Source organism: Chanos chanos, chromosome 16 (genome assembly GCF_902362185.1).
Source record: "Chanos chanos chromosome 16, fChaCha1.1, whole genome shotgun sequence".
Lineage (NCBI taxonomy): Eukaryota > Metazoa > Chordata > Actinopteri > Gonorynchiformes > Chanidae > Chanos > Chanos chanos.
Genome location: NC_044510.1, coordinates 6,456,273 through 6,528,361, shown reverse-complemented (window position 1 = coordinate 6,528,361; position 72,089 = coordinate 6,456,273). Strand labels below are relative to the sequence as shown.

General features: G+C 40.7%; 3 protein-coding genes across 3 annotated transcripts; 2 read left to right on the top strand and 1 right to left on the bottom strand.

Annotated features, from left to right (window-relative positions):
* The first annotated feature begins 24,009 nt into the window (after positions 1–24,009).
* Positions 24,010–25,116, top strand: LOC115829114 (DELTA-sagatoxin-Srs1a). Its single transcript, XM_030793155.1, has 2 exons — positions 24,010–24,113; positions 24,687–25,116. Exons 1-2 carry the CDS (start codon positions 24,010–24,012, stop codon positions 25,114–25,116), a joined length of 534 nt encoding a protein of 177 aa, XP_030649015.1.
* A 2,491-nt stretch (positions 25,117–27,607) lies between these two features.
* Positions 27,608–28,481, top strand: apnl (actinoporin-like protein). The gene is made up of 2 exons (XM_030794100.1): positions 27,608–27,711; positions 28,031–28,481. Exons 1-2 carry the CDS (start codon positions 27,608–27,610, stop codon positions 28,479–28,481), a joined length of 555 nt encoding a protein of 184 aa, XP_030649960.1.
* Positions 28,482–31,707: 3,226 nt separating this feature from the next.
* LOC115829757 (keratin, type I cytoskeletal 13-like) lies at positions 31,708–45,766 on the bottom strand. Its single transcript, XM_030793924.1, has 8 exons — positions 45,444–45,766; positions 44,634–44,763; positions 43,963–44,045; positions 42,639–42,795; positions 41,863–42,024; positions 41,540–41,665; positions 40,905–41,118; positions 31,708–31,829 (listed from the first exon to the last, which is right to left on the bottom strand). Exons 1-8 carry the CDS (start codon positions 45,764–45,766, stop codon positions 31,708–31,710), a joined length of 1,317 nt encoding a protein of 438 aa, XP_030649784.1.
* Positions 45,767–72,089: the final 26,323 nt, after the last annotated feature.

Here is a 72,089-nt window from a genome sequence, read left to right as displayed (position 1 = left end):
TTTATGGAGGGTACAGAGGAGACTCCGATGTTTTATTGGATGTAACTTCAAATGTATTTACTGACCATTCATCTTTCCGCTTAGAGACTCCAAAAGGTTTTAACCCTCAGAAGGGCTTTTGCCATTTTAACATCACTCATTGATATCCCACTTTTATACTTGTACTTCAATTCATATTTCCCAGAAGGTCCATCTATCAAACCTGCAAACCTACAGTCTGTAGTTTATAAAAGGGTTTTTTTTTTTCTGCAGATAGACTAAGTTCTGCCCGGCCTTGAAGTTCTCCATATGCTCCGTGTGATGTTCTGGTGACCCATTGCGTAGGATCGTGTGATATGATATCACCAATCTTACGTGTAGTTTGGGGTTATCCGTCTCCATGCCGACGGAGCCTCGTGAGAATGTATGGTCTGAAAATTCACCTCGGGAACACCGACCATCTTGGAGCGTTCGAAGCCAGCGGTAAGAACGACTCCATGGTCATTTATTTATTTATTTATTTTCATTGTTTGGCGGTTGACAGAATTCCCTAAGCCTCGATTCATTTCCTGTCTCAGAGTTCCGGCACAAAGGAAATGAATCACGTTGGCCCGCCGGGGAGCAGCGGAAGACTTCCTGCAATAAGTATGAGCTTAAAAAGTGATGAATGCATCGGCGCACGCTACTTTCAAAATGTATTCACTGTCCTTATGTCAGTGCCCGACACCCTAAGCATGATAAAAAAATAAACGAATAAAAAACAAACAAAAAAAAACCAACAACAAGAAAAACAGATCGGACAGCTTAGCGAGACGGAAAGGAGTTGATATCACTCAAATTTCTTTCTCTTCGCTATAGCTGATTTTTCTTTTCAAAACAACAATAGTAAACATGTGTTATGCTTCAGTTAAAGTTAGTATACCTGTAACTCATAAACATTCGATGAATTTCTTAACAGGTGAGCATACTATGCCGGTTTTAAGGTCCCCACGGCTTAGTTTGGTGTCAGAAAGAATTGCAGAAGGTACTAATGATGATTAACGACTGTTTTTAGTAAACAATTAGTTAGTTAACTGGTCATTAAAGATCGATTAATCACGTCTAAGTGGGCCTTCAGGTTTACTGTTTCGATTTGAAGTTTCAAGATGAAGACTTGACTGAAAGCAACAGCAAATGTCTAAAAAACGTTCGTGGCAAATGTATCAGCGTTGCTTTTGTGGATCTTCAAAATAACTCACAGAAAGTCAACAAGTGGAACGCTTTCACATGGCTGGAAAGACTTACTGCTTTCACTTACTACTCTGCCTTTCTTTTTCAGTCTATACTTATTTCTTCATTTTCTTGGTGTTTTTCTATATACGATCTCACATTTTTTTCTAACTCCTAACTCCCTCACTTTTTTTCTTCTCTCTCTCTCTCTCTCTCTCTCTCTCTCTCTCCTGTCTCCTGTCTCCTGTCATTTCCTCTTAATCACAAACATCAGGTTATTGATTTTTTTTTTCTTTCTGGTTCAGACATTTCTCAGAGAATAACTCTTGACTGGCACTGCACCCATGAGCAAAAACATATCTTTCTTACTTTTACCTTTTCCGTGTGTGTTTGTGTGAGGGTGTGTGTGTGCATGTGTGTGCATGTGTGTGTGCACATGCGTACATAAGAATGTGTGTGTGCATACGTGCTTACATATGCAGTTAGATGTCAGCAGAGACAAGGAGGCATTTGTGGATTTTGAGTGTGTGTGTGTGTGTGTGTGTGTGTTATCATCTGAAGCTCTTAGTATGTGACTCACATTTTCTAAGTTTTTTTAGCAAGTTAAAAAAAAGTGTAAAAAAGACATTTCTCAGAGAATAACTCTTGACTGGCACTGCACCTATGAGCCAAAACATATCTTTCATACTTTTATCTTTTCTCTGTGTGTGTGTGTGCATGTGCATACGTGTGCGTGTGTGTGCATGCGTGTGCATACATGTGCATGTGTGTGTGTGCGCGCGCATGCGTACATAAGAATGTGTGTGTGCATACGTGCTTACACATGCAGTTAGATGTCAGTAGAGACAAGGGGGCATTTGTGGATTTTGAGTGTGTGTGTGTGTGTATGTGTGTGTGATCATCTGAAGCTCTTAGTATGTGACTCACATTTTCTAATTTTTTTTAGCAAGTAAAAAAGAAGCGTACAAAAATCAGAGAAGGTGAGAGAGAAAAGGAGCCGGCACAATTGTGATTAATTAGCTGCCTATCAGGTTGGCGACAGATGCTCTGGGTGGATGGATTGCCTATTAGGGCTGAATGGAGAGAGAGGAGAAGCAGGAAGGTACGCTGTCTAAAGGGGCTGACGGATTCAGACAGGCCAGGGAGAAAGCAACCGCTCCCACAGTGTGTCAGTGCCGCACAGGTCCTTACGTTCACACAGACACACACACATTCACAACCATCCGTGTGTGTGTGTTTGTGTGTGCGTGTGTGTGCGCGCGCGTGTGTGTGTGTGCACCAACACAGGTGCATGCACACTCAAAACCCAAAGAGAGCACACATACACTCTTGGGCAGGCGTAGAAATGTGTAGGCACATCTCAGATAACCACCTATAGCTTGCTGACTGAAATGGAGAGGATGTACACACACACACACACACACACACTGTCCTCACTCAGGTACTGAGTAATGGCATCAGACACACAAGTGTTCTCATAGACGTCACATGATCACATGCCCTGTTGACTTGAATTTCCATAAACATTTCTCCTTTTCATGGTTATATTATTTATTAAGAAGGCTTCTAGCATGTTTTCATACGCTCTCACAATAAGTTCAAAAATAATGTAAAATAAGTTCATAGTAACATGGCAATGGAATAACTGTTATGGTAAAATATTTTTACAGTAAGACGGTGACGTTATAACAGTTAGAGTAACACTCAGTTCCCACATCACTATTTTCATCACAGAAAACAGACGCACCATGTCAAAACAAATCATATGATGGATATCTCTCCTTCTCCTTACTTTTTCCATGTTTCAGCAAATCTAAAAAATAAAACTGGCTTATTTATAAAATACCTTACAAGCTTTCATTTTTATTTCACTTTTACCTCCGGAAAATAAACAGATGATGATGATGATGAGAAGAAGAGGAAGAGGAGGAAGAAACTGAAGAAGAAGAAAAATCAGTTTTCCTCTGGAAACGCAAAGGCAGGGAAGATACGCATACGTTAGGGATACTAAAGAAACAAAATCGAAAGTAAAAGAAGAAAATTGAAGAATACAAAGATTTTTGATGGAAAAGAACACAGAGGGCAATATTGCGACATAAAAACTAAACTGACGGCAGGATTATGAAAGTCTATTTATAAAAGATGTTGGAGAGCCTAAACAGCAAGTTTCAGAGCAAATTCATATCGCTAAAGGTATGCATACTAAAAAAAAAAAAAAAAAACTGTAACCGCAAAAGTGCTTCCCACCTCATGATGACCGTAGGCTTGACCATGGAATAGATAAATGAGCTTATTGTCCAGTCTGGGGTTCATATTTCCTTTGTAACAAAGGCAAATATGATTGACTGCGAACAGGATATGATGTGTCTGTGCATCACTGACATGACCAATCCACTCTGACTCATTCACAGGCTTGACATATCCATCACTACACGTACAAAGGCTTTGTCCCTCAATAAACGGCCTCCTTTCAGTCACCACGCCACGGCAGTGGACCGACCTTGACGTCAAAGCGAAAAAGCGTTCGAGCCTTCGCGTCGCGGGTCGAAGACGCGTCTTTTCAGAACGCACGTCTTTCACTCTGCACGTGAATAAACTGCTATTAGGTGGCAACGGAACAGTGGTGGAAGGATTGGCTTAAGGGCCCAAAGGGTTATAGGTTCAAGCCCCAAACGGGACCCTGCGTTCCTGATGAGACGCTGACTAGGAGGCCTGAACGTTGAAAGATGTGTGGAGCGTTATAATTTGAGGTCGCTCTGGTTGAAATGATACCTTAGAATAAACTAAAGCATAATTTCTTTTTAGCGTTCCTTTGCGGGGAGGTCCTGTACTATAAAGGGGGACGCACTGTTGTTTTCACCGTTCTATCTCAATGCGCTCATCCAAACTGCGCCGGATACGAGCGTCTGTCGGAGAAAAGAGATTGAAACTGTAAATGTAATATTATGTTGATGCTCTTTGGAGCTCCACCAATCACGTCAAGCCTCCTAGCCACGTCTAGCGTCAAGCCTCCTGGCCATGTCTAGGATTTAAAAGATGTTTGAGTTCGGTCCCGGAAACTGACATGAAGCCAGTGAAGGCAGGCAATGACGGGGGACATGTGACTACTCATATCTGCCGTCGTTGGGGAATCCGCAGCACGTTTTTTTTTTTTTTAAATTTATTATTTCATTTCATCTAAGAGATAAAAGCTGTTTCATCCTCAGTCTGATTCATGATGTTCTCTGTGTAGCAACAACAGAGAAACATGCTGAGTTTTGACATCATTTCCAGACCAGACTATGACCTCTGAGATGAACCCCCCCGGTGTAGCTCTGTGCAATAAGACTCAAATGGCACCAAAACTATGAAGACTGCTGATATTTCTTTTTCACTCGGTCTCTCTCTGTTATCTGGTACACAGAGAATTGCAGCGTGTGTTTCAGACGCTGAAAACTGCTAATTATTCAGTGTTGCGCAAGACAACAGTTCCCCCCTCTCTCTGTTTTCCTTCTCTCTCTCTCTCTCTCTCTCTCTCTCTCACTTCTCCCACACTGAACCACATAACTGGTTTTTAGTGAAAAACTGCCTCTTTACATCATGTTATGGTTGCACCCAAGCAAGGACAGACAAAACGCAGGCTAACTAGCTATTTGGCTAAAAGTCGGAATAGACACACTGGTTTGACAGAATTCTCCGGAATGTGCTTTTTGATATTCCCGAAAGCAGCCTGTGCCTCGTCGTCGCTTTCTCGGTTCTTCCAAACGCAGAGCCATGCAGAATCTTTACCAATTTACCAATGCATCTGAAGCATGTCACAATTATTAGCACACTGTTAGATACTGTTGCATGACAGTTACACACAAAAGCCTTAAAGTAAAACAGTCCAGCCTGTCTGACAGTCTGTGAGACATACAGAGATGGTGATATGCGTGTCCGTTGAGACGTTTTATTCTCTTTTTTTTTTCATAGCATTGCTTTAATCTAACCCTGATCCCTTTCATTTCACTCAGGATGTGGCGCACGAGGGGGCATTGTTTTGGACGGGGTACATTTTTTTGTTGTGTCACCCGTGATGCGTCTCCACTGCAGTGCTGTGTCATGCCTAGCCTCTACCCAACCCCCCACCCCCCCCCTCCCCCCTCCCCAGCCATATTCTCCCTACCTCGCTGTTGTCAGCAGCATCCACCCAGGCGACAGCTGTATAAGCGGGACTGCTGTAATTACAGAATGTTTTCACACTCTCGCCAGCATGTGGTTATTTGACAACCTGTCAGAAATCTCTCGAAGCTAAAAAAAAAAAATCTTTCTCTCTCTTTCTCTCTCTCTCTCTCTCTTTCTTTTCATCTCTTTGTAGCTTGAGTGCATGGCCTGGTTCGTCTGATATGGTAAGGTCCAGCTTTCAATAAGTAAGTAAATAAAGGTGAGACGTGGAAAAAAAAAAAAAACCTGCCATTTTTCTGCTAAGTCCCATTTGCAGGCATGCCAAGTCAGACAGGAGGTTCCTCCTGAATCCCCTCCTCTCCTCCCACTAATCAATCCCTAATTACTCCCCTGGTTCACCTCCTGGCAAGTCTCACTCCAGCTCAACTCACTTCATTACTTCTGAAAAAGTGAAAGAAACAATTATGTAAAGATCTCTCTCTCTCTCTCTCTCTCTCTCTCTTTGTTGCTCATCCTTTGTTTATGGAGAGATGCCACAGGGACAAGGAGTGGAAAGAGGGAACTACATCAGTCGTTTGTGGTGTGTGTGTGTGTGTGTGTCTGTACTCTGGATAAATTAATAGATAAATGAAGCACTCTCTCACAACCCTTGTTCATTGACAGCAGGCAAAATCCCATAAGGCATTGCAGCACCCCGCTTATGTTGATTGGCTGGAATCTTGGCTCGGAGAGACCAGAGGGACCAATCAGAGTCTCCAGCAGAGCTGCATTATTTCTGTGGGGTCGATTACCCCGTAGAGTTAATCACCGGCCTTGTTCCCAGCTTGTACATCGTTCTGTTTTAACGAATTAGATTTGCGTCCTCTGCGGATAGCGCTCAACCAGGAATATACTTTACACCATATGTTTATGATGTATTGATTTCCTTTCTTTTTTTATATGCCAAAGGCTAGATTGTACAACTACAACTTGGGGACTTTTTTTTCCCCATGAAGCGGAGACGTTATGGTCAATGGAGGAAAAAAAAACAAAAAAAAAAAAAACGTGTTTTTTTTACTTCGGGGAGGAAACTCCGGCGAATGAGTGGGCAGAGTCTCTGACTTTGAGGAGGTCGTTCTTCCTTTTGTTCGAGAGAAGAGTTTTAGAACAGCCGTCACTATCCCAATGACCCAACACTAACAACGCTGACTTTTTTGGCACCCATCCATCTCTCTCTCTCTCTCTCTCTCTCTCTCTCTCTCTCATGCTGTCGCTCTCTTTCTCTCTCAATCTGTCTCTTTCTCTCTGTGTCTCTCTCTCTCTCTCTCTCTCCTGCTCCCTCTTTGTGTCTCTTGAGCCTGAGAAATTGGACATGATAAAAGACTGATTAAAAAAAAAAAAGGAAACACAATTAGCTCAACGTTGGCTGTCATTCACATATATGGCACGATACAACAGAACACTCTGAAATCTTTCACGTTGTCTTTCCTCTTTAATGAAGCTTTGTTACCAGAAAACACACACACATACACACACACACACTGCAAAGCTGTTGACTTCTCTTTGGACATACACTGCTGCTCATTGCCATTCCCCCTGGTGATTGCTGGTTGACGTGAGGCGGTGATGGGTTGGGGGGGGGGGGGGGGGGGGGGGGTTGGCCCTTGATATACCTGAAATGTGTGTTTGTGATGGCGTGTTAATGTTAATGAAAATGAATATGTGTAGAGAGAGGCGGTCTTCACCCCCCCCCCTCCTCAGTCCACCGCTCAATAAGTTAGCGATGCCGCGAGCTAAAGAATAGGGCTGATTATTCCTGATTGGATCTCATAGGAGATCAATGATTCTGAGTGGAGGTCTTATTCTCTGATAGATGCTCTTTTCCCATGTAATCAGTCTCAACAGGCCAGTATGTATGATGAAGGGAGGGAGGGAGAGAGAGAGAGAGAGAGAGAGAGAGAAAGAAAACACCTTGGAACTCAGGTGCTTGATTGATTTCATTCAGACAAAATTCTTATGGAGTAATGTTTCCTGTTTTTTTTGTTTTGTTTTGTTTTTTTCTCTCTGTGCAACCAGCACACAGTATCTCACTCTCATAGCCTTAATCGTGATGTGTGTGTGTGCGTGTGAGTCTGTAAGTGTGTGTGTGTGTGTGTGTGTGTGTGTGTGTGATCTATGTTTGTGTACTCATATATGCTTGTGGGTAAACACGTGATTGTAATATGTGGCTGTATAAAGTGAGCCATGCCTTAATGAACCTGAGGGCCCACTGCAGCAGGGTCCTCAGACCTGCCCTGACTCCTCTCTGTAGTCGTAATGAGAAGTGAATTAAACTGAACTGTCTGAGTGAGAGACAACGAGCAGTGTCTGGATTCATCCCATCATATCCAGTCCCTTAAAACATCAAATGTAAATGACACAACCAATTATTACACAGGCCCAGTCCAGAACTTTGTTCAAGAGCTTCACTTGATTCAATTGTCTCGCTCTCTCTCTGTCTCTCTGTCTGTGTGTGTGTGTGTGTGTGTGTGTGTGTGTGTGTTATGACGTATGCACCATTGGTCTTTGAGCATACTTGACATTTTGTGTGTTGCCAGCCATTGAGAGCCACATCTGTCCTCTTTATGTCATCGTCTTGCTGGCGCAAACTATACCCCCCCCCCCCTCTCTCTCCCTTTCTCTCTCTCTCTCTCTCTCTCTCTCTCTCTATCTCAAAAACAGAAATATACAAGTTTATTTGACCACCCCAACTTCTCATCTTTGGGATCATTGCTACAGTCTTCAAGTCTCAAACCCCATCTGCCGACCATTTTAGAGTCCAGGACAGATGGAGGTGCAAAGGGTTTAGGGAAGGGGAAAAAAAAAACCTTGACCTCCTCATCTCCAACTCAAAGCTCTATCACAGAGACAAGTGGATGCACCACATCCCAGGGACTAACCTTTATCTAATTCTTTCTGGGAAAAATGGCCAAGGCTCGCATTCAGGAACATAATTTCTGAATGTTAACATTAATTTTGTGTTGAAAGCCAGTAACACAATCAATGACTGGGTTACACTGGGAAACGAAACACATTTCCCAGTTGTCAGCGACGATACTTGTTATATATCGTTGCTGTTCAGATCACCGCGTAAGTAGTTACATGGGCTCAATACACCGTGAAGTTCCATATAAAAAACATCATTATTTAGACACATGGTTAACTGAAATATTCCGAAAGTAGTACTTTTTTTGCCAATGTTGAAGTGAAAACCTTAATATGTCATATCAAACCAGCTTCTGACCGTATGTTACCGATGTGTGATTAGACTGCGTTACTGAACACATATCCATAACCGAACGAGGTGGCAAAAATCTTCACCTCATAATCGTTTTAATTCGAGACTTCTACGACAGGCCACAGAGTCTTGGACGCACGGGGCACATCTCAACCGCTAAACCCGTCGCTTGCGCTCATCCTGGAGCCGAGAGGGTCCGTCACGCGGCTAAACTACCGTTCCGTTTGACGTGAAAACCCAATTCTCATTTGCTCTCGAAACAGGCTTAATTAGATTCCACAGTCAGCGTAATAGGATAACAGAATGCGCGAAAGAGACGGGTTTTTTTTTTTTCTTCTCTTTTCGCCCCCGTTCCGTCTTTTACCGCTAATGTGCGGTCGAGGGGAAAAACAAGACGAGGGTGATTTGATATGAGCAAGTGCCAGTCACAATTAGACCGCACCGCGTGAGGAGGATAAAGTGTGAGACGGAGATTTTGTAAATGAAAACTCATTTTGGTGTGATGACTGTATTGATAAGACGGTAGAGAGAGAGAGAAAGAGAAAGGGAGAGAGGAGGGTTGTGGCCGCGCCAGCTAAATGAAAGTATGATTGATTTATTTACTGATTGGCTGTGGGATTTCATTTTCCTGCTCTGGGAGGTCGATGGAGATGAACGCGATTGTCTCTGTGTGTATCTGACAATATCCCGTGAGCTCTGTGTGTGTCCATATATCACACAACTGATATAAGTATTTTTCTCTCAGAATGTTGATCTGTGTCAAATAGTTATTGCTCGCGCTCTCTCTCTCTCTCTCTCTCTCTCTCTCTCTCTCTCTCTCTGTGTGTGTGTGTGTGAGAGAGTGCATGTAGACAGTTTTTATCTTTACATAAGGGTATTTTGAGTTTTAATATTTAATCATACACCCATTAATCTAAACTATGTTGTAAAATTAGCCTTTTTGCTGACGCTGAGATCCTCTCTTTAATTACCCCAGACCTCAGACAAGTGTTTCCCCAAATCTACTTCAGTAACTCAGAGTTTCTCAGAAACACCTGTTCTGTAAAATCTGATTCTATTGTGTTCTGATCCAAACTGCCTTACAGTAATCCCTGGGTCTATTACCCAAGTCAGTGATTTAGTTTCAAAGATAGAACAAATACAATAAACATCTGGATTGTTCATGACAAGAAGTTTAGGAAACTTTCTACACACACACTCACACACACACACACACACACACACACGCACACACACACAGAAACACAAAACAAAAGCCACAACAACAAAAACGAGACCTCCAAGGTCTGTATGATTTGAAAGATTATACATGTGTTTCCTGTTAACTTACACATTAAACAGTGGAACAGGATAACCCTAATCTCACATGCATGTCGTGTATAGTATTCTTTAACTGACAGGAAACTTTAATTCATTAATTTGTGAAAATATCTTTATGTGCTTTTATCCTTTTTGATAAATGCTGCGACAGAGGTGAAGATTTGAATTTTCCTTTTTAAGGATCGATAAAGTCCAACCAAACCGAACAAAACTCCTCCTAAGAGTCAGGAAGACTTTTCTAGAAGTGCATCCCATAGATGGTTCTTTGATCAATACTATGATCACAAATAGCCATTAGACAAATTTTACATCTCTTGTTTACGCTCTCTCTCTCTCTCTCTCTCTCTCTCTCTGTCTCTCTCTCTCTCTCTGTCTGTCTTTTTAACCTTTTATGCTAGACTGCCTTCGGTGCTGGAAGGGATGGGTTTGTGTTCTGAGTACACAGCAGAAGTGCTGTGCTGTAAAACAGCCTTGTCTGGGTGTCGTTCAGCGTTCAGGGAGAGTTCAGGCGGTCTGTTATGAACCGTGGAGATTATGGTGAGATTGTACAGATCATTGGTGCACCGAGAAATGTACTTGTTTGAAGTGAAATATGATGAAAACCTTTAAAAAAAAAATCTTTGTTGTTGTTTAAAGCGGTAGTTCAGCTAAATTTGGGACTAGTTTCCAGTTAGTTCATTAATTAGTACTGGACTAAGTCCATTTTTTAATGGAAAATCATGTCTCAGAATAGTGTTTAGATTGCAAAATCATACTTTATAATTCTTCAAAAACATCTCTAGTTTTTCTTTTTAGTCTCAGTCAATCTCTTTCTTTCTTCGCGTACACATATGCGCGCGCACACACACACACACACACACACACAAACACAAATGCACATCAGCAGACACACATCCACATTTCTCACAAATATTCAATCATGCTCTCAAACACTTAGCGTGCTCACACACACACACACAGTGACAGAGATGGAGTAAAGAACCATGGGCTGCATGGTGCCCTTTTAAACTGTCACTGTGTGATTTAGAATCAGTCTGAAGGTTCAGCTCTCCTCTCTCCCTCAGACCCTAGACCATCACTACCCACTCTCCACAGAACAGAGACAGAGAGAGAAAGAGAGAGACCGAGAAAGAGAGAGAGAGAAAGAGAGAGACAAAGAGAAAGAGAGAGAGAATGAGGCAACAGCAGCTCATCACTCCATACTCTTCGACTCTGGGAGAGTCCATAGAACAAAAAAAAGGAGAGAGAGAGAAGAAAGAATGAGCAGTGGAGGGAGAGACAGGAAATGAGTGAAGAGGCGGTGTGGGAACGAGAGTTAGAAATCCATAACCGAAGTCTCACTCCTCCGTCCGTGCCGTCGCTCCGAATTGGTCCACGCTCAAAAGAGAAATGTCACACCTTTGATCTCCTTGGCTTTTGGACTCTGAAGCTTAATTGCACAGGAGGGACCAGGTTTGGATCGAAGTGGAGAGGGGTGTGTGTCTGTGTGTGTGTGTGTGTGTGTGTGTGGAGAGGGAGAGAGAGGGGGGGGGTCCTGAGGCAACACTAGTGACCAACAAGACATGGGGGGAAAAAAAAATCAAACTCATAAATAATTTTAAGCCACTCAGGTGCTGAGAAGTCACATACAGTTCTCACTATCTCTCTCTCCCATTCACACAGCCACACACACACACACACACACACATCCTTTGACCCTGAATTCCTCTGAGAGTCGCTAGCTCGGTATTGAACGCCTATATGTTTACAGAAGTTGTGCTTCCCATTGAACTCCTGATCAATGGGATTATATTCTTATAAGAATGGATGAGAAGATGAATGTGAGGGGGAGAGAAAGACTGCAGACAACCTGAATAAGCTTCGGCAAGTAAAGGAATGAAAGGTGGGGGGTGGGGGGTGGGGTGCGGGGGGGGGGGGTGAAAGAAGGGAAGGGGAGACTGAGTGAGAGAGGACTGATGCAGGCAGTTTAAACAGGGGAAACATCCCATGCAGAGTGACAAGACAGCAGGAAGAGAAAGCATATCGATCCACCCTGCTCTCTGCTTAGTGTGTGTGTGTGTGTGTGTGAGAGAGAGAGAGAGAGAGAGAGAGAGAGACGGGGGAGGCTTCCAAACTACTTCCAAAATACGAATCCATACCTTGTGTCCTTTGTTGGAGTTTGTGTGTGTGTGTATGTGTGTTTGTGTGTGTTTGCATGTTCCAGTCTTTGCACCAAGTTGGACCCAAACAATGGCCAACTTTGTGCAGTGAATCTCAACAAATTTGTACAAATCAGAAGAGAGGGATAAAAGCAGCAGAAAAGGAAAAGATTATTGTGAAGAAAGGAGAGCGAGAGAGGGAGAGAGAGATAGAGAGAGAGAGAGCAAGAAAAGAGAGAACAAGAGGAGAAACAGACAGTTTGTCCTCAATCTGACAACTAAACTGCAAAGGCAATCAAACAGACAAAACAGAGGCGGGCAGTTTTGTGCCTTTTTCTTATGGAGTAACACACACACACACACACACACACACACAAACAAACAACATAAATGGGGGGGGGGGGGGGGGGGGGGGGGGGGGGGGGGGGGGATAGTGAAAAACAATATTCTGTTCCCCGTGGACAATGTTTGATTATTTACTCTCTCTCTCTCTCTGTGTTCTCTTTTTAAGTTCTTATTAATGACATCCAGCTCATACTGATTTTTCCCAGTCGTCCAGGATCAGTGCGTTTTGGGAAAGACTTTGAGGGATCATAAAAACATAGGAGAGCATTTTTTGGGGGACCCTCAACAAATGAGCAAACAAAATGGTACACACCACAGCACACACACGATGATGAATCTCAACACTATACATGCCCTAAATGAAGAACAATAGACGTTCATAAAGGTATATCCTACGTGTATTAAATTTATACTTTTGATCGTGTTAGGCTAGGTTCACAGTCAGTCCAAATCCGATTTTTTTTTTCTTTTGCATATCTGATCAGAATCCGATCTTCCTGATTGACTGTCCGCATTATATATTACAAGGGATCAGATCCGATCTGTCTCCGGATGGCAATCCTCATTTTTGGTCTTAATCAGACTGGTTGCTATAGTTATGACATTGCGTCGAGAAGTAGTGGAGGTAGTAGTGACACTATGTCGGTAAGTAGAAGTAGTTGACATAAACCAAGCAAAATGGAGGGTAATGAAATGGGCTTGCTTATTTTCAATATGGCAATGAGGACCTCAAGTTTTATAAAAGTAATGCGACAGCGTCAGAAACGGAGGAGGCTTGCCTGCTCCGCTTAAATGAAATGTTAGCTTGCCCTGTGATGGACTGGAGAGCAGTCCAGGGTGTTTACCCGCCTTTTGCCCAATGAGAGCTGGGGTCAAGAATGAATGAATGAATGAATGAATGAATGAATAAACATTAGTTTACAGTAGGTATACACTAGGAGTGGCTCGATACCACTTTTTCATGTCCGATACCTTGAGTACCTGCCGATACCGATACCAATCCAATACCATCTTTTTCCCTCTCTTAAACAACTAAGCTGTTAATAATATGTCTCTCATTTGTCTGGATGCACTTTGCTTAACCCAGCCATCTAAAGAGTATTATGGTCAAAGTGGGAAACAAATATTCTACTCCCCTAAAAGAAGAAATACATACTGTAAATTTTCAAATAGTGCCCAGGGCCTTTATTTATCTCAGCTGAAGTAAGAACCAGGCCTTTATATGAGAAAGGCTATTATTAGAGACAGGCCATTATTTATGATTTGTCCTTTTGTAGTAGTGTATTTTGTGATATTGTAGTAATGGTGATTTTCTAATTCATCCTGTGAGGATTTATGGGTATACCTACTACTCGAATATAGCCTATACTGTACTGTATTTAAAGAATAAAAATATTAAGTCTACTACAGGCAGTTTGTGTCAGATTATAATGGCATGGTGCTGATGATAACAGCAGGCAAACAAAAAACAACATATGGTAATATATATGAGATATCCGTTGGATAAAAGTCACTCAACACAACCAAGCTTCGATAACATCATTTTTCCCTTCTGAGCCTTTCTGTAAATTTATTATCTGTATTATTTGTTTGTTTTGTTTTTTTCCAGCCTGTATTTGGAACCAGCCTCTATTTGCCCAAACAGGCGGCACCCCCAGCTATAATTTTATTGCCATTATTTGAGACCCAGTTTTTATTTGAGAATCTACGTTAGCCCACAACACGGTTTGGAGATGTAATACTGCTGCTTCTTTTTATTTAAACCTTTTCACGCACGATGAATTCAGCGACTTTCTCCGCTATCAGCTTTGCTTTGTTGCTGTCTGGAAGGAGTTTCTCGCGCTTCTGAACTGTTTCCAGCGATGTTTGTTGTTGTTGCTGTGGCGCACTTTTCGTCTTGGCACCCGTTGCCTGTATCAGTTCGGCAATACTCGCTTTCCCTGATGCTTCTGCAAGCGTTTAATCAAAGTTTGTGGTGTTGAAGTTTCCAACGCTGTTGCCACCCCTCGAAGCACTCGCACTGCACAGATTGCAGTTGGCTGTTTTGCTTTTTTCTTTCTTGAGCTTAAAAGAACTCTACACGGGGTGGCTGATAGGTCTCACTCAGGTTCTAACTACTGTTCACGTGACTCTCAAAGTTTAGTTAAGTGGTTACGTGATCGTTTAGGCTAATGGATCGTATCGGATTATACTTCTTTTTTTTTTTTTTCGACATCCAATCCAGTGATTTTTCGCCAGTATCGGACCAATACCGATACTGAGTTTCGGATCGGCGCGTCCCCTATTATACACAGACACATAGGTCCAGTGTACATCGGTCCATGAAGTTAGCTAGGTAGTATAGGGATTTAAGCCAAAATACAAGTGATGAAATAGCGATGATGCCCTAACATCAGAGGCTGTATTTGCCTATTGTGCAGTAATGACTTTTGGTGTAGTGTTTCAACCCCATTTTAACAACTATGAAATTTGTCGCGCATGTATGTAGTTATAGTTCGCACAAGTACTTCTCTTACCTGTGTACACTGCATTGGCGTTGGTGGAAGTATTGCTAGCAACGCTAACATGATCCTCAGCCAGCGGTGTTTCCTCTTCAGCCACCAAGCTGTCCATCAACACCAAAGGATGAACGCTTGGGTCATCACTGAGAATGTTGTTAAGATGACCATGAAAGGGGCACATAGCTCTACCGGCCCCGCTTCTGTTGTTCCCATCTGTCTTTACATTTTGTTTTTGAGGTTTTTTATTTTTCTCTGGCGCTGTAGCCACGACTTGTCGAAGCCTTTCTCTCTCATTTGTCATGCAATATCTTCTTAAATATTTTTATTCCTGTAGGTGCCTTCCAGGTTAGCTTGCACTGATGCACTCCTGGCAGTGCCAGTAGGCAGGCCACCTCGTCACTGGCCCATGGGGAAGACGACAATTCTCTTGAACACATACTTCAGTTCTGACTAGGGACCTACTACCGCTCATCAATCCAAACTAGCATCCTTCCTGTACGTGTGATGTGCACATGAACTTTACGTGGCGTCAAAAGTCGCAGACATAAAAAAGAGAAAGAAAAAAAACCCACCTAAAATCCAATCAGTGCAATCAGACCTAAATGGATTTGCAAAAATGTGATTTGAATCGGATTTCAAACCACATACAAATATGGTTTGCAACAGATTTGTAAAAACTGGATCTCATGTGGCTGTTCAGACTTGCTACATATGATGAGATTCCAATCAGATATGCACATAAATCGGATTTGGATTGACAGTGTGAACATTACATAGCCTTATTTGCTAAAATGACAAAGGGTTAATATGGAAGAAAAAGAAACAATTGCTAATTGCACTGTTGTTTTGTATCTAGCGGAGGGATAACGTTATCAACAAGGGATAATGCTATCAACATTTGTCAGTAGTTTGTCAGAGGAAAAGAGCCCTCTTTGTTGTTCTCGTCTTTATGGTTTCATCTCGTCTTTCATTAGAGCTCACACAGCCGGGACATTTGGATGTTTTTTTCAGATATGCAACGCAGCTGTCACAAGAGACAACCTGAATCCCACCCATACTTCCTTGTTTGAGCTGCTAGTTGAGCATCAAATGGCGCTAACATTATTCTAACATTACACGTCAATCTAACGCTAAAGGTCAGTTACAACAAATTTCAACCATTGGATCTTTGTGAGATCATCTCATGCTGAGGCTTGTTTAGTGGTTTAATCTAATCTCAGAAGCTTTAAATTGCTTCAGGTTCCTAATCTGGGATTCTCTCAATTGGCTAAACTGACACCACGTAGCATGTATTCTAAATTAGCATGTCTATTATTTAAACAGCTCCCAAAAAGAAGTATTTATACGGTGGATTTATACATGAAATTTTGACGTCCATTGAATAGCGTGCGGCTTTGACAAGGAGAACCAAGTGGCAGGTGTGCACCTCTGAGACATGAGTGCAAGAGATCATCTCCTCTTAGCATCACACACTCACAGTGCCGTGTTGACCATAAGTGATTCATGTGGATTCCCTAGTTTGAATATGAAAGCTGAATCATTCTCCAGACAGTTTCTAGAACACTGAAGTAAGAGTTAAAGGTCCAGGTTTAACAAGTTTTCTTTATTAGTTTAATGTAAACCATTGTCAAAAAAATCAAAACATGTTTTCCAAATTGCATGAATTTAGTGTCAGGTGAACTTGCTGAGGGGGTTTTGCGGTCACAAAATACAATTCTGTGGGTTTTGGTGTCAACAGTTTGGAAATATTGGTAATTAAATTGTCAGAGAAATACAGAAACAACAAAAATAATAATCATTATCTTGTCTAGGATGTTTAAAACAACATTAACGTATAATTAAAACCTACAGCAGGTCTTGGGTGTGCAAATTTGAATTGTTGTCGCCTGATATTCTGTTAAAAATCCTTGTGACAATTTAATTTCATGGACTTTTAATTTCACTTGTCCTCTGGCAGGATATTCAGCATGGTCAAACCCCTACAATATCTGAATATGATAGTATATTGTGCTTCATCAAAAAGGAAAAAAGAAAAGTATTTTTTAAAACAAAAGACAGGGAACGTATAGTAAGAGGCCGAAAATGGATCTTGTAGTGTTTCATCCAAGAAAACAAAATAAATATATAAATAAATAAAAAGGATCATCTAACTGTGTACGCCATCACCTCCCATTTAATTGCGTGTCACTCGACTGAAGCAAATTAAATGTTGCAAAACTGTGGCCTTATCATTAAAGATAAAACCTAAAATGCTTAAAACGAAACTAGCTGACATTTAAAACAATCTCTAAGAATCATTTAACGTCTTTAGCGACGTTAAATACGTGACCTCACACTTAATGACACGCTGTGCGTTCTCCAAAACCGCACTGCAGTAGTATCAACCTGACATTTAAACACATTTTGGGGCGCTGCACAACGTCTCAACAATGTTAAGGTTTCGTTTCTGTTAACCCAAGACGAAAGATATAGCATTAAACACTGGCGATTTCTACTCTTTTCCTTTTGAGCGGACGCGATATCCGCTGATACGCGGGGCTTTGACTAGCTTCGGTGTCATTTTTGATAAGTGAGTTTAAATCGTTTCGGTGTCGTCTTCATCCGCTTGCTCTCTCTTTTGACACTGAAGCAAATGTATTCATATCGCACGCCAAGATATCGATTACTACACAGAAGGACAGGGGAATTAAACTACATAGATCACAAATCATATATATATATATATATATATATAAATCCCTGCTTGCCCATTCTTTTGCTCTTCAGACCCCACACACACTTCTGAGAACCCCTCTTATCAGATGTTAATTTGAGAGGCGGGATGCGGCCGCACGGACTGTCAAACTTAAAGCATCCGTGTCCCCCCCCCCCACCCACTCACCTGACATTCAGAGATTGCTAGAAAAGACACAGCAGAAGGCTATATCGCACCACCTCCTTACACAAACGCACACACACGCGTGCGCGCACGCACGCACGCACACGGCACGTACATGCCTGCACACCTGGAGAGCGCTCGAGATGTGATTAGCGTCAAGGAGTCGCGGCATGCCGAGAATAAACGGGGGAGCATTAGCTGCCGATTCGCAAAATTGCAAAAAAAAAAAAAAAAAAAAGGAAAAAAAAGAAAAACAAAATTAAAAAGTGGTATCACCTGCCCTTTTTTCAGTTTACATGTTATCCCCCCCCCCCTCTCCTCTACTTATCCCCTATCATCCCTTTTCCCCCATGTGTTCTCATACCTTTCATTTCCAGAATGACACCGCGTATAATCCCTCTGCCCCCCCCCCCCCCCCCCCCCCCCGCACCGCGCCTTAATAACCGTTTAATATTTACACTTAAATGGCGTTGGTTGTTCCAGCTTGTCTAGGGGCCTTGTTTGGGTAGCTGGAAAGCGGGCTGACAGCCTATTCATCACCGGACGAGTGTGTGGAACCTCCGTGTCCCTCTCGGCAATCAATCAACGAACCCCCCCCCAATCCTCCCTCCCTAACCCAATCCCACCCCGCCCTTCCTCCCAACAACGCGACCCTCCCAATGAGGCACACCAGTCACCGTGGATACTGAGCCGACCCTCCGCGTTCTCCGTTAATCGCAAATCCCGAAGTTTGCATACGCTACCCCCACCCCCCCCCCTTCCAATTTCACTCCAGCCCAAACCCACAACCCCCCCCCGTCCCCGTCCCCATCCCCATCCCCATCCATCCCACCCCGCAGAGTCGTACCTAATAGCCCGTCATCTAAAAAAAAAAAATACCTTTTAGCGGTGAGTAGCGGGCCCATGGTCTCCAGGGGATTAATCTTAGCCATTCAAACACAACGCAGGCAGTCTTATGAATTTAGAGAGCTTCCAGTCGCCGTGGTAATAGGATAGAAAGTTAAGAGGAAATTTATCTAATCTTAAGGGACGTTACTTTTTTCTTTTCTTTTTTTTTTTTTTTTTTTAAGGGTCATGACGTGTTTTTTTTTTTTTTTTTCTCCCCCTCTCTTTGTTAACTGGAGATAATGGCAGTCATGGATTCTGAAGAAAAAGTTACAGCAGGCCAGTGCTTATTATCATGAAAATGGAATATTTAGGTAAAACAGGGGCATCATAGAAGTTTAACACGAAAAGTGACTGAATGCTTTTGTGATGTTCAGTTTTCTGTACCAATAACACCAGCCATCCATTTTCAATCTGTATCAGATCCTGTGGAAAATATTGCACATTTACATATAGCTAACATACATTCCCTCAAACCATATTCATAAACTTTTTTGTTTTTTGTTTGCTTGTTTAAATTGAACCCTACATTACCGGTCAGACTTTGGAAATAAAAAAGGAATGGAATTGAACAGGAATCTTTTCAATATCGCATAACAAATTTGACAGATATCATTTCTTACACAAACCGCAGTAACAAGCTTAGTGCACACATTGGTCTATCTGAACAACGATCCAACTGCAAAGCTGGGGGAATTAGAGGCATATATGTCAGCGAAGAACAAACGCGTTTTTGTCCATTGGTTTATACTTGTGTGTGGAGAAGAAGTGTTGAGAAAAGAAAAGATGTAATTAACACAGACAATAAGTGTGAAGGAGAGGAATTAGAGAAAAGGTGTGGAGGAGGACAGAAAAAAAAAAGAAAGAGAGTGAAAGAGGGAGAGGTCACCGTGAGCATTACTGATGGAAGGATGAGTCAGAGCTGCTTTCACTGCTGTGACTCTCTCTCTTTCTCTCTCTCTTTCTCTCTCTCTGTCCCATTCTTTCTCACAATTTTTTTTTCTTTCAGCTTCTGCTCTCTCTGTCTCTCTACTTTTATAAATGATCACAGAATCCATCAAAGCGCAGTTTGGACGAACGGAGACACTTTTTTATTTCATCCAGAACACCCTTTAATGGCTAAATCAGTTTGGCTGCCTCATTGGTCGCTCTCAAACCTCAAAAAAAAATTACCTTATTGTGATCGCACAGGTTTTTTCGTTCTCTCAATCAAACAGCAAACTACTTTTATTTGTGTGTTATAACAGTTGGATAACATAAAGAAATGTGCATCTTGTGTGTAGACTTTTCCTGTATGAGTGGCTTACATCTCTTTAATTCTGACTTTATTATAATAGATTATTAGATATGGTAGATATGCTACAGTGCCTAAAGAAAAGCTGATTGATCTAGCCGACTGTAATACATATGTAATAAGCATGTCGTAAACATGTAGCAATTTTGTTGTATTTAGTAACTCTGTAGTATTTTCAAGAAAAAGAGATATTTCAAGATTATGGATAAATCCTATTATTTCTTGAAGTTGAATTTTGTTCAATTCTGTCTTTTTTTAATTATTTGTTTGTTTGTTTGTTTTTGCACTTAGAGTAGAAGTCATCTCTAATTAAGAGAGAGAAAAAAATTGCTCTGTGTATGTTTGCTGCCCCCTACTGGAGAATGTGTGTAAAAACCCATTTATTCCAGGTGTTGAAAAAATGAGCAGATAAGACATTACTCTAAGTAACTGTAATTCACCAGAAGCTGCAGGGAGGAAAATGCAGGTGACAACAGTTGTGTTTATCTGTGTTTGTGCGTCTGGATTCATTTATGTATGTGCCCTCACGCACCGTTGATTGCATGTACACATGTGTATTAGCGTGTGGCTTTCATAATAAGTGACTAAAAGAAAAAAGAAAAGAGAAGGAAACTCTTGGCAGAAGATAACATTACTCTACCTCTGGAATCTCTCACACGTCTGTACACGCTCACGTGAACAGCCATCTATTTCCCTCAGAATCTCAGAACGTCACTCACAGGTGCTGTGGGAACCGCTTTGCAGGCTGCATCTGTGTGTGTGTGTGTGTGTGTGTTTGTGTGTCTGTAGTTTTTTTTCTTCTGCTCCATCAGACCATGAAATGTCCTATCACACACTATCACAATGAGAGAGAAGTGTAAGGGTATATAGTCTACCAAGAGAGTGCCCAGGGCAATTTAAACACACACACACACACACACACACACACACACATGGAAAGAGAGAGAGTTCCCACTTTGTCCATGTATGTGTTAGGTAGACTGACACATGAGGTACATTAAGCTCTCTCTCAGCCTTCGGCAGGCAAATGAAAAACGATGGCGACAAGCCTGGCCCGTCGAGCTTGCGTGTCGTGACAGGTGTGTGTGTGTGTGTGTGTGTGTGTTCCTAGAGAGGACAACGTTGACATGTTTGCCCGGAGACATTTTTGCTGTACTTGATTCCTGTACAGGTGTACACAGTGACACACTAAGCATGTCGTCATGAATAAAACATACAGCCAAAATAAAACCCATTCATTCCATGACTGATCTTTCCTCCTGTCAAGCTCTCTAACTAAACACCACAGAAACAACAACAACGCATTGTTCGCTTGGATTATGTTATTACACAAACGTGCTGTTTGACTACACGCTGCTTTTGACTCATTGATAATGGTTTGCACTGGGGCAGTGCAGAAACTCCATTTTGGGTGTGTACCAAACTTCCACCTGAGTGAAATGAAAGATGGCTGCAAGCTATGGCACAAAATGTATATACCACGAATTGATAAGTCAGTCACTTTTAAAGTCAAAACAAGTACAATTATGAATTGTGTGTGTGTGTGTGTGTGTGTGTGTTTCAGGAACAACGTAACCCCACCCATCTTGAACCTCTGGCACTCGGTGGAAACGGCCTGGCAGGTCACCTGTACTGAGGCAACCAAACAAATACATCACACCGTCCAACAGAGAAGGATCGAGAGATGTGCCCAACGCCACCAGTGGGCAGCCGGCCTTAGCCCAACATCTGGGCTCCCCTGCCCCACCTGTGGATGAGTGTGTGGCTCACGCGTCGGCCCCCACAGCCACATGAAATGGCACCAGCGTCAGCTGCGCTGAACCCCCCTCGCCCCACCCCCCGGAGCAAACGTCATCAGACAGCTAAGGTGTGTGAGTGTGTGTCTGTCTCTCTGTCTGTCTGTCTGTAAATGTGTGTGTGCGTGTGTGTGTGTGCGCTGCAAACTGATTTGAAGTTGTTCCCTTGGTGTTTTCTAGTGACTGTCATAATTTCTCCTCACAGCTGGATTCTGCACAGGGCATAAGCTTTCTGATAATGGACCACGGCCATCGCAGAATCAGTGTTTACTGGATTTGGGCTTTGCACTTTTATACCCGCTCGTGACAAATACGACATGGCATGCAGCTATTTTTGTTAAAACCGTCGCTTTCTGATGTTACACCTGGTCGCAAACATTCAGAACTGCACATCAGGAATGATATCACATTTACCATCAATTTACTTTAGGTCAAATTGTTGCAGAAAGGCACAGTTCATCATACCTGGAGACGCTTCCTTTTTAGGGCATTAAAACAAGACTGATTCAAGGGTTAAATCAGAGCTTAGATCAAGAGGAAAACAGCCATGAAACCCAACATTAAACCTCAAAGCATCAAATTCATACCCTAAGTCTGTTCACGATACATTATAAAAGCACATACCCGAGTCATGGAGTATAAAACCTTACAATCACCTTTCAACCTTCTTTTATCCGTGTTATGGAGTGAAAAATGTCTTAGCTAACGGCAGACATTAATCAAGATTTTCACGGGTGCATCCGTACACTGAAATACTACAGCAGAGCCATTCTTTGGGGGGAACTTTGTCTTCGATGTTATGGTTGTAAATGGGTTTTTTTGGGGGGGGGGGGGGGGGGGGTTTCTTGCTGAAGGCCCGTGAATTCTCTTTAAAGCCGCTTTGAGAAGACAAGACTTTGCGCAAAGCACTAAACAAATAAAGCTGAACCACAGTGAAATCCTCAGGTGCCTTTTTTTTTCCCTGAAAGATATCTGTCATTCCCTTCTGTGCCAGTGTTGACAAAGAATTTGGCAGAGAGAGAGAGAGAAAGAAAGAGAGAGAGAGCAAGGGAGGGAAAGTGGGAGAGAGGGGGAAAGAGAAAGAGAGAGAGAGAGAGAATGAGGGTGGGAGAGAGGGGGAGAGAGAGAGAGAGAGAGAAGGCGGGAGAGAAAGAAAGAGAGAGAGAGCAAGGAAGAGAGGGGGAAAGAGAGAGAGTGAGAGAAGGCGGGAGAGAGGGAGAAAGAGAGAGAGAGAGAGAGAGAGAGAAGGCGGGAGAGAGGGGGAAAGAGAGAGAGAGAGACAGAGAGCATTTATGAGGGACTGATTAGAGGTGTGTGTAATCTGACTGAGGGAGTGTCTCCTCTTCTCTTACTTGCGCAGACACACACACACCCTTTCCCCTGTTCTTCTGTCTCTCACTTGCGACAAAGGCGAAGGGACCAACAAACTTCTCTTCAGCCGAGCTGCACCCTGCTCCGCCTCATCGAAAAAAAAAAACATACAAACAAACCAAAAAAAATAAGCAGAAAAGGTGACTATCCGTTTTTCTTTATTTTAACCAGCCTAACTGCAGCGTGTTTGATTGAGGGGTTTTCTTGAAATGTGCAAGCTGTAGAGTGTACTTCTGTGGTCGTGAGGCCCTAAACTCAGACAGATGGGTATCTCCGTCTGTTCCTTATTTAAACTAAAATGGTGAATGTTTTTTTCTATTGATTGTAATTGCGACAAACCAATCCATCTACGTTAACCATGTCTCGACTGTACATGCTTATCTAGCTCCTGCGATAAAATGTTCTGACAAACTCTCTCTCTCTGTCTCTCTATCTCTCTCTCATTCTTTCTCTCTAAGCACTAAACGGTGACATATGCAGACTGAGATTAGGTTTCTATATTGTACAAAGTAGTTTTTTTTTTTTTTGGCTGCATTGCTCAACCTGCAGGAAAACACAGTTGTGTTATGAGAATTGTGTGTACACGTCAATCTATATATAGAAAAAGTTGTGCCAACTTTGCCAGTGACTCACGGTGTACTTGGCAGATAGTCGATAACAAGCCAAGTTGATTCTTTGACAGTTCATCCTATGAAGAAAGAACTGACACATGAATGTTTGAAACAAATATCAAATATTGGAGACATAATCAACGGTGCCTCAATTAGAACGATTCCACTGCATGTGATGGGGTACAGTTACATACCCTATAATCCTTAACTGTCATTTATAGACGGGGGGGGGGTGTTTTTTGTTTCCTTTTCTTTTCTTTTCCACAGATCTCTGAGGACCAGGATGCCAGAGACAGCAGAGGCGGTGTCAGCCACCCTGACCACCAACCGAAACTGCACGGTGGAGATCACCAACATCAGCGGCTCCTACTGCCTCATCAACCCAAAGTAACGCGCAGAAACCAGCATAGTTCGCCCAGTAACTCATACGAACAATGTCCTCTTTAAAGATCTGCTGAAGAATTCTGTAATAATTTGCCATCTTCAATATTGGTTCTTATAAGGGCTGTGTGAGACAGAGCGGTTGAATTTGTGTTTCCGGCAAATGCAAAAATATGTAGTCCCCTGGTTGCCAAGAAATGTGTTTCATAAATTCATAAGCTGAATGTAATGGAATGTCAGTTTTTTTTACATCTGATCTTGCACAAGTTTCCAGTGTTCTCTTCACCACATGTTTTAAATTACAACCAATAGTGAATAAAACGTAAATTAATCTATGCTATGACAACCCTGCACATAGACAGTCACAGGGGTCTGCATGATATCCTTATCCAATTATGACTGGGTACACAAAAGATGATTCTTTCGTCGGTGATGGATTTTGACATAGGCTTTGACCTAGTGTAAACACAGAAGGAAAATATTGATCGTGGTAATTATGGAAGGAGGAAGACTGTCTAACAGGAGCTCTCTCTCTTTTCGATCTCCTTTCCTCTTTTTTTTTTCCCCCCTGTTCCTCAGGGTCCACATGACGAGCGGGTTCTGTTTCCATCCTCCCCAGCCCACCGTTCGCAGCACCAAAACCGAAGTCTGCTCCTTCACCAAAGACGACAACACCGCCACGGGGGCGGTGGGGGTGCTGACCTACGACCTCTTCCACATGCAGAACCGGCTTTGCACGGAACGTCTGGCCCTGATGTTCTCCGTTCCTTTCGACCGTAACCTCTACAAGAACTACCTGGCCTTGGGAATCTTCGAGAACCATCGCAGCTGCGACAAAGACCTCTACAACCACATGTACGAAGGGAAAGACTTCACACAGTTTACCCGTGTAGAGGCAGGCGGCTCTGGAGTCACTTACAAGGGGACCCATGTGGATCTCAGAGCCACAATGTCTGACATGGGCAAAGCCATCATTAAACTGGAGATCTATGACAAAATGGGTCACTGAACCCACCTTAAAGCCAACACAAGAGCGTCAGTTAATGAGCAATGGGGCCACTTGAAGGAAACTTCCAGATTGATGTTTGAAATGCATGTTTTATCACGTTACGTTCGGGCGTCCAAACTGCATTAAGCTGATGGATTTTCCATGTAAGAGGGATTTGACTAATAAAACATGAAACATGTTTCGTGTTGTGTTGAGTCTTGCTTTCATTTATGATGTATATTTCTAATAAATGCACAAACACATCCTCTCACGCCAGATATTAGATTTAAACTATTTTTAGAGCCAGTTTACTTTTTTTTTTTTCTTTTAACAATCTACAACTTGAAGATCTCTGGTTGCTACCACCCAACTCCAGATGGAAAGATGGAAAATTTCCTTTCTAATCCAGTGTGATTAAATGACTCCATCGCTCTATGAATCACCAAGCTCTCAAATAGCTGAGCACGCCATGTTAGCACTGGACCGGAATGTGCAGCATTGTGGTTCCACATAACCCAAATTGTTTTGGCCACACATAGTTGAATCCTTCAGAGAGACTTAAATCCTTGCCTCAGTTTTAACCCTGTTAAACCCATATATATATATATATATATATATATATATATATATATATATATATATGTGTGTGTATATATGTGTATATATTTGGATTTATATAACTTGCTCGAGTCTATCAGAACCACTCCTAGAGATACTAACTCGCAGGATATAATGTTTGCCTTTCTGTGTCGTGTATTGACATGACAGAGGCAGGCAAACTTCTTATTGTGCAACTGCGTTGTCTCAGGAGACAAAAACCACACTGTCATCAATCAGTCAGCCATCCATACGACGGTAATTAGCCAGGACTCTACATCTTAACTCCTGTGCTCTCAGTTTGCTTGACTCAGCCTGTTAGTTTGTAGTTGCTTCACGGCGTTTGTCTGTCAGGCCAAGCCCATGGGATGAAGCATTTCTCAAGACTAGGGTGTATGCTATGCAATAACCAAATTCTTTTTTTTTTTTTTTTTTTTTAATTTGACTTCAAAAAAGCTAATGAAATGTAGAGTGAGAGTGTGTGTGTGTGTGTGTGTGTGTGTGTGTGAGTGCGTGTGTGCGAGCGAGCGTGTATATGTGTGTGTCTGTGTGTGTGTGCGTGTACAGATGGGTGTGACCAGAGCTGAAGATATATTACACTGAATTGAGTAAGGGTGGGTTTGACAAGCTCTTGTGAAAGTTTTTTTTTTTTTTTTCCAAAGGGAAAACAGAGAATGGGAAGAGTTAGTTGGTTCTTTTGAGACAAGTCTTTGCAGAGCTACACACTCAAAGACCCAACGCAGAACCTCCGAAAAGTCACATTCATCAGCAGGTAAGGTAACAATCTTCCTGGCCACGCACAGACAAGGCAAAATCTAAAAAAAAAAAATGTACTTGTTTTAAATTAACACCAAGAATATTTTTATGAAGCATGAGAGAAAGTGTAAATGGTAAGACCAGGCTGGTGAGTTCAGCACTGAGCGTGCTTCTTACAAACGCATTCACATAATTAGCACTAACATGGTGCACTGACAGTGAGAATATGAATGTTGACATTACGTTCAGTTCCTAACCGTGTGTGGCTGCATAGTGTTGTGATTATATGTGGCGATTCTGTCTAACTCAGTCTATGAAACAAGTTGGGGGGTTGTTTTGAACATTCATTGTTTTGATTAATTTGAGTGTTGGATATGTGTATGGATACTGTGTGTGTGTGTGCGTGCGTGCGCGCGTGTGTGAACACAGGGGTGAATTGGTTAGTTAGCACTGCTTTTTGGGTCAATGTGAGAAGCAGGGGTGATTTAGATGATGAGAATAACCATCCATATGTTAATCACCATATAACTGCACTCTGAGATCTCCCATTAAGAGTGTGAACTAATGTTGTGTGCTCTTACACACACATACATACACACACACACACACACACACACGCACAGAGAGAGGGAGAGAAAGAGAGAGAGAGGAGAGGGAGAAAATAAGTAGTCTCTGTTGAGTAATTTTGTTGGCCTCATTACTCCAAGTATTTGAGTGTATTTTGTCGCTTGTGACTGTCAGAGGTAAATGCTTAGAACTGTGTATAATTTCACACTCTGTTTGGAGTTTCCAAGTACAAATCGATTTGTGCGCGCTGCAGATGTATAAGTTGCTCGCTTGCGCAGATTATCAGGACAAGTGAAAGATGACACAATTGTGTGCAATTTGCAAAGCAATTGATTTGAGTACATGCGCTCTGTTGTGGAAACGCAGAGTGTGAATGGCAGACAGCTGCCTGAAAAGAGAGTTTGAAAAGATTCATTTACAGAGTTGAATAGAGCATTGTCTTTTGATAGCTACAGACATATGAGAACAACCTCGACTTTCATCACTGAGTGCGTATGATTCCAAAAGATCTTTATTCTTTATTCTCTCTCTCTCTCTCTCTCTCTCTCTCTCTCACTCTCTCTCTTTCAGAACCAAATAGGCAGACACAAACATGTCTGAATCAGCAGAAGCTGTGGCAGCCAACCTGAGCAGTCGAAGGAACATTACCATAGAGATCACCAACGTAACCAACAACTACTGTCTCCTCAACCCCAAGTCAGTGTGCAGTTACCTGACATCCAGAGAATATTTAGACAACATAGTTCTTCTTTCATTCTTCTTTTTCTTTTTTTTTTTTACATTCCCCCTGAAAAATCAAATAGTTACTCAGATAAGATTGCTGTCTCTGGAACACAGCCTGTATCTGTTTGCACACAGATCTTGTGAACAAACACGGATGAGGTGTACAAACTTACCTCCGCCATTATTTCTTGTGTGTGTGTGTGTGTATGTTTAAATGCTTTAAACTTTTGATATGTTGCATTAAGTTAGGAGTTCATTACCACCTATCTGCGTGTCCGTGTGGTGAATTCAGGGTGTTCCTGGAGAGTGGCGAAACTCACAATCCTCCCCAGCCAACAGTGCGCCCCCTAAAGACCGAAGTGTGCGCCTTCAGCAAGACCAGCGCCAAGGCGACCGGCAGCGTCGGCGTCCTAACCTACGACCTGTTCGAACGGAGCAGAAACGACTACGTCGAGACGCTGGCCATCATGTTCTCAGTCCCTTGGGACTACAACATCTACAAGAACTGGTTTGCAGTGGGAATCTACCCCAAAGGCAAAGAATGTAATGAGAGTCTGTACAAGGAGATGTACTATGATAAAAAACAAGAGGGTTTTGTGAGGGAAGAAGCCAACGGTTCAGGTATAAACCATGTGGGGAACTACTTGGACATCAAAGCTACCATGTCTCCAATGGGCAGGGCTATTATGAAGGTAGAGGTTTGGGATAAGTTGTTTACACCAATGGGCCAACAGAGTTACTGAGGGCAAGTCCAGCTTTCAAAATAAAAGCCACTTATGTTACCATGGAAGTTATTGCACTTGTGCTGTGTTCTCTGTTCTATGTTTTAGTCTTGTATTCGATTGTTTTTTTTTAAACTCCACAAAGTTAATGCCTGCCCACCATCACATACACACATACAGTTACATTCTAATTTAATATTAGCAGACATATTTCAACTTTACCTGGCACTTCCAGGTTGTAAAAGAATGAATAGGTGAATATAAATTGGTAACCAATGAATATGAGCACTTTGGATCAACCTGCATATTCAAAACAGCTTGTCTTGCATTTAAAGAGTCAAAGCCATTTCTCAACAGAGCAAGACGAGAGGTTTGTGTGTGTATTTGTGTATATGTGTGTGTGTGCGCAAATTGTGTAATCCTACATCAAGGCAACATGTTGTCCTATAAAGTCATTTATGGAAAAGAATCCCGATTTAGCTTGTATTAGCTTAGGCTTGACAAACCTGTTCTCCAAGCACGCAGCCAAATACATCTGCTTAGTGTTCCTGTCACCGGTGCTAACATGCTAAAACTAGCCGCCTGCCAAAGGAAGAAAAGCAATCGCGCTGTCCACATATCGTTACCAAAGCAACGGCGATAAAGAGTCAGCATGCCTTACATCATGTCTTACTGTCATTATTATGATTGTTCCTCTCATAGCATTCATCTCTGACTACCACACCCTGTCTTTAAGTAATGGAACCTCAAATATGTGGGTTTATAATCTGTTTACAAATCCTGGAGGAATAGGCTGTGCTAGCTCTGACAGACATCGTTGCTAATATTTTGGTGTTTTCTTGTTGTTGCTGTTGTTGTTCTTCTTCTTCTTCCTCTTCTTTTGTTTGTTTGTTTTCTATCTGCTTCCATACAAATCAAATACAGGCTTGTGAGGGCATTTCATAGCATGACTATACTGACTAATGTCGGTGTGAAATAAAAAAGAAACGCTTCCATCGCAGCGTCTCCGTTTTACTGTGTTATGTGCTCACAAAGAAGAAAGCAGTGTGGTAGATGTGTACACTAATATCCGAGTACTCAAAATGTTTCCAAATCTTTCAGGTTTTGAATAATTACCTCACATGCTTCATCGTTAGTAAATGTATGCTCATTTGGATTCAACTAATCATCATTATTGGGGGAGGGAGAGACAGAGAGAGAGAGAGACTTCATACGATCACCTCATGACACCTTTAGTTTTAATGACTCGTTTGATGGGAATTTATCTGGCCTATTTCCATATCATCCTAAATACATCTTCTGAGTGGAGCAACGCAAAGTTGTGAGGCTTATGAACGGTTGGTCGACTAGATTGTGCAATATTTCAAAGCTGTCAGAGCCAAATTACAAAGACACAAGAAAATAAACACATCACTTCCCACACTCGCAGATTGAGCACGGTAATTGACTGTCGATGCTTGTCTAAAAATGGGGGACGTGACATTTAATCAAACTCGCTAACAATCCCGTTATCTTGCGCCGAGGGGGGAGTGCCACTCACACGTTGGCGACAGAAGGAGAACGCGCGGGGGGTGGCAGTGCCGTCGTTAACCTCCACAAAATCAGCGTGAGTGAAGTCTCCGCTTCATGGTTAATTCGGGATTGTGAACACAGAGGTATAGATTGGGTTTTTAATAGCGTCTTGCCGTATTTTCCCTCTTGTCGATGGCTCGTGCTCCCGCGCCATTAGTGTTCACAAAGAGCGAACTGATCAAAGAATCTCCCGGCGTTAATCTATTTGCATAGAGCGCAATACGCCGGCATATACATAATACTCCCGCTGTTTAGGATCAATCTCGGGAGCATTGTTGTGTGGAGTGCAAAGACCGTTGAAACCAGCCATAAACAGATGGCGACTCCCTTCTCTTGCTTTGTGAAAGGATTTGGTGTATGAGACCGGATTTTATATCATACAGTATAATTCTCTCCTTTTTAGTTTTCTTCTGGAGTATTCATCGTGTGTGAATGAGGGTACAGGCATCCAGGGGTGACACAGACACCTAGTTTTTTTTGTTTGGTTTTTTTTTTAAAGAGGGCACTGATGATATTTTGGAGACAGTCTCAGTCTGTTCGAAATTTTGAACTTTACATTGGCCTGCTAACAGTAGATGATTTGTTATTTTTTTTAACAGGGGGGATGGCCCAGTTCCCCACTGGGGGAGGGGGTTTTGGGGTGATGGTCACTGATGCTACTCTATGGAGTATTTATAGGCAGGTTAAGGGGGATGCATTTTGGTCATTTCTGCTAACAAGGGAGATGGCATCCCCCCAACAAATCGCCTACTGCCTACTAGTAAACGATGATTTACGAGTGACTTACCATTTTGGACATAGCCTATTGCTTTTACATCCAGCTGCAAGTGCGCTGCTTTGGTGAACTCATTTAAGCTCGACTAAACCATATCCCTTCTCATGTATGTGTGACCTCCTATGTGTTTGTGGGTTAGTTTAGGTCAGGTCCCTCCTTACATTCAATTCCAATTCAGTATCCAATTCAGTATCCAATTCCATTCCTACAGACAAGACCCTCCACTTCACTTTTCCCACAGACTTGCAAAAACTGTGAATGTTCTGGAAACTGGGGAGTAACCTACCACCAGATTACTTATCCTGTTCTATCCAGTTATTTTCAAACAGGACAGAAGGAAAGGGTTTGGGGGGGGGGGGGGGGGGCATTTTGAATTGAGTCGTGGGCCTTTGCTTGAAAATGGTGTTGGATGTGCATGAACATGGGTAGGAGAGGAAGTTAGGATTAGCCTAATTCATTGATCACATGCACACAAATAAGAAAAATAAAACCAAATTTAAAAAAAACTCTTTCTTCAATGCAATGTTGCATACTAAAATAATATTCAATTTCCTTGAAAGTTAAGGATGATGTCATCCTGAAGTCTTATCAGCTATTTGTCTGTATTTTCCCAGCTTCAGTAAATTAAGATGTTCATTTTTACTGTTTATATTTTAACTGTTTACGTGATAAGATGGTGGAAATCACACATGTTTTGAGTCCACTCAACAATTCATTTTATTGCTGTATTTTGGGAGATATTCCCCTCTCACAGAAACAGTGAAGAATATCCAACAACTCATATAGTGCATAAGAAACAACCCCAGATTAGGATTAGCAGACCCTTTTTTTTAATGTAAGGTAGCCAAGACCCCTCCTGTAGAATCTTTCTGGAAGTTTCTTTACATGGAATTAGCCAATTTATCCCACAACCTCCACCTCCTCAGTTTTGGTGGAGGTGCTCACAACCTCACCGTCCACCACCTCCTCCACCATCGTCACCGTGGTCGTAATGGTTGAGGAGGACACCTGGTCTTCTGTAACTGTGAGGAAGAAGAAGAACTGGTCAGCTTCAAACAAGAAGCATTAACAGCTTCACTCCATTTTGTTTATCCGTCTTGATTAAAGTTAGCGATGCGTAATTTAGGTTATTGAAAACCAACTCATATTTTACCTCCTGGCCTAAACAACAGAGCATCCATTAAATTCCTAACGGGATATGCTAGTCTTGATTGGGAACGCTGGATAAAATCAACTAAATCATGTGATCAAACGTAATGATCACATGCAAGTTCAAAGTCAATACATCCTGTACCACATAGAGCTATTCTGAGTTTCTGGATCTATGAAATATCCTTAATGGTGATTAATATTTGATTAGTCTTTGTATAATAAGTGTGAATTTATATGGAGCTGAGAACTTTTTAACAAACCTGATCCCTCGATCACAGAAGATGCCTCAAAGCTAGAGACAGACAGAGAGACACACATTACAAACATGTCTATGGTTAGTGAGGGACTTCGGACACAGTTCATTAAAAACACAGCAAATCGACAAAACAACATCCCTCGCCTGAACTAATGGGTTCAGACTCAGTGGTGAGGCTGACGTTCAAAGAAAAGGTCAGTCGCTCTTTCTGTCATTTGGACTCATTCTGACTCTTGCCACAATATTTGTCTGCTGTCCCTCATAAATTGTCCCTCAACACTTGAAATATTGGAGGGTTTTGGGGGGAGGGGTTGCTTTGTTTTGGGTTTTTTTTTGTTTTTTTTAATAAAAGATTTTCGGCAACAACCTAAAATACACACAAAACTGTACCGATTTATTGTGCCAATAATGTCAAGGACTGTGTTGACATTGAATTTCCAGATGAATGACTTTTAAAATGTCATACGGCTAAAAAGACAAGCAAACAAACAAAAAAAAAAACAACAGCCTGTTACTTGAGAGTACAGGGCCCACAGTGTAGTGTATCCTGTTATGGATGCTACTCTCATTCCCATTAAAATCATACACAAACCCCCATTAAAATCACACATTGATGTACTGAGTGGATTTTGAAAGGTAAACAACAAAAAATATGGTTTTTTTTGGAGGAACATACAAGACAAATCACATCAACAATTTAATGCCAGAGAGAAACCAGTCAAAATGGGCCCTCCTCATGTTAACCAACAGTGAATCCTCGTTATGAGGCGAGTGTTCGAACGAACACGTGTTCAATACACAGGAGACAGTTCTAAGAGTCGATTTTCAACATTCACCTCGTTTCAAGCGCTTCCTCGATGGACTGAGAGCCGCACTCCGCGATTACTGTAGGGGGGACAAAGAAAAAGGGCAGTTTGGGTTGGAATAAATGGAAAGTGGACCTCTGAAAGTTAGCGTGACCCAACACCGATTCACCAAAAGTCAGAAGACATGCTCCTCAGAATTTTGTGTGATTTCAGTATGGGAGAGTAGCACCTTCACCACACGTGGCTGAACTGTGTGGCTGAACACACACAGCTCCAAAAATACTGAACCCTGTCACCACAAACATACGTTAGAGCCATTTTATAGGCCCAGCCAATAAATAACGAACCAATATGGGAGGCAGCAGACTGAAAGTGAATCCATGACACTATTTTTAAATGCCAAATGTCCAAGGCTTCATAGGACATTGGTATTAGAATAAGATGACTGTTTTCCATATTAATCATTACGCTTCAGTTGATCCTCAGAGGATAAAACTGTTTTCTTTCTACTAGAAACTAGTTGGAAATCTTCGTGATGCGTTTAAGTACTAATTAAGGCCAAAAGTAGACAAACAAACCCTGTAAAAATGGGGAAATTTAAATGTTTTCGTCACACTTACACGGGTCCCCCTGACTTTTGGTGGAATAGCAAATTTGAGAAAATATGACATTACTCAGAAATTATTCAGAAATTATGTTCTTTCACACTTCAGAAATACAATTAAGACATGTGCATGTGCTAAAGAAAACTCAAAATGAATGTAGAGTAAGGTTACAAACCTGCATCCTCGATGTTGGAAGATGTTGAATAGCTATAAACAGTCAGAGAGACAGATATCACATAAGATATGAGTTTAGTGTCATCATACAAGGACTGTACACAGAAAAATATAATCAGTCAGTCGGTGGAAAAAAAAATATCCTTCCTCAGAACTAACAATCTCCATCTGTTGTTTGGATTAGGTTTAAAATTAGGATTAGATTAAGATTAGTTTAAGAGCAAACAGGAGCAAAACAAGAGTCAATACAGATTAGAAATGGTAAACAGCACAAGTAGCATGAGTAACGGATGTGGGGTAGGCTGCAGCTGACGGGGTGGGGGGGGGGGGGGTCTCAGAGGAGATAGAGGTAAACAGTCACCTTATGCTTGCAGCCTCCTCAATGACTTGAGAGCTGGACTCTACAGTAGAAACAAAGAAGGGGGGGGGGGGGGGGGGGCACAGAACAAACTGGATAAGAACTTAGGAGAACTGGACCTTTGGAAGTTTGTTCATTAAAGCTAGCATTGGATAACCAAAACCTAACAGGGTGCATGATTTTTGATTGGTTAGTGTCTTCGGTGGATACGATGTTGATGCAGTGCAAAGATTCATGACTGTCAAGTCCTTTACTCATGACATGAAGGCTTCTGTGGGTATGAATACATGTACTGACAGTTTTATGATACTCATCATTACAAAAAATACAGACATATTGACAGATGACAATGTCCAATGAGAACGTAAGGCTGGAATAGTTGAGCTGGGTTGCCAGAAAAGTGTCAAGGTTAACAACCAATAAAATTTCAGGTGGGAAAAGTAACACCCTAAAATTCTTAAATAGGCTTAAATAATGATTTTCTTCATAACCACATGGCCGGGGGGGGGGGCTATGATTTGATGTGATAATTTATCAGATGAAGTGGAAAGAATATAATGTGTTTGAAATAAATAAATTATATATATATATATTGTTATATATATTGTTATATATATTGTTTAATATAAGTGTTCAAGGGAACTGGTAATTGAGGAAATTTAGGAGAAAATATGGAAAAATGAATTAATTTTAACGTTGGTGTGTTAAGGTGAGGGCTTTTCACAAACCTGAGCTCTCAACGACGACAGATGAAGATTGGCTAGAGACAAAGAGAGAGACACCATTGAGTTTAATTTGATTCCAGTTAGAGAATTCAAACATAGCACACAGAGAGAACACAACAAATAAACGTGAAAACATCTCTCCTTCGGACAAATGGAGCGCCCCCCCCCCCGAGCGAGTTACACTCAGCCTCTGGGCTACAGCTAAGGTCACAGGTCAAGTGAACAGCACGTTCGACCCAAAAGAGAAACAATCGATAGAGCAGATTAGGGCACATCACCGGTCGACACAAACAAGCAGCAGCTGAGAGGCAGATGAAAGTCAAGGTCAAAGTTCACCTCAAGTCAGAAGCCTCCTCGACGACCTGGGAGGCGGACACTACGTCAGTAACTGAGGGAGATAAAAAAAAAGGAACAGATTAGATTGGCTCAAACGAAAACAAACACAGTTTTTGTTTATTATATATCTAAAAAAAGAATTTTGAAAAGGCAGGGAAAATAGCTTGAGAATAACAGTGATTTAGTACATCACGTTTTACAAACCTGAGCTCTCGATGACAGGTTGAATGATTTCACTGATAACAAAAGGAGGCAACACAAGAAAAAATGAGTTCACAGATTGCGTTTAAACTCAGTTCACAAAAAAAGACAACACAGTCAGTACTTCAGTATGGTGTGATCGACAGATTAACGCGCTGAAACTCTTTTGGTGTGGATTACGGTCAGACTTGGGCTTAAGGTCAAAGTGAAGTATCTTTGGTCAGAGTGATAAAAGTGGCTGCGAGAGGGAAAGTGTGTCATTTCTGGAAACAGCAGTCACACGTCACCTCACCTCGTCTCCGTGATAGTCTCAACGCAGCTTATCACCACGGGAGCTGAAAGAAGAAAGAAACGGGGAGAAAAACAGACAATATGAGTCCTCCTGAATTTGTTTTACGTAAGTATACCACGCACAAGAAATATCAGAGAGTCCACTTCCGACCCGGCGCCCCAAAGCTTTCGGTGGGAAAGGGTCTTTAACCAAAACAATTACCGTCCACGTCACATGAAGACACTCCATTTCATTGTGAAAGTCAATACAACCGAACTTCAGAATTATTGAATGTTTATCTCAGAAGAACATATGACTGTTCCAATAAAGAACCCAGACCGCAAGTATGTGAATGAATATGTTCAATGCTTTGGCACATGATGTGTGTCTCTTTTGCTGAGAAAATGTATCTTTAAATTACTATGCACATTGGGTTCTTAACTTATTTAACAAAGGATCAAATCCAAAAATATTGGGAATAGTAAAAAATGTGTTCCATAATGAATATTCTTCTTCTTTTTTTTTTTGTTCATGCTGGGTGTGAACGCATGGGTGGGAGATATCACTGTAATGCCCAGCTCAGACTGAGGGGTGAGGTCTCAGAGAACACTGGTGTGTCATTTAGGTGAGGTAAGAAAAGGTGAGGTCTAAGCATGAAATGAGACAGTTTATTTGCAACTACAGAGGGGTTGTTATATTTTGAAATGATGGTTTATCCAGAAATGAATGTGCACATAAAATACAGACACACACACACACACACACACACACCATATATATATATACACACATAAAGAGAAAGAGAGATTATATGTATATAGTTGTAGATGGAAAGAGAGAGAGAGAGAGAGAGAGAGAGAGAGAGAGAGGGCGATGTACAAACCTGAGGTCTCGACGACAGTTTGAGAGATTTCACTGATAACAAAAGGAGGCAACACAAGAAAAAATGAGTTCACAGATTGCGTTTAAACTCAGTTCACAAAAAAAGACAACACAGTCAGTACTTCAGTATGGTGTGATCGACAGATTAATGCGCTGAAACTCTTTGTTGTGGATTACGGTCAGACTTGGGCTTAAGGTCAAAGGGAAGTATCTTTGGTCAGAGTGGTAAAAGTGGCCGTGTGAGAAGGGAAAAGCGTGTCATTTCTGGTGAAAACCAGTCACATGTCACCTCACCTCGTCTCCTTGGCAGGCTCAATGCAGCTTATCGCCACGGGAGCTGAGAGAAGAAGAAACAGGGAGAAAAACACACGATGTGAGTCCTCTGGAATCTGTTTACATAAGTATACCACGCACAACAAATCTTGTTTAAGACAATGTATCTTTAAATTATCATGTAAATCGGGTTTCTTAAATTATTTAACAAATAATCAAATCCAAAACGATTAGGGATAGTAAGAAATGTGTTCCATAATGAATATCAATATTTTTTTTTTTTTTTTCGTACAAACCTGAGGTCTCGAGGATAGTGGTGGAGTAGCTGGAGACGTGCAAACATAATAAAAACAAATCAAACGCAGTTCAAACAAAACACAACAAATCAATACAACGGCTAACAGTACTGCTCGGTTTAAATGAAGGGTCAAGGTTACGGTTCAGGTCATGTTTGGGATCATACAGATGTTTGATTCACAAGAGATAAAAGGTCAAAAGGGGACTCTTGTACTTTGGTTGGTCAATCCGACAGTCGACGGGGCGAGGTCAAAGGTCAACACCCGGATGACAACTCACCCCAAACCGCTGGTCTCCCTAGTGAGGCTGGAACTGGATGACATCTCATAAGCTGATGAAGGACAAACAGGACACTTCAAATCAGCCCTGATATCAACTAAGCTGTCAGCAGTTCATAAGCATTCATAACGAATAATCGTAAGAGAGTGTAACTACCCCCTCAGTTCATAAGCATTCAAAACGAATAACCGTAAGAGAGTGTAACTACCCCCTCAGTTCATAACCATTCAAAACGAATAACCGTAAGAGAGTGTAACAACCCCTTTAGTGCATGTACTGTAGGTGCTGGATACTGAATGGCTGAGTCTTAAACTGATGTTCTCACTCAGTTTGTGGATCTGAATATGTAATATAATATAATATAATATAATATAATATAATATAATATAATCCAAGTTGTTGGCCACACCATGACTGTATATTAAATCAGAAATCATGCCGGGTGTGAACGCATGGGTGGGAGAGATCACTGAAATGCCCAGCACAGACTGAGGGGTGAGGTCTCAGAGAACACTGGTGTGTCATTAAGGTGAGGGAAGAAAAGGTGAGGTGTAGTCATTAAGCATGAAATGAGACGGTTTATTTGCAACCACAGAGGGGTCGTTCTATTTTGAAATGATGGTTTATCCAGAAATGTATATATACATAAAATACACAGAAACACATTATATATATATATATACATACATACATACATAAATACATACAGTTTGATATTGATTGACTTTGACTGACAAACCTGAGCTCCTGGTGGAAGAAGATGTGGCATAACTGGAGAAGAAATAAACACAACACAGTAGATATGAGTGAAATGAACAGACAGCAAGTCCACGCTTAAGCACTGTGTGCTTTACAGGTTACCAGACTGATATTCTTTGTCTTAGAGGATGTAGCAAGGCTTGGGCTAAGGCCAAGGTTAAAGTCAAGGTTAAGGTCAAAAGCATCTTTAATACACGGGGTATCGGTGAACAGTGAGTAGGATGGGAGGGAAGTGTCTTTGGTTCAACTGAAGGGGAAGCGAAAGGGAAAGTGTGTCATTCGTGGGAAAGGTCATTTTGGGGCAAAAGGTCAGACGTCACCTCACCTTTTCTCCACGACCGTCTTGGCAGGCGGAAGGTGGGACACTACAAACAGAAACGGACAAAAAAAAACAGGGAAACTAAGGCCTCAGACGTTAATATTACCTGACTATGACGCAAAAGATCAAAGAATACGCTTCTGGCTGGGTTAACAAAAATTTTCATTTGTATAGTGTCTCTGACACAGATATTTACAGTGCACTAAAAAAAAACCCATGTCACAAATCAAGTTTAATATGTACATTCAACAAAGTTATGAGTGTGACCAACAAAGACTACAGATCAGAACCAAATGAATCTCTATGTTTTATCATAACCATATAAGTGTATTGGATGAGGAGTAATATATTAGTGTTAACATACAAGTATATGTAAAGTAACAAGTATACAAGTAACAAGTATATTTGATGAGGATTAAGTATGTATGGTATAAGGGGTTTTTTTGGAAGAAGGCTCTTAACAAACCTGAACTTTCAACTGTCGATGTGATGTAACTAAAAGACAAACAGACACAAAACAAAACAAAACAAAACAAAACAAAATATGAGTTCAAACTAACAAACTAACACCGCGTGCAGAAAACGCGAGAGCTAAAGGCATGTTTCCGATCGCGTGATACAGGGACTTGACAGAGGTTGCCCTTTTAAGGTGATTTAATATGCGTTTTACCTCTGATGCCGTAAAGGTTAAGGTGAGAATTTTGAGGAGAGGTAGCTTCTCATCACTTAGTGTGAAAGGGCATTTCACGCCAAGAGGGAAATACTTGTAAGGTCAGGTCACTTTAGCGGTGTCAAAGTTCAGCGGTCAGAAATGACCTCACCTTTTGACGGTGGTTTCCCTTTTGGGTACAGAAGACACCCTGGTTACTGCAAGAGAGAGAGAGAAAACAGATGAAGCTGATGCTAAAAACAGATTAGCTTTCTTTAATAAATATATTTGATACTGGTGTTGAGAAAGCTACTTTAATATACCAAATTATTTCACACTAGCAGAATTTAGGTGACATTGAAGCTACTTAAAAAAAAAGAATTTGTTTAGCTAAAATTAGTTTGGGTAAAAAAAGAAAAAAGGTACACTACACCACGGTGTGTTGCAAACTGAACTGAATGAAAATATGACTGGGCAGATTTTAATGTGGTTCTGATGGTAATGAACACTGATGAAAATCTGTGAAATTTTCATTTGAATAAATATTTTGTTTTCTTTTGTGTTTTTGTTTTGTTTTGATTGAATATTTGGGCAAGTAGTTCTAGTTGATAAGGATGCTCACTGAAAAAAAAAAAACCAACAAAAAAACCCCACTGCATTAAACAGTAAACTTTATACTTTGATACTGACCTGAGCTCACACTTGTAGATTGCATGGGGAGTCTGAAATTACACAGAGAAACACATCCCGTCACACACACACACACACACATTAACAGTGTATACACACATGAAACATAACATCTGGTGGTTTCAGTGAAGTCACTCTCCAAACTGCCAAATTCTTTTGTTCTCACCCTGACTACGCATCATCTGACTCCAGCACTCAGGTGCTTATCTGGGACTGTGTTGATCTGAACCGGGCCCATTTAAAAACAACTGCATACACTTTAGTTGTTTAGCAGTTTTAGATGTTCCTGTTTAAGAGCTCTCAGAATCATGTCTCAGATCTGTGTCCGTCATAAGATAACCTATTCAGTCCCAAACTGTTTATCTGAGTTTTTTTTTTTGTTTGATCATTCAGATTACACAGTGGGTTCGGAAAGATTAACCTGGTTCTACTATGGTAGTTCAAGAAGAATTGGAGTGTCTTTTTCATCCACTGGATTGTAGTGCAATAACGCCATCTTGAGGCTGAGTGGGTAACAACACCCATAATATGAGTAACTGACATTTTAGTTGGATTCCTGTCCAAACAATATGCAAAAAAAAAAAATTTTAAAAATTGCCCATGACCTAATGTAAAAATGTACTTGTGTCAGTATTTCAGGTCTGTTTATGGCTTTTTACTTGTGTCAGTATTTCAGGTCTGTTTATGGCTTTTTAATGGCATTTTGATTTCTTACATTACCCTTTGCTTTTGAAGTTTGCTTAAGCAAAAGGTCAGGGAGTCTCCCCATTTTAAGTGAGGGAAAGAATAATGACTTGGAGTGGTTTTTATTGAGCTATAAAATTCCGAACGGCTTTGTCAAACTCTCCTGTGAGAAATAACAGTGTCTCATAAAACCTGGCACGGAGTAAAAGAGAGGTACGAAACTACTTCGAAAGCCACAAAAGATCCATACGGGATATTTAAGAAAGCGACAACACCCTCATTCTGATAATGAAAAAGACTGGTAACGGTTAACAGTGTTCCCATTACAGTTCTGAAACGTCATGGGGGTATTAGAAAGGCTATCAGAGTCTTACACGTCACCACCACCCTCCAAGAGGCGTTTGTATTCGGCGATCTCCATCTCCAGCCGGGCCTTGATGTCGAGCAGGGAGCGGTAGTCCATCGACTGGCGTTCGGTGTCGCCCCGAATCTGAGCCAGCTGGGCCTCCAGGCTGGTCACGGTGGCCTGCAGGTTCTGGAGGATGGAACTGTATCGGACCTCTGTCTCGGCCAGACTTCCCTCCAGAGATGCTTTCTGCAGGGGCAGGAAATCAACCAGCACACACAACATCTTACTCACATAGCCTTGAACACAGAGTTTCTCTGTATGTGTGTGTGTGTGTGTGTGTGTGTGTGGTTACAAAGAGCCTGGGTTAGTTACAAACACCTTGTTGAGGGTTTTTTGGGGGGGGGTTTTGGCATATGTAAATATATGTCTGTATTATGCAATATACAAGCTCCTCCAGACGGGAAAAAACTGTCTCAGAGTGTTGGGGTGGCCACCGTGTTGTCCATTAGCACAGATATATTTAGTATATAATACTGCTGGGTAAACAATGGCTGTAGTGTTTGTAGCCTCTCTACTGAGTGGTGGTCAGTACCTTTTGTTTGTTTAGTTGTTTGTTTGTTTACTACTGTTCTGTATTTACGTTGGGATCATGTTTGTAGTTCATTACCAGGGAAAGCATTGCCTGCAGTTGGATCTCCAGGTCACGATAGGTGGTTGTACCGCTTTTCAGCTCCACGCTGCTGGTCTGCAGGACCTCACTACGGCTCTTCACCTCCTGCTGGAGCGTCTCAGCCTGGAGGGAAAGACAAAGACAAAAGCCTGACTGATGCTCAGACTCCTAAAGAGAAGACAGAGTTCTGAAAGAGGTCAGAATAGAGTTTTACGAACAAATTACAGAGAAGGAAATTACTTACACAATCTATGGTGCTTAAAGGTGCGTGTGTGTGTGTGTGTGTGTGTGTGTGTATACATATATATGCATGTGTGTACCTTGGCGTTGAACCAGGCCTCAGCGTCTCTCTGGTTCTTGAGCACGAGGCTCTCATACTGCGCCCTGATCTCAGAGATGACGGCGTTCAGATCCGTGGCTGGGGCAGCGTCAACCTCCACCTGGACCTGACCTCCCAGCTGAGTTTTGAACGATATTGTCTCCTAGACAACCCAGATATAACGTAAACATTGAAGACTCCACCCACCCGCTAGATAACCTTCCTGATGAACATTACTCTTTCAACATTTACACATTGTCTATACAAAAAAAAAAAAAAAAAAAAGTTTTATTACTGCTGACTAACTTATAAATAACAACTTTCTAATTGTTCTCAAAGTAACAGTTCAATTTACACATGTCGAGTTTGACATTTATTTCATTTTAGTATCTCTAATTCCCTTAAACAGAGACTTAATTGTTAAATTACAAGACGAGACAGGTCTGTCAGACTTTAAACAGATCAAAGCTGTCAAGTGCCTTGTGAGAAATATGACCTAATGGACTGGAAACCATTTGACACATTACTATGCTAAGTATTTCTCACATTAGGACCTGTGCGGCTTTACAGAGACCCAGATGGGTGTTACCTCACAAGTGTTATGTTAAATTCAGTGACTGCAAAGCCCTGTGGAAACACATACCTCAATGTTGTTGTTATTATTATTGTTGTTGTTATTAATGTTCCTATCTATCTGTGCTAACCCTTTGGAAACCCTACCTCCTCCTGTGTGTTACGCTTTAACTTTAGTGTTTACACTAATCTGAGGAGGTTCACCTCTGTGTGGTTTTTCTTCAGGTAAGCCATCTCCTCTAAAAGACCCTCCATTTGAAGCTCTAGGTCACTCCTCACTAGAGAGATCTCTCCCAGAATCTTCCTCAGCCCCGCGATGTCTGCCTCCACTGACTGACGGAGGCCAAATTCGCTCTCGTACCTGAGAGAGAACCAGGGACTGTCACTTTTCGGTAATACAATCTCGACGTCGTGTAGACTGTCACCAAAATATTCTAAAATGTTTAGCGCATGACCGTGTTACAACAATCCATGGTTAATACAATGTTCTGGGAATTGCAGTGGAACAAAACAGAAAATTGTTTCCAGAATATTCACCTACAACATTCAAAAATGCTGTGGGAACGTTCCCAGAATCAAAAATGTTTGGCGAAAACGGAACGACCATGATTCAACAGCGGCTTCCTTCGGTCTTCCTCGCTTTTTTCCGAACACGTAATCATCAATAAACTGATAAAAACGAGTAACAGAAGCGTGAAAATCAAAATGAAGGGAAAAAAAAGGTCAAGGGCGTAGCTGAGAAAGGGAGTGTCTTTTTAAATGTTATAGAGGTACTGAAATGTCTTGATTTCGCGTCGTTTCTTTTGAGTTATCTTTTTGGTTAACGCTAATTTGACGTGACTTGATAAGTGAAAGCACTCAGGCATAAATGATGCAACATACCCACAGGCCCTGGGTTGGGCTCCTGGCTAGGCGGGCGCCGCCCCCACCCCGTTTTTTTTTTTGTTTGTTTGCTTTTTAATGTCAGCTTTATCAGATCATTAGCCGCAAAGAAAAGGAGCAAATAAGAGAAGCGAGAAAATGGAGGAGAAGGAAGAGGTGCGAACGAGAGAAAAAAAAAACAATTTTCTCTTGGGTGTCATTCATGCCCTCGAGGTATTGTTGTACTCTTAATTATATAAAGATTATTACACAACTTTGAATACACAGCAAAAAGCAGAAAACCCAAACCACAAACTGTTTCTAACCCAGCGATTGTACTGGTTCTGCATTTTGGCATTAATCTTTCAGATGAACAGCCAACAGTTTAATTATCATTCCATTTTGCCTCCAAGCAAAAAAAAAACAACCCATTAATCATGATTTAAATAAAAAGCAAGGAACTACAGGTGTATTAACGTTACATAAACTGTATGAAGTTAAATGATTAGAGTGTTCAAGAGAGGTTCTTGTGAAAGGTTTAATACGAAACTAATTCAATGATATTGTGATTCCCCGAACAGTTTGAGAGCAAAATTATTTGTACCACTTCCTCAAGTGCGTTGTTGCTACCCGAGTCATAGACAGAGAAGGTTTGTATTGAACTCACTTGATCTTGAAGTCTTCTGCTGCTAGTTTGGCATTGTCTATCTGAATGGATAGATTGCCTATCACTGCTCCAGCGGCCAGAATCTAAAATAAGCACAATTAATTTAATGCATTATTATATTTATACATTTGTCAGAAGTCAAAAGCAGCATGTGAAGTTACCTTTTCCAACTGAACATGTGAATATATTTTATTTTCCTCTTTCTAATGATTCAAGACCCTTCACTCATTCCTCTTTGCTTGTTCTGCTATTCCTTTCACTTGTTCTAAAATGCTCTATTTTTGATTGAATGTTCCTTATTCTGCCTCTGTCACTGACTCTCTGTCTATTTTTCTCTGTGTCTGTCTCTGTTTGTATAACTGTGTTTTTTTGCGGCTGTGCTTGTGTGCCTGTTCACTGCCTGGTCCAAAATCTAAACCTTCTCCTTTCCTTCAGCGCCTCTCACCGAGCTAGTCATAACCATCAGTCTCTTCCATCTATCTGCTGCAGGGGTTTGGTGTGTGTGTGCATGTGTGTGCGCGCGTGTATTTGCATGTGTGTGCATGTGTGTGCGTGTGTGTGTGTGTGTGTGCACGCGCGTGTATTTGCATGTGTGTGTATGTGTGTACGTGTATGTGCGTGTGTGTGTGTACGTGTATGCACTTGTGTGTGTGTGTGTGTGTGTGTGTTACCTTGGCACGGAGATCGTCAATAGCAGCATGGTGAGCTCCGAGGTCAGGGGTGGAAATTTTGTTGTGGGTCAGTCCCCATTCTTTAATCTGAGCCTCCAGTTTAGCATTGGCTTCCTCTAGTGTCCTCACCCTAAACACAGTTAAGTCATCAGACACCCTCTCCTCTACTCACAGACTAGTCTTATCAGTCACGACAGATATAAAGAGGAATATAGAGTGTACATGGAAAACTGAAGACCGAAAATAAAAAAAAAAAAACAGGCATTTAAAAAAGAAAAAAGAATTTCTGATTTGAAGCATTGATTCAATGAATTATTGCTTCATCGCTGATTGAAACAAAAATCCGTTTCAAAAGACTCAAAGTGTCCCTGAAACCATTTTCAAACAATACACTTAAAAAAACAGTTTACCTAACACAGACCTCAGGAATCTAACTGCGACAACGCGTTTAAAACATTTTGCATCACAAAAACTTGTTCAAACTTGTTCAAATTCCTTGAAACAAAACTTGCTCTTAATCATTATTATTATCATTATTATTGTTATTTTTATTTTTTTTACAAATTTTGATTCTCATTGTGATTCATTGTAAAGAGCATATTAAACCTATCGAATGTATTTGCACGTATTTACTATATATCTGTCCTTGTGCACAGTACCAGGGAAATGACATGTATTGTTTATTGTGGAATATGGAATTGGGGAGATGCTTCATAATGCATATTGTGGAATATGGAATAAGGGAATGATGTATATTGTTTAATGCGTATAGATTGAGTTGCATGTGAGGGGGGGGTGTGGATGCAGTACCTCTCCAGGTAGCGCGCAAGGCGGTCATTCAGGTTCTGCATGGCCTGTTTTTCGCTGACGGTGACGGCCGAAAAATCGCCCCCGGCCTCCATGGAGAAAGCCCCGAACCCGGCGCCTCCACCGCCTCCTCCACCGCCACCTCCGGAACCAAAGCCCACGGAAAGACTTCCGAATCTCCCCGAACTGGAAGAGGAGGAGATCCGGACTCCTTTGCCTCCGGCGCCCCCATACACGCTCCCAGCCCGGGCGACACCCAGGCCCCCCACAGAGCTCAGTCCCAATCCCCCACGACTGGAGAAACTACTGGAGAAACTACTGGACATGACTTGAGATGCCATGACGACAAGAACAGAGAGAGGGAGAGAGGAGGGATGAGTAGAGAGGTGCGTGCCTGCCTGTCTGCCTGGTAGAGGAGAAAACGAGAGTTTGCTTTGCTGGAAGGGCACAGACGTGGTCCCTGGACTTTGCTCACACACCCCCGACTTATAGCCGAGCTCTGTGTGGGTGGGGCATGTCAACATGACAGGCTCATGTACTCCTCCATGGACCTCAGGAATGTGCTGACAGGGGTGTACCTAAAATGTGCCGTGGCAGTTTGTGCATACACACACACACACACACACACTTGGATACAGGTATGCATACACACACACACACACACACACACACACCTGCACACACACCCTTTGATGCATTTGATGAGCCTCATGTTACTCTTGATCATCAACAGTGTGTGAAACACAACAGAATTCTCTAAGAACAATTCCCCAAGCACGTAGAGAATGAAGCTGCGTACAAACATATACCATCCAGATATGAGCGAAAAACACAAATACGCCAAAAATAACAAAAAAACGCAGGCAAACAACAAAACTAGTGAGAAAAAAGGGCAGAAAGAAGGAGAGAAAAAAGAGAGAGGGGAATGATTCATGTTTAGAAAACTGAGGAAGAATGCAATGTGCGTTGACTGGAGAATGTTTCTCTGCAGAAACATTATACACATTATCGTTTAATTAGTTTCTCCATCGATGTGAACAGGGAAACGTCAACTTTTTATATCAACTTGTGACTCCTACGACTGAGCAAAATATAAACAGAACCAAATCAGTGCAGAGAACACGTTTTCTACAACTCGCAGTCGAAACCTGAATGTTTGGCATTTTACACTCCCCCAGTCTCTACTTCTAGGACATATTATGTAATCATGGGAGTCCAGAACTGATTTGTGTGTGTGCATGTGTGTGTGTGCATGTGTGCATGCGTGTGTGCATGTGTGTGTGTGTGTGTGTATGTGCATGTTTGTGTGTGAGAGAGAGAGAGGGAGATGAAGAGAGAGTGGTGGGTGGGAGTTCCAAAGTCATGTGGACTCTTCAAATACTACTGAAACTGAGCCCTCTCTCTCTCTCTCTCTCTCTCTCTCTCTCTCTTTCTTCTCTCCTTGCCTAAAACATGTTCCGTTCGCACAGGTTTGGCCTTTCCCACCGGGGAGTGGAGAACAGAAGCCCTGAGGTGACAAGCAGTCACGGTTAAGTTGAAGTGATCGTAAGCGACATTAACCCAAAGCCTCCGAGACACACTTTGTTTCTTTTAGCGATGGTAATTCACACAAGCCAAGACTTCTCTCTCTCTCTCTCTCTCTCTCTCCCCCTCTCTCTTTCTGCCCTCCTCTCTCTCTCTCTCTCTCTCTGTATGTGTGTTATATAAGCGCCTTTTTCATGCTCAGAGGCAAAGAACAAATGATAAATGAGAGACAATCTGACCCCTCAGCACGCCCAGGTGAGGCATGTCTTATATAAATACAGGGGTTGGACAGTTTGTTACGAACACTGTGTATTGTACTGTACTGTATAAAGTACAGAAGATTCTAGAAGGCTGAGGGTCTTCTCTCATATAGCCCTATAGTTGTATGATTTTTTTTTTAATAGACAGTTAAATGTTCCATATGCACACAGTGTGATATGCATTCATCTGAATATTTGTAGTGAGATGAAGTTGAGTTTGTTTCAGCAAACAAATGCACCTGTCAAAAGTTATTAAAACCACGCAGCAAAATTGTTTTTTTCTTACATTTTGCTCCTTTGTGTGTGTGTGTGTGTGTGTGTGTGTGTTGGTCCCAGAGTGATGGTCCCACCCTCACAGATGAAACAGAATCATACATATCTTTAGAGAGAGAGAGAGAGAGAGGGGAGGGGTGAGTTTGCTATGGGGAGAGTTTGGTTTGACAGTGAGTGAGAGAGAACGACAGAGAGAGAGAGAGAGAGAGAGAGAGAGAAAGAGCAGAATACTGATGATAATGAGGCCTGTTCTGATCATTTATAATCATGTCAGTCTCTATCTCTCTCTCTCTCTCTCTCTTACCAATACTCCTTCAGCACTGAACAAACATGCACAAGAATGAGCGCCTGACCAGACGGGCGAGGCAAGAGTTTACCGCAGTCCTTTTCTCACATAGCTTCAACTGCTTCACCGCAAAACTCTCAGAACTTCTGATTCATATCCAAGTCAATCAAGAAACAAGTTTTGGAACAAAGAAGAGTAGTCACACAAGAGAGACAAAGAAGAAATTAAATATTAAATAGATACATTTCATTACCCAGGACAAAACAGGATAAAGATAATATCTTTAGTATAAACAGGAGACAAAAGACAAAGTTGTTCAGTTGACACCAAAGCCAAAACAAGTCTTAGGTGACTACACTGGGGTTTTTTTGTTTGTTTGTTTGTTTTTTGCCTGGGGGTGTCTCCCCTCCCTCTTCAATAATAAGAAATACTAACAGGTAGGATCTAAATGTCTGACAACTTTACTTTGTTGGTAGATACTAGCTCTGGATACTTTCCTTACTTCAGCGCTAAGTATTGACAGATTTGACAGCCTTCAGTGGCGTGGTAATGACTCTATGTCCCCCCCTGTTGGCGTGAATGTACAATGCAGTCTCCTCAAACATTAAGAAGATCCACAGGACTACGGTAAGAACCGGGTAGGATTTGCTCTCCTTGTGTGTGTGTGTGTGTGTGTGTGAGAGAGAGAGAGAGAGAGAGAGGGAGCGCGAGAGTAAGTAAGTAAGCAAGTGAGTGCATTGCTATGTATGAGAGAGAGAGAGAGAGAGAGAACTATGCCACTGTTGTTTAAAACAGCTTAAATAGTCATATTACTTCATTTGTTTATCATTAATATTTAATTAAGACCTATGTCTCCTTAATGTTATGTGACTGTTTCTACAAGAAATTAAAACATTCTATCACACTTTGTGTGTGTGTGCATGTGTATGTGTGTGTGGGTTAGAGAAAGAGAGAGAGAGAGAGAGAGAGATAGCAAAAGGGAACAAAGTGGAGTCCACATGCTTAAAGTCCAGGGGAATCCCACATGTCACATATGCAAGGTCTACCTTGATAAACAATCTCAAGAGAATTTCATTACTTTGTGGCATTCCCATTGACCTCTGTTTATTAGGGGAGAGCTGACACTGTGTGTGTGTGTGTGTGTGTGTGTGTGTGTGTGTGTCTGTGTCTGTGTCTGTGTCTGTGCATGCAGGTTTGTGTGGGTGTGGGTGTGTGTTTTTCTGAGAAATGGAACCCGGGCAAGTCTAGCCAGTATTGGCATATTCCTGCGTGAATGTCTGTCAATACAGTGTGTGTATGCATGCGTGCGTGTGTGTGTGTGGGTGTGCTAGGGTGTGTGTGTGTGCGGGTGCGTGTGCGTGTGTGTCTCAATGTGCATATGTATATTTTGGCATCCTATGGAAATGTAAACAGCTTATGATTGGGGACCATGGAAACGGCCAACACTGCCATGTTCAGTGGGGGTACAGAGGTGAGGCCTCACGGCCACTGAATGTTACCATGACATTGGTGTGAGGGGCTTGAGCACGGGAAGAAATGTTTGAATTGTGTAATTAAATTTGGACAAGGTATTTTGATAGTTAACCACCAAACTTGTGATTATTACTGCACATTTATAACAGATTGTGTGTGAATGTGTGTATGTATGTGTGTGCATGATAGTATGTGTTGTAAGTGGCAAACTTTGGCAGTTTTATGCCCGTTTATATGGAGATTGTCATTGATGCTATTTTTGATAAGTATTCGTATATATTTATGTATGTGAATTCTGCTAATTGGCTTCAGTCATTCCTTTACAGGTATTTTCCATAGAGTTAGGTGTATTATTTGTGTGTTGTCTTCCCTTTTGAACTGGCACACTGCCACTTAAAGAAACTGCATATCAGCAGTGTTCATTTAGAAGTCTGTAACTTAAAGTATAGGAGAACTTCCATGAGTGGAGCATACATACTACGTACCACGTGGCTTTCCTTTTATCATTCCCTGGGCCTGTGGAAGATTTGGGAGCAAAACAAACATGAACTTGTTTTGCTTACTTGGACGGTCGACTGAATCGTTTGAAAGGTACGCTACACAGCCATGGATAACAAGTGACCTGCCCCGATGTCTGAACTCTCCACGGATGTGTTTAAGTTTGAAATCCCCAGTAGAAGGATTTTGTTCTGTTGGAAGACAAACGTGTTTTCTGTACGCCAAAACCATTAAAAGCCTGTACTGCATGCCATTTTATTTTTATAAGGCCCTAGAATTGGGAAAAAAAGTGCAAAATTCCTAAACAAGAGTGACATTGAGGGTACCACAAACCCATATTTTTGCACCAATATGATATCGATCATTATTTGTTCCTCAAATACAATCTTTTATTCATTTTTTGCCAATATTTGAAGTCTCTAGCACTAATGGATAAGAGGTTATTAAGAATAAAACAAGGTGTGGTAGCATTTTTCAGTCATTTTCATTGGGCCAAAATGGTATGTGAGGTAGCTAGTAGGAGCATGAAAATGTATGTGGAAATAGCTTAATGTATGGTCATTTAGTGTAAAAAGTGCCAATGTCCGTCCATGTTCCTACCACACCTTGTATCTATTTGTCCATTGGTGGTATTTGAACAGAAACATTTTTCAGGCCTTGGTTTTGGGACCTGTTCATGATATAGACAAGGTTTGAACAAAATCTGAGACGGTGCTGCAACAATCTTATCTGATTTGATATGTAATGACCCATATGTATTTATGTGTATGCATGTATATTTTGATTGTTACTGAGATTTCCATGAATAAATATCCTCTACACACACACACACACACACACACACACACACACTCACATATCTATCTATCTATCTATCTATCTATCTATAGACACACACACACACACGTACTGATATACTGTGGGAGTTGATTTTCAGGTTTCTGGAACAGGACCATCCAGTAAATGTTCTGAGAACCCAGGGGTTTACTAGCTAAAATAGGGGCTTAACCAAGAAACTGGAATCCCATAAGGTAAGTGAGCACTGAGTCACTGTGAAGTTACATTCATGCTCCCTGTGGAACAGGATGGTTAAACCGCTTCCCCTAATTAAACATGGATCAATCAGAGGAAGGTAGGACGCATCTTTTAGGATGTTTCATTACAATTAAGTTGCCAACAAACAAAGAATAGCAATAGCAAAACTGTTTAGTATTTTACTGGCGTTAAATCTGTGCAATATCAAACTTAGCCTTAGCCCAGACCTCAACTATTATGTTTAATCAATATCAGTAATAAGCAAAAAAAGATATATTATCTGAAATATACAAGACTTTGCATGCAGTGATTCTGTTTTTGCTTGTTATTCTGTTTTTAGTTTGTTGCATGTACAGTCTGACACAAAAGAAGCTGTTTAAACGCAGTTATGTGTTTTTATTTTTGTTGTTGAACATCATGTCCTGGTTATTATTCCCTCTCTGAAAGTGCAATCTTAAGGAATGATTCATTAAATATGGCCACAATGCAGCTGTAATAGTCGCACTTTATCTTGCAGACATACCAGTGTTAACAGGAGTACAAAACTAGGTTTAGATTAGACTAAACTAAACTAGACTTAAATTTGATTTTCTTTTTTTTAAATTCTTATTCCTAGATGACGCAATAGATTTTGTGACTGATATTTTCACACAACAAAACCTTGAGCTTAAGTTTCATTCAAGCATAACTAAGCTGTTTTAAAAGGCCGTGTCTGTATATGTTGATCGTAAGTGATAACTTGTCATTCAACATCTATAGTGATGGTACTCCACCTTCCTGCTGAACAACATGAGGGAGTATGGGTAAAAGGTTGTTCTTTCCGCTTCAAGTAAGTTTTCCATGAAATGCAATCCATTACTGTTGCAAATACATACAGTATACAATACTTAAAAAAGAAAAATATGTGATTATCGGTTTACTAGTCATTTATTTCTCCAACCAAATAATGTCTCCTGATTTTATCTCAGCTTCAGATCTCTCCAAGCCAAACCATCGTTATCCAGTCGTGAGTGCTCCTTACCTCCCATAGTAAAATTGACTGGCAGCCAGTATGGTCAGAAATGAACATGAATGAATTCCTCAACAATTCTTAATTAATAAAAGGTATGCCATGGTTGTATTACATTGTAAGACCTGGTTATTTTTTGTTATTTTTCTTTGCCTTTCAGGCCTTGTGATGTTTATTGGTTCTTTGGCTCTGGGATTTGTCCTTGGAGCAGGTGCAGGAGGACTCTTCGGTATCACGGTGGACCAGATAATCGAGATCCTTGGAAATGTGACAGAAAATATAGAGCTAAAACACAGCAAACTGCTGAAACACGAGATTCAGATCTGTCTAGGGACAGAAATAACAGCACTGGGTTTTGCGGCGTCCGCGTTTTCGTTCGGTGGCGCCATTGGTTCGGGATATTGCATTTTTTCTTTTATGATCAGAGTGAAAGGAGAAGGGAGCAGAGGAAAAGCCCTTGTTGCAGCTGGACTTTTAGCTCTTCTTGGAACCACCGTATTTGGAGCTGCTCTTGGAGTCATTTCAGAGCAGACCGTGTCTTTGGAAGGACTCCTATCTACTTTAGAACGTCTGTTCTTTCTACCAGGTTTCTTTAACTTATCACTTATTATCTTTCTGTCGAGCTTTAGCACCATTGAAGAATGGGTCTCTGGTAAATGTGATTATTCATTTAATGTTAAAATGGACTATCATGTGAGAGTAATTGGCAGGACTATATTTTATTGTTGCTATTCTGGCACACTCTTATCATTTTCTGTGATTTTATCATGCTATTTAAACGCACTATGGTCAAGTGGAACAAGTCTGGGCATGATTCTATTCATTTTGATTTTTTTTGTTGGTGTAGACTTCAAGAAGAATAAATATAAAAATATTAATGATTCCTTGCTCTATCCACCTGTTCTTATATCCACCATGGTCTTAGCTAGAATCATTATAGATTATGAAGGTGAAGTAATGGGGTCTTTACATGTCACTAACACGACTGAACACGTAATCAATGGCATCTTTACTGGAGTGCTGGCTACACAGATTTTCGTAATTTCAGTAGGGGTTATCTGTCTCTCCCTAGTTGGTGGCGGGGCAGTAAAAGTTTGTATGGGAGCAGTAGCAGCTGAAACTGCAGCGCTACTGGCCATCCAGAAGGCCTCTCCCATAATAGGGGCAGGGGGAACTTTAGGGGCTTTCCTCGGTGTTTCCGGGGCAACAGGAGTAGCCCTATCAGCAGCAAGAGCAGCGGCAGAACGGTATGGAGGAAACGCAGGGAGAATTGGAGTTGTTCTCGGAACGGCAGCGGGAAGTTTCCTGCCCTCGGGAGCACAAGATATGAGATACGGATTGTTCATCGCAGTATGCGCTGTTGGGTTTCCACTGTGGGCTAATTTGGCTGACTGTGGGTAGAATCACAAGAGTAGAGTAAAAGAAGGAAAGATTCACCAGCAGTTCTATTCCTATTGCTGTCTCCTACGTTATTTTCTGGTAAATGTTAATCTATGCAATTGCCATTTGGGACGGCAGATTGCGGTTAGAGGACAGACAACCTTAATGTCATTGGTGACAGCGAAAGCTCAAGTCAGTTTGTATCATCATTACTGTGCTCTGACCCTATCTTGTCCCATTGGGTCTGCTTTCCTGTCTTGTGTACAATACTCTTCTCATTGTGCATTGAACTTTGCCTGTTTCTGTGACTTCTTTCTGGTTGATTTCTTAGGATAAAATCTATCCAGCTCTTGCATCTTCTACCATTAAGCATGTGTTACAGTCATCAAAATATTTACCTGAAATGAAGATACTTCATGAAAAAGAAATAAAAGTCAGAAGGAAAACGTTTCAAATTCTTGACTTGAAAATCACTAGAATTTTGAAGTACCTATGATGCACTTAAAAGGTCAATTTAAAACCAAGTTAATTCCATATACTACTTCTACTTTTGCAATGCATCGTTAAAAAAAAAAAATATATATATATATATATATTGTTTAAACAATCTTGGGGAGTCTGGTAAAGAAACTAATCTCTCCACATCTGCAGGTATGGCTGTTGGGACACAATGTAAGTGGCAGGGTTTGAGATACTCAGAAAAACTGTGAGCTACTAATTGTCCAAAATGTTTAAAATCCTGTTCTCTGCACAGAAGTTGTATATTATCAATATTCCATCAGTACTATGACAGGATACCACCCAAGGTTAAATAAACAGCACCCCCCCCACACCCCCCCATTGCAAGGGATATACCACCTCAAATGAATCTTGCTCTGTGTAGGTATTTTACATTCTAGATAAAGGTTTAGGCTACCATTATTTAGCTTTACTATGTGATATATTTTTCAAACAGATGCATGTAGGACAACTATCAGTGAGAATGGATTTATTTGTGAAAAAAAAAAAAAAAAAGCTTTTGTTTAAGTTTGAAGAACTTCCAGTTTAAACCCCACCCACTTATGCCTTACATATTAATACAAATATAAATAATCTTATGATTCCAGCAAATACAGATACAGATATGAATAGGCAGCCTCCTACACACCTCTAGTCCAAGGTTATGAATTTCATGGAACTCTTTAACAATTGCTGGAATTACTGATGCAGCAGCTTTGCCTGAAACTTCAAATAAAGCAGTGTATTTTTTTTTCCAAAGAGAGCTTTGTCCACAATAACACCATCAAAGACCCCTTGTGGATTACACTCTTCAGGCTCATTATCTGTCAAAGATGTGTCAAGTTTCTGAGTAGGCCTGTTTCACTTGGGTTTACCAACACTGTCTCATGCAGATGCATTCTCGTGTGTGTGTGTGTCTGTGTTTTAATTAAACAAGATACAAATGGGGATTTTACACTAAATGTTTTTTCACATCCCTCAAAGGACAACCAATTTCTCGACCCTGTCGTAAATGGCCCTTGACCTGACAAAGAAAATATGTCAAATCCGCCCATTTAAACTGACAGCCATCTATGCGGCAAATTAGAGCTCAGTCTGTCGTCACAGCTGACTCGTAAACCGTAACAAATGAGGGAGGACACCGGTGAACTTCTAACAAAGCTCAAGGTATTTCATTAACTACCTACAGAATATACAGATGAATGGCGTGGGAAAGTCAGGTAGGTTAGTGGTGTCAGCACACACATGGATGTAATGTTCAGTGTGATGGAGCATTGAGTGGACAGCAAAAAGATAAGAACAACTAGAACTAAAAACACTGATTGTGTGGGTCATACGTCCTCTTGTTAAACTGTGCTGTGTGGGAATGTGTACTGTGTTGACCTCACATAACCTTTTGTCAAACCTTGCTGTGTAGCTTAGAGTTCATTGACCTGGTGTAGCTGCACGCCTGTAGCCAGCTATAGAGGTCACTGAGGCCTGGACCTCGGAAATTTTTTTCCCTCACAGGCTGACGTTTTGCATTATATGTGTGTGTGAATGAACATGATTTTATTTTGTGAACTAAAGTGTTTTGACTTCATTATAAGTCCCCCTGCTACTACCCATTACACTAATGTTAGAGGCTTGGCTTAGGCCAAACAGTCAACAAATCTGACTGAATTCTCTGTAGGTCCTGTGGTCGTATCGATCCACCAAATAAGACTTAATTGAACCAATTAGAACTTATACTTCAGTGAAAAGCGATCGTGTTTATGTTACATCTGATACTTGGAGAGACTGGAACAAAGAGAGCCTGCCAGCAGTGAGTAACATTTTAGTGTCTTCTAACTAGTGTCCTCTTTTTTGAAAAAGTATGGCCACCCTTGGTGAATAGTAACGTCACATATTTACCATGTTCACATATATGTTGAACCAGTCCGTTCACCGCCTGTGGGACAGCAGTGCTTTCGAATGACATTTTGTATCATTTTGTATCAGCTAGCTAGCTCCATAATGTTTAGCTATCTAATTAGCTAGCGTTAGCTGATGTAACCTAATGTTAGCTAGATAGTTAGCTAGGCCTACTAGCTCTCACTCACTGTTAACAAATGCTAAATCTAATACTGCATTGTATGGTTTACTAATTGACAAAAAATTATTCAGGAAGAGCAGTTTTAGAAAAACCGTGTTTGCTGAGGACAGAGTGGGAGAGAGAGTGGTAGCAGGCAGCACATAGCTCTGTTGTCAATGGTAATTGCAACTGTCAGGTGTCTCTGAAACAGCTAGCTAGCTTGTAATGTAAACCAAACTATAACAGCCTCATTAGTTATCACAAATGCAGCACTGGCTGGTACTCTGCTTCTTGTCAATGTGATTTCATCTTACAGCACTAGCTAGCACCATAATTCGACAGCTTTGAAAATTAACGTTACCTGTGCAGTGTGGTCTAACAGAGTAACTATATGTTTCTATATCAACTAACAGTACTCAAGGCACCAAGCTTATTTCAGAAAATAGTTAAAATAAACTTTCTTTCCAGAATATTTTCAACTATGTGTCCTAAAAGTTGATTTGCTGTTCATAGGTTACATTGTGAGTCACATGCATTAAAAATTCACCAGAATGCAGAAAATTACATGTCTGAAACTCAAAATTTCCTGGGAAATTTTTTTTTATAAAAAGTACAATTGTACAGCTATAAAATAAAACCACTCTACTTATGCTTCTGGACGTCAGTTAAAATTTTGCCCTGGCTACAGCCCTGCAGATGGAATAATATGAGCTGGAATCACATAGGAACAGAGCTCTCTCAGTTGTGGTGTTCCAAGGAGCTTAAGGTTTGTGTGGTACACTGAAGTATGTAATTGCATCATGTTATATTCTACATTGTACATGTAGAGCATACAATTAACTGTCCCTCTGTAATGGCTTGTGTGGTAGATTATTCACAGATTCACCATAAAATATAAAATGAGTTTAAAGTTTCTGTTCATTACCTGCAAGAATCTGACACAGTCCAGTGAAGCAAAAAATCCCTCCCTTGGAGATGGTGAAGAGCTGGCCAAGAAGAACCAAGAGAGAAATGGAAGAGAGTACCACTGACAGAACCATGAGGGCCTGGACTGCCTGAAGCCACTCTAAAGATGGAGGAGAACTAAGCTGTCAGTCAAAGACATCACACTCAACAGACAACCCATCACAGATGTTAAGAATGCCAATAGACCACAAAGGTTTATCTTATGAAACTATAACTATGTGGGAGGTGACATCTAGAGGCCAAAGAATGTATCATTTGAGCATAATGTATAAAATCTTCCAAACAATCTTACTTTGGATTTTTTTTTTTAACTGAAATAGTTCAAAATTATATTTTGTGATGACCAAAAAGACATATATCAGTCCATCAAAGCTCACAGAGTCTTTAAGGAAAATTTAAAATATAGGATGCTTTTCTTGGATAATAGTGTGTTATGACTCTTAACTTTTGACAGGATCACTTGTGTTGTTTTCTACACCCTTTCTGCTAAGATGTTTACAAGCGATGATGTCTTTGATGACAAAATGGGTGAAATAAGCTAACAGAACTATCCACTATACAGAACTAACAGAACTAACCATCTATACACAACTAACAGAACTAACCATCTATACACACAAACACATGGACCTATACAGCCATACACACACCCAAATAAAAACACACTGAAATGTTTTGTTCTAATTCAGAATTACAAAAACAAAAAATGTCTCTACAGCTTAAAGATATATGTTTAAATATAGAAATACTATAACCAGTCACTCAGCTGAAATTTACCGAGAGTATAATCTCAAAGGAGAAAAATTCTTCACAACACTGTATCCCTCCTACTCTACGTTAGTTGAACGTTCTGTTTGCTGAGTAAACACATAAGGAGCATTTCAGCCTCACTATTACATAAAAAAAACATGCACACATAAGAAAGAAAGAAAGAAAGGATGAACAATATACATCACATACTATTTTAATATGTAATATTTATAATACTATAATAATATCACTGGGGAATCTAATTTCAGGCTTATTTCGGCTTTTCTGACTTGTGAAACTTCAGTTCTATACTAATTTTGCGAAAACGCTTATCACATGCGATTACAGCGGCTGAAGAATTGATATGAATGGGCCTTAACTATCACTCCGTGGTCAAGGGGGATATACCGACAACCCAAAGAACACAGCCTTCCGTCAGCTGTTGTTGTTTCAACCGACTCTTGCTTTGAGTGAGAAAAAAAAGCGCTTCCTAGGCTTATAGGTAAAAGCAGCCTGGTTAGTATGCTGCTTGTGTCCCCACAATGTATTGGTTTGAACGTTGATTATATAATGGGTGTGGTTTGTTAATGGTTGTTGTTATTTTATTGTTGTTGTTAAATACAGTCAGTGAGCAAAATGTTTGACGTCAAGCCATGATGGCCTTACATCTAAATTGTAATGCACAAACATTATTATTTCGTATGCGTTGCTAGCGATGAGTTTATCGCAGTACTTTTACTCTATTCCATTTTTGTCGTTATTTGTGACACATGGGCACCATTGTTGCGTAATGGAACGTGAAAAGTAAAAAACGAATGACAGTGGATGTTTGACCACTATCGCTAAGACTAGGCGGTAAGGAAACTACTTTCGCGGACAGCGACAACTTTTGCCGAAATAACGGTTCGCCAACTTTACAGTCCTCTCAGCAGAGAACATGGAAAACACACAGGTAAATAAGACTTCCAGTCCAACCAGGAAAGTAGTTGTTTGGTTTTACTGATTTAAGCGTTTTTCACGTTAAGCGTTTTAGAATGTCCCGTTTGTTAGTGGTTGTTGTTATAGTGCTGGCGTCTGTTATTTGGCCAGCATTTTAGCGTCACCTAATAGCTTTAATTAATACGGTCAGTGTGTATTGCATCGTATTTTAATTAACATAGTTGATTGGGAAACAGAAAGAATAGATTGTTTTCGCTTGTTTGCAACAAAGCCGCGAGCTTTATACGCGCTATGTGTTCTATAACACTTGACTTTAAGGTGAACCTTTGTACCTTGGTGAACCTTTGCTTGCAAGTATTTGCTTAAATGTGACTTTACGATGTTAATTTAGTTAGTTCATGTTTGTGTGTTGTTCGGTCACATTACTTTCTTGTACGTTTGTTTGTAAATGTGTTGTTACATCGTAAGAGTTTAATTTAGCTTGCTGAACGGATCGTTTCATACAGTGTGTAGCTAACCGTTGCTATGGAAATGTATTGTAACGTTAGCCACTTATCCGCATTATCGGTTACTTTAAATTTATCTTGTCATCTCTTGTATGGATAATTTCAACTTTTTGTGAAGAGATTTTCACTGAGCATTGTGTAATTTCACTTTATCTTTATTTTTAGTCTTACAAAGAAAAATTGTATTGGGCAGGAGGATTCAGTAAACCTCTGAACGACAACACTGAGTCTGATGTTCTTTGCAAGCTGTTAGCTGTCTGTCTAACTATTGCAAACGGGTGTACAGCGAGGGCAGAACGGTTATTTTACTGTTGTTGTTAAATACGGTCAGTGAGCAAAATGTTTGACGTCAAGCCACGATGGCCTTAACGCACAAACATTATTATTTTGTAGCTTTACTATCCGGTACAGCAATTAATCCTGTTATGGTGTCTTTTTGAAAAACAACTTGCCCCACCATTGCTGAGGAAACAAGTCAGTGTTTTCGTATACGTATTGCTAGCGATGAATTTATCGCAGTCCTTTTACTCTATTCCATTTTTGTCGTTATTTGTGACACTTGGGCTCCATTGTTACGTAATGGAACGTGAAAAGTAAAATAGGAGTGACAGTGGACGTTTGACCACTATCGCTAAGACTAGGCGGTAAGAAAACTACTTTCGCGGACAGCGAGACAACTTTTGCCGAAATAACGGTTCGCCAACTTTACAGTCCTCTCAGCAGAGAACATGGAAAACACACAGGTAAATAAGACTTCAAGTCCAACCAGGAAAGTAGCTGTTCGGTTTTACGTATTTAAGCGTTTTTCACGTTAAGCGTTTTAGAATGTCCCGTTTGTTAGTGGTTGTTGTTATAGTGCTTGCGTCTGTTATTTGGCCAGCATTTTAGCGTCACCTAATAGCTTTAATTAATACGGTCAGTGTGTATTGCATCGTATTTTAATTGACATAGTTGATTGAGAAACAGGAAGAATAGATTGTTTTCGCTTGTTTGCAACAAAGCCGCGAGCTTTATACGCGCAATGAGTTCAATCGTCATCGTTACTCATCAGGACATCAGTTCTTTCTAGCAGTATACTACACAATTCATTAGATGTGGGGTTAAAAAATCCGTCAGATGTTATTATTAACGGTAGCGTGGATCTTACGCTCGATGCTACAGAATGGTGCTTTGTGTCGATCTCTGGTGACTACTGTAAATCGGTTCTTTTTTATTTAAAATACGGCTAGGATACGGGTTAATATAAAGGCTGTACTCGCCTTGTAAGCATGAAAACTGTTGTGCTCATAGCGAACAATCTCACTCATTGGTCCTTGTAGTCTAATATGGGGTCACTGTAGACATGGGGTCATAAACGATCGTTGCTAGGGAGGGTGATGGGAGCTCGGTCAAGCGTTAGAGACAACATAATCTGACAACATAGAATCTTAATCTGATGCATGTGATTCTGTTTTGTCTGTCTTGTGTTCCACTGTTATCCCAGGAGACAGACTTGAGAGAGATGGGTCTACACTTGGTGCAGGAGGGCATGGATCCTGGGGCTACTGTGAGTGAGCGCACATGCTTCCTGTGGAGACTCTACCTGCACACCAAGAGCAGCCTGAGCACTGTGAAACAGGAGCTGAAGCACCTTAAAGCTAAGCATGTGCAAGAGATGGAATCTGTGAGTCTCAAAAACAGCTCAGCTGAAGTGGATGGATTGTAAATGTTCATAATGTGTTAGTCTGGCCCACTGAACAAGAAGAGAAAACTGACAAAGCATGAATGAATACATATTTCATTGTTCTTGGTCTTAATTCACTAAATGATAATTTTTTTGTTATTTTAGAATGGCTTTCATATTTAACATTGTTATGTTTCAGTACAGGTACTGTTATGTTTCCACTCTGCAATATAGAATGTTCCCTGCGATGGACTGGTGACCTGTCCAGGGTGTTTCTCTGCCTTTCGCCCAGTGAGCGCTGGGACAGGCTACAGCACCCCCGCGACCCTAATTAGGATAAGAAAATAAATGAATGAATGCATATAGAACGTGAAATTTAAAATCAAGTGAAGAGTTTGTTGCCATTATGTTCCCAGAGAGACATTGTGAGGCGCTGTAAAGTTCTTATTGTGTCACGTGTCTGCTGGCTCACAGGTGCAGCAGTACCGAGATGGCATTCGGAGCCTATCTGAGCAAAGGGACTCCACTGCCATGGGGCTTGAGGGAGAAAATGGTCCTCTGAGCACCAGACTGAGGGAGATGGTGCTTCAACAAGGTGAACCCACAGCTGTCACCCAAAGAAATATATATATGTGTGTGTGTGTGTTGTGCCAGGGCCTAGTTTAATATTACACACGAAAAGTAAATTAAGTTTAAATGTAACCATTCCTGTCTTTGCGCTATAAAACATCTGTATGTATTCTCACTGACTGTACTGGTCACTGCAGAAGCCCAGAGGGATGAGGTGGCAGAAATGCTGTCCAAGGCTGGTTTGGCTAAGGTCATTCCCAGTAGCCCCAGTGAGCAGGTGGCCTACCTGTTGGTGGAGAGAGCATCTCTGATGGAGAAGCTACAGCAAATGGAGGCCATGGAAACCAAGAGCGTTCTGCCCATTCAGTCTCTGAGAGGGACTGGTTCCCCTCCACAGACTCCCAAAGAGAGCATGGACAAGGTGAGAGGCTTTGGCTGTGAACCCACATAAACACAGCACTTTCCATCCAAACAAGTTCAGAGAGAATAAGCCCGCAGACGTTTTATACCCTTTTATCCCCACATAAATATTTCACTTCTCTTGGTTTTCTCCCTTGAAAATCACGATTGTGAATGATTATTGTGTTGCCTTTAAGTGAGAGTGGCAGACTGCTAACAGTTAATCCATGGTCGAGATAATAAATATACCATATACCATGTGTAATAAATATATCATTATCCTGAAGCAGAACAGCCTGAAGGTGCTGTAGCCATACTGTAGTATCCAGCCCCACCACAGAATTAAATCTGTATTAATGCCTTGTCTTGGAAACTAGTCTGACTCATGCATTAACTGTGCTAAAAAGAATTTGTGACCCCATATTGTGTCTCAAATCACAGCCTACATAATACACTATTAAGGGCACCATTGGAATCACAGTAACAATAGAGCAAACTCAACTAGAACTGTTAGTGAGAAGTGCAGTGAGTGTTAGATACCACAAAACCAGCACAGTTTACTACAAATGCTTTGTAAAATGTTTTTTTAGACAATTTCAGATGGAGGTGATTATGGGTTCGAGTCATTGCCCAAAAATTAAGACACTACAATTAACGTTAGATGTGTCTTTGCCTCATATGGATTCAAAATTAAATAATTTGAGGTAGAACTCTCATACCTCTGTTTTTTTCTCCCATGAATTAACAGCTGAGACGTGAGCTAGACGACAGTCGCCAAGAGTGTGACAGACTGCAGACACAGCTCAAACAGGTCATGGTTGAACTGGACTCCAAGATTAGGTACAGTACTTCACTCCTTCATGTCTCTATTTATGTTCTGTTATTCTCCAAACAATAACTCAGGTAAGTAGAAATTCTGAACCCTGAACCCTACAAAAGGATTTTTGCCTAGTTGAGCATTATGTCCTCTAATTGGTGATGAGTTCTGAAAATAATAACTTTTTTTATCTTTGTAGAATAACTGATGACAGATAATAATGTGCATGCAGGAGTTTGTTCCTGTCGTAGTGTAACACACCTGAATGTAATATTTTAAGCGTTTTCATGAGTTGTAAGCTGTAAGATGTGGCTTAGTAGCGTTGAATACACTGCAGCCCTCTTTATGAAATAACTGTGTTTTTCTTCCTCGTCTTTGCAGCAGGTACAATGAGAAACAGATCCGCCATAAGGAGAAGCTCTGCAAAGCCAAGCAGCTGTTTGTGAAAGAGACCGCATGGCGAGATGAGAAAATAAAAGAGCTGGAGACCAGCATTGGTGTCCTCAACAACAAACTGGAGAAGGTGACTTGCCAATATAATTAAAACGTAAAATGTCACTGGTGTTGTACAGGCGAGATAGATAGAAACTTACAAGGCCTGCACCCTGAAAAGTGATTCTTTAATTTTTCTCACCAGAACAATGACCTGATGAAGAACATCATGGATGAGAATGAGAAACTGCTGCTGGACAATTTCAGCCTCATGAAGACCCTCAGAGAGGAGGAGGAAATAAGTGAAAGCAGTTTAAATACGTTCGCCACCATGAAGAACAGGTCTGAGATCAGTTCTGTTAAGCCAGTCATAACCCCAGATACCCTGTATAGTTTAGTGCAATGGATTTTCATCGGGGGGGTTCATAAACCCCTAGTGGTTTGTGGCAGTATTGTGGGGGGGCTTATGAGATTGTGATGGAAACATCAATGTCAGATTTAAAACAATTAGTTAAAACCTCAGGGGGGGTACTTGAGGGAAATAATTTGGGTTGAATGATGAGAACCCTTCGTTTAGTGAACCAGAAAAGAGTGGCTGTTCCTACCTCATAGTCTAGTGTTTGAGCTGAGCTTTCTGATGTGGAATTTTTGGAGCTATAATGCATTATAAAAAAGCCAGCTATCGTCATTTAAGAGGCTATTAGTGATATCCTGTTTTCTGGAGAAACATAGAACAATATATGAAAGTAAGGTTATCATTATAGGGTTATAACTCTCCCACATCACAAAATCAATCCAACAGCAGTATGAATTCAAAGCAGTTATGAAGGCCATTACATTGATCACTCATCCTCTCAAACTCTGGTTTAGTGCTGCAAGTGTTAATGAAGTTCATTCTGCTTGGCCTTAGCATTCAGTGAAATGCTGCACTGTTATTCTTCCAGTTTGTTAAAACAGTGCCTGCCATTCTCAGGTTGTTTCTGTACAATCATAATTTTCAGGTTGAATCATGTTGAGAAAGAGAATGAACACCTGCAAGAGGCTACACTGGTAATGTCCTATCAGATTGCGGCTTTGGAGCGTCTGGTGCGAACTATGGACACTGCGTGTGGAATTGAGGTAATGCATTAAATGAGAATGTTAGGATAAGATAAGGGCAGGAACAAGGAAGACAATGGCTAGAATGAGGTTTAATGCTGCATAACGTAGATCAAGTTTTAATGTCCCTGCATTGCCATGTTAACACATTCAGCTCCTAAGAGGTTTTACCTGTTTTCTGGTTTTAGGAACTTGACAAAATGTCTCCCTCTCGAAAATGACTCCACTGAAGATACAGTGCGAAGGACCGGGTGAAACATTAGTTTTGCACATATACATCACCGTCTCATTACCCCTGTATTAGCTCTTGTAATAAAGTTGCTAGGATAATCCGCGGTAATCCTCTGTAGCGTACAGGCAAAACTGTCTCCTAGTGCTCATGCTAATGAATTATTTGAATTTCTCTCTCTGTCACAGCATGGCTATAGCATAAGTGTGGGTAAAATGTCTAAAACTAGTGCTACACATTATCAAGCTTTTTCAGTGAGTAAAAAAAAAAAAAGAACTTGTTTTCTATGACTTAGTCGGTATGGAATTTTGTAGAAATACAGAGTAATAATCCTTATCCATGGATGTTTATAAACCACATTGCTGATTTCCAATGTAAAGAAGCCTTGACCACATTTCATGCTGAGGTCTCTGGCAAGCCTGTTTAATTCATTATAAGGCTGACTGTCAATAGATTATCATATAACTGGGCTCGTGAAGTCATGGGAAGTGACATCATGTCTGTGTGATTGACAGATTCAGGTTGCCGGGTCTGTTGGATGTCACCAAGAAGGATGTAGGGGATCTCAGCTTCCCTCTCTTCACATCTGAAACACTCAACTCAGAAATGGCCGACGTGAACGGAGTCCTACCAAGGACCGCAGCGTGACACGCCGCTGACTTTACTGAATGTTACACTCTGATAACCGAGTCATCTTGATTTTTTTCACTAAGCCATTTGTGACGAAAGAATAAATATTTGAGAAAGAACAGCACTTGTGAGTTCTTTAGCACTGTACAGATAACACGTTTGTTTGTTATTGACCTTTTTTAGGCTGACAATGCTACTGTGTAACAATCATCTACTGAGTAGAGAAGAAATGTAGGTCTTCACAGTATTGATGCTAAATGAAACTTATGCAAAACATACATAAACTTAATGCAAAAAGAAAAAATTTCATACTAACAGTGATAAAGTTCTTCAAAAAATGAGTGTGACAGAAATCTGATCTCCACCTTTTATTTGACAGTTCTTCTTTTCAAAAAGGACTGCCAGAAAACTAATTGAATAACATTTATTTTAAAGCCCCTCTACATTAATGATCTTAGGCTACGTTCACACTGCAGGTCGACGTGGCCCAAATATGATTTTTTTTGCTCATATGTGACTCAGATCTGTTCTTTTCATAGCAGCACAAATCACATGGAATCTGAGCTTTTCAATTCTGATTTGGACCACTTTCATATGTGGTCCTGTATCTGATGCAGGTCTGATCTTTGCAATGCGACCTCAATCGAAAATAAGTCACGATTTTCTAAATTTCACAAACAGAATTCTTTGCAACTGTGGAGCTTTTGAAGGGTAAGATGTAATACATTTATACTCTACAGAGAAAATGCAGCTGTTACAGATGGTAAACTTAATGAACAGAGAAAGATTGAAATGAGAAAATATTACAGTCACAGACAGTTACTGAACATGGACTCAACACAAACTCAGTGTTGTCACACCTCTCTTCCTATCGCTCTGGGTTCGGGTAGGACTACTGGCAGAAATCAAAACAATTTGATGCATGTACAACTTAAGTGCATGTGCAATTTGCACAGTTTGTTTAAGTGCAATTTGATGCATGTACAACTTAAGTAATCCTAGAGTTAGTGACTTCCCCCATGAATTCACATTTTTTTGACCTCTGACATGGTACTATAGTAAGAACTTAAAGTAGTAGTTCTCTTCCCAGTTTGCCCCATGTATGGAAATACAAATAAATGCCATTAGTAATAAAGAATGTTTTAATAAAAAAAATCCATTCAGGTTATATAGCAGATAGACTGGCATAAAACTGATTTACAATAACTTATAAATGCAATTATCATCATTATTATTATCTTGATGCAATTATTGCCCTTATGTAAATGTCCAAACCATGTGTGATACTCTTTATTTTTATTTATGAATGTTTTTGCTTAGCTTTTCTCGCATGTACTGATATAGCACCTCAACATTAACTCAAAAGACCAGAGATGAACTTGACTTAATCTTTTAGTGATACAACTGTTTTAAGTGTAGGTGCATGAACAACAAAGACGTGCTTAGCTGCACATTGAATTACAGGAATTTAATATCTTAACGCAAAAGAAGACTGCTCCTCTTCATACATGAATAACAAGCAACAATGGCACACAGGCAACTCCTGCAGAATGCAGGCCGTCAGGTTATGGGACCTCACGACTGTTAATGCACAACACAATCCCATCCATTTCTTTAAAAGAGAAAGTGTCAAAACACGTTGGAGGACGGAGCATGATGTGAAACCTGATTTATTAAATCACTGATTACTGGTAATACGGTGCTCTTCATCTACCAATAATGGCTCAGTCACAGGAAGGTAAGACAATCCTACAAAGTCACAAGGAACAATATCTTAAAAAAACTGTATAAATCTGACACAGGTCATACATCTTTCAAGTACAATCATAGGTGATGATGGTTCGCCGTGTCAATTTTGCCATTTTGTCTTAGACCATCTTTCTATCTTAATGACAAGTTCTGTACGACTTTACAGTAAGACTACCCTTATAAAAATGTTCATGAATGGTTTATAAGTAGTTTATTAATTATGTTGTGAACACTTTATAAATCATTACTAAGCTGTTAGATAAATTAGATAAAAAGGGCAACAGTGACCGGTTGCTTGCCAAACAGGGGACCTGCATTTATCTGTACTGTTAAGCCACAGATCTCATTGGTTACTTAGCTTACTCTGACCTCTCCCTCAGCCAGCATTTATATCTGTCAGTTTCACCAGATTTTTGTTAATAGCATTTTACCACCATCAGCATAAATTAGTAGTCAAAAAGTTTAATTTAGCATATCAAATTACGGCATATCAAATTACCAGATTAATACACTAATCCTTTGGCAATATTGTTTACCTTGACATTTTCAGCATGCTATAAGCAGCCATCCTCATAATCATCACAGGTGTTGATATGACATATTCTATCAGGTTGCTATGCACACTGGATATTAAAATTTTGAACTTTCTATAGCCAGATAAAGTAGGTACAAAATTATACAAGTAACTAAGTGGAAAGTGTTGTGAATTGTGAATGTTAAGGAAACTACTCAAGTTAATTGTTCTTATTTTTGGTTTTGGTTTTGTTATTGTTTTTTTGTTTATTTTTTGTTTTTTGATTATGTGTAAACTGAACAACCAGTCCTGCTAGTGATTTAAAAAGAGCATGACAGACTTTCTGTACAGTGTTTCCCATCTTATGAGTCTGCATATTAATGTCTGGTTCACTCAACAACGCTCAAAATTAGCTATGGATTAAAACTATTCTTTGTGTCTTTAAAAAGGTAACATTATCTTTAGTCATTTTTCACCACGGACTAGAGCCATCTGCTGTTATCCTAGTCTTCCATTATGATGTAATGTAAATCACTGTAAAATGAATAAATAAATAAATTATTATTATTATTAATAATAATAATAATAATAATAATAATAATAATAATAATAATGTGAAAACACCAGTCAAGCATACTTTCACTTGGGGCTTTGTAGAGGTTTTCGATCAAGATGTCCATAATTGCTCAGTAGCAACTGGCAACCACTGGGGAATGCAGATCTTCGGGTTATGTTTTATCCCCACTCTGTATTTTTACTCGAACATTCTCCTACATTTCTCCAGGAGGGCAGAGGGGTGAGAGACTAAGACAGGGGAAGAAAAAACGTTGTAAACCAATCTGAGGAATTACAACTAACATGAAAATATTTGTGTTGCGCAACAAGACACTAAGTCAGTTCAGTTTTATCTATTATTAAGCCCATTTTTAAACATCCACAGGTGGAGCACAGACATACATTTTAGAGCTGCCAGCTGAGGGAGCAACCACCAGATTTCCAAGTCAAAATAAGTAAGTTTGAGGGATTTTCTCCTTGTACTATTGTACTACTGTCCCACCCAACACTGATTAATAATTTTGCCACGTGTGCTTGGTTTCCGTAGCACCTGGGCACTGTCTTGCTTTTGGAGCTGTAAGTGTTCATCTCTTTAATTCATTTACATCAGTTTTGTAATTAGACTTGTGAAACACCAGTGATACTGTAAAAAAAAGTTCTAACGTTCTCTTTCAGGGTTTAAATCAGTTGTTGGAGCAGCAGGGCTGGGCTTTGTGGCTGCAATCTTTGGGGGGGGACTTATGGGGGCCACCATCACAGAGGCAGTCAACATTCTGGGAAAGCAACTACTTAAGCCACACATGCCCAATCTGCCTGAATTGGGTGGAGCTCTGGCTATAATGTCGCAATGCATGTCAATTGGGGTTTTTTTAACAATTGGAGGAACGGCCCTTGGATACACTTCGTTTGATTTAGTGCTAAGAGAGAAAGGACAGGAGGCCAGAGGAAAGGCTTTGGCTTTGGCTGCTCCAGTGGCTCTGATGGGAGTCACTGCACTAGGAGCTTTATATGGAGCATTCATGGATAAATTTGCACCGCTTGCAGGTTTTCATTATGTATGTATTCCAGAGCTAGGTCTGGCATTTTGTTTTTATAAAACATGCAAAATGTACAAAAATTATTTTACAGAGAATTTTTTCTACTGGCTTCTATTTGTATACATTCCATTACCAGTCTTAAGATTTGGGGACCAAGCAATGTCATTAGTAAGACCTTATGTTGAAGCTATGTGGATCATACCACCCCACACTTTCAGTGTGGGATGTTTTATGGTCCTCATAGAATTCCTACTATATCCAGGTCCCTTCCCTTGTCATCTCTTTGCACAAGAACAGTGCAGAAATAATCAACGAATTCATTTAGATCCTGTACTTCTTGTAGTTGTTATGCTCTGTAATGATCAAATTTTAAGCAGTGAAACACACTCCTTTGTCAGAGCAGAACTCCCGCCGGGAGTTCTAATTATGAACAAGATCTACGTCGCTGGGGTGTTGGCCTCTCTGCTGTTCGAGGCTGGCCTCGTGATCACAGCAGCCTCTGTGATCAGTGGTGGGGCCGGTAAGGTTTCTGCAGGTGCACTGGCTATTGGAATTCCTGTGTTTCTGATGGTCCAGAAGGCCTCCCCTTTGCTGGGGACTGGAGGAACCTTAGGTGCTCTTCTGGGTGTGTCTGGGGCAGCGGGTGTGTCCCTCTCTGCAGCAGGAGAGAGTTATGGAGCTGCAGGAAGAGTAGGAGCTGTGTTAGGCAGGGGCAGCAGCAGGGGCTTTTGTGGAAATGGGGGACCGGCAAGTATAGTTTAGGGTGCTTATGGCCCTTTGTACTGCTGGAATTCCCATGATGCCTTTTGTTAGAAAAATTATTGCCGCTCATGATTAAGCTTTTATTTAGCTTTTTTTCCTATGCCCTGGACAGAATAATGAATATGTGTCAATAAGAATTTGTGTCAACAACTGGTCTATGACGCTTGCCATTCTCCTCGGAGTCACATCTCAGTGACTTGAATATGTTATGCAAAAAAGAAAAGAAAAAAAATTCTGTTCACTGTCAGACAGCACACTGGAGAATTTGCATTTTGCATTTGCATTTTCTTTCTGTATTTAAAGTAATGTGTCAATATATAAAGACTCCTTTGGTACATGTTTTAGTTAGAGCACTGAAATAATGTTGAAAATGTTTGTTTGTACACATTACTGTATATAGTACTTCACTATCCAGATTCTGGACATCAGAGCTAATTGGGCTGTTTTCATTTACATTAATTCTGAAATAAGTGACTACATCTGTAACATTACTTTAAATACTTAAAGCGTCATAGCTTACATTGCATAAGGGAATGCCACAACTCATAGCAGTGAGTTTGCTCTGCTTCTGTGAAAACAGCCACCATGATGGTTATGGACTCTGTCCCTTCTTCTGGTCACTGTAGGGTAACATGGCACCTTTTTTTGCTGCTTTTGTTTTAATTATGTTTTACATCTGACTCTATTCATGATTACTTGCACTTCTGTTAAATTGTCACATTTCATACCTGAGTTTTCAATTGCGTAAGTTATGTGCAGTGTCTTGTCTGATGCTGGGTCTTAAGACTGGTTTTTGAATAAGTAACTTCTATGTTGATCTCAGTTGTGCCATACACTCCTCTGCATTGTCATTTGTTTGTTGTTTGTTTTTTGGAATTTTTGTTTTGTTGGAATCTTTCAAGTGACCTGACAATATACATACATACATATATATATATATATATATATATATATATATATATATATATATGTGTGTGTGTGTGTGTGTGTGTGTGTGTGATATATATATATATATATATATATATATATATATATATATATATATATATACACACACACGCGCGCACGCACACACACACACACACACACATATATATGTATATACACTGCCTGGCCAAAAAAAAAGTTGCCGTTTGGATTTGGAGTCTCTGGAGGCAGTGTTATGATCTGGGGTTGCTTCAGTTGGTCAGGTCTAGACTCAGCAACGTTTTGCGACAATAAAATGAAGTCAGCTGAGTACCTGAATGTACTGAATGACCAGGTTATCCCATCAGTGGATTCTGTCTTCCCTGATGGCACGGGCATATTCCAGGACGACAACGCCAAGATTCATAGCGCTCAAATTTTGAAAGAGATAGGGTTAAGGGAGCATGAGGAGTCATTTTCACACATGAATTGGCCACCAGAGAGTCCTGACCTTGACCCCATTGAAAGTCTTTGGGATGTGTTGGAGAAGACTTTACGGAGTGGTTACACTCTCCTGTCAAGATCGCAGCAAGATCTGAGCTAAAAATTAATGCAACTCTGGACAGAAATAAATGCGACGTTACATAAGGTTGTCAAAACGATGCCACGGGGAACACGTGCCATAATCAAAGCTAAAGGTGGTCCAACGAAGTATTAGAGTGTGTGACTTTTTTTTAGCCAGGCAGTGTATACACGTACTATATATATATATATACACACACACACACACACACACACATATATATATATAACAGACTACAGATGTAACAGGTTACAGATGTTTCGTAATAGCCTGCATGTTAACGGCTAATGTTAAGGTTTTGCTAAATCATTACTGTTCAGTTTGCTCAATCGTTACTGTTCATTAAATAGTCAAATTGATTTGTAGTTGTTGTCTTTCTTTTGTCAACCTAGGTGTACATTATATTTGCCTTTGTAACACAGACTGTTATTGAAACTTGACCTGTAAGTTTCAAATTTGTCCAGTAAAATAAATTCTTTGCAGACACCAGACCGACATGAGAAAATCCCAGCGGAAACCCTAATACAGATACACACATCTGAAATCTAATTTTTTTACACTGAAGGTGAAAGCATGCAAATGTTCACTATGTATCTGTCCACTGAGTGTGAAACTGAAAGTTAACCTAAAACAAACAAACAAACAGAAGACAAAAAAAGAGGTGTGTAACAGGTGCTTGGGTGTTTAGGTGTTAAGGAATCTTGGCCTTCAGGTTCCATGACAACAGATTACCAGCAAGGGTTTTGTGTACGTTCCATCATGTGTAACAGAGAGACCTGTTCCAGGTTGGTTATTTTTTCACTATTGTGGTTTTTATTTGTTTATTTATTTTGTCAGATGGACAGAGACAGACAGACAGACAACATGGTTATTCATATTTTAATAACTTGTATTAAGTGTGCGAATATTAAGAATTTTCAGGGTAAAGTCTTCCTCAGTGTATTTTAGGGATGTACAATAAAAACTCTGTCTTGCATTATGTTTCCACCCTTAAGACCAAGCATCTTTTAGATTGTTTCAGTTGAAGTCTTCAGTTTTGACAAATTTTGGTTCACTTTCACTCTGGAATAGTTGTCATACCCACATACACAAAATAAATCTGTCAAATATCGGTAGAATAAGTTAGAGTAACCCTAGTAAATCAAATTGGATCAATCCTGCTAAACTGAGCTATGAGTGGATTAAGTTTAGCCTATCCAACTAAATTACGCTGTACCTACAAAATTGCTTTATTCTGAAAGAAACCTATTTAACT

Excerpts from the sequence above, each read along its gene's own strand:
- LOC115829757 (XM_030793924.1), bottom strand. The coding sequence starts at position 45,766 with ATGTCCAGTAGTTTCTCCAGTAGTTTCTCCAGTCGTGGGGGATTGGGA. Across the intron at positions 42,025-42,638 it reads TGAAGAAAAACCACACAGAG|GAGACAATATCGTTCAAAAC; the intron begins GTGAACCTCCTC and ends TGGGTTGTCTAG. Across the intron at positions 41,666-41,862 it reads AGGCCTGGTTCAACGCCAAG|GCTGAGACGCTCCAGCAGGA; the intron begins GTACACACATGC and ends CTTTCCCTCCAG.
- LOC115829114 (XM_030793155.1), top strand. The coding sequence starts at position 24,010 with ATGCCAGAGACAGCAGAGGCGGTGTCAGCCACCCTGACCACCAACCGA. Across the intron at positions 24,114-24,686 it reads TACTGCCTCATCAACCCAAA|GGTCCACATGACGAGCGGGT; the intron begins GTAACGCGCAGA and ends CCTGTTCCTCAG.
- apnl (XM_030794100.1), top strand. The coding sequence starts at position 27,608 with ATGTCTGAATCAGCAGAAGCTGTGGCAGCCAACCTGAGCAGTCGAAGG. Across the intron at positions 27,712-28,030 it reads TACTGTCTCCTCAACCCCAA|GGTGTTCCTGGAGAGTGGCG; the intron begins GTCAGTGTGCAG and ends TGGTGAATTCAG.